The sequence below is a fragment of the Hemibagrus wyckioides genome, linkage group LG20 (assembly GCF_019097595.1).
Source record: "Hemibagrus wyckioides isolate EC202008001 linkage group LG20, SWU_Hwy_1.0, whole genome shotgun sequence".
Lineage (NCBI taxonomy): Eukaryota > Metazoa > Chordata > Actinopteri > Siluriformes > Bagridae > Hemibagrus > Hemibagrus wyckioides.
In genome coordinates, this window is record NC_080729.1 from 6,061,181 (window position 1) to 6,113,907 (window position 52,727).

General features: G+C 39.8%; 3 protein-coding genes across 5 annotated transcripts; 1 reads left to right on the forward strand and 2 right to left on the reverse strand.

Moving 5' to 3' along the window:
- Positions 1 to 6,534: 6,534 nt before the first annotated feature.
- Positions 6,535 to 10,676, forward strand: mrps22 (mitochondrial ribosomal protein S22). The gene is made up of 8 exons (XM_058417963.1): positions 6,535 to 6,697; positions 7,245 to 7,402; positions 7,549 to 7,713; positions 8,852 to 8,995; positions 9,072 to 9,155; positions 9,330 to 9,475; positions 10,200 to 10,302; positions 10,443 to 10,676. Exons 1-8 carry the CDS (start codon positions 6,571 to 6,573, stop codon positions 10,527 to 10,529), a joined length of 1,014 nt encoding a protein of 337 aa, XP_058273946.1. The 5' UTR covers positions 6,535 to 6,570; the 3' UTR covers positions 10,530 to 10,676.
- Positions 10,677 to 11,531: 855 nt separating this feature from the next.
- On the reverse strand, positions 11,532 to 16,486 carry rbp2a (retinol binding protein 2a, cellular). The gene is made up of 4 exons (XM_058418022.1): positions 16,335 to 16,486; positions 15,873 to 16,051; positions 14,169 to 14,270; positions 11,532 to 11,675 (listed from the first exon to the last, which is right to left on the reverse strand). The coding sequence occupies exons 1-4, from the start codon at positions 16,405 to 16,407 to the stop codon at positions 11,622 to 11,624; spliced, it is 408 nt and encodes a 135-aa protein (XP_058274005.1). The 5' UTR covers positions 16,408 to 16,486; the 3' UTR covers positions 11,532 to 11,621.
- Positions 16,487 to 19,877: 3,391 nt separating this feature from the next.
- On the reverse strand, positions 19,878 to 45,417 carry brwd1 (bromodomain and WD repeat domain containing 1). 3 transcript variants are annotated; one of them, XM_058418464.1, is made up of 43 exons: positions 45,023 to 45,417; positions 44,853 to 44,911; positions 44,718 to 44,747; positions 44,452 to 44,511; positions 42,229 to 42,379; positions 42,042 to 42,140; positions 40,360 to 40,520; positions 39,093 to 39,314; positions 38,919 to 39,019; positions 37,751 to 37,821; positions 37,249 to 37,349; positions 37,115 to 37,155; positions 36,247 to 36,348; positions 35,708 to 35,858; positions 35,223 to 35,357; positions 34,329 to 34,457; positions 33,418 to 33,643; positions 33,140 to 33,292; positions 32,808 to 32,991; positions 32,042 to 32,132; positions 31,799 to 31,939; positions 31,642 to 31,718; positions 31,261 to 31,486; positions 30,127 to 30,243; positions 29,932 to 30,039; positions 29,672 to 29,796; positions 29,483 to 29,565; positions 29,239 to 29,350; positions 29,088 to 29,149; positions 28,041 to 28,196; positions 27,823 to 27,943; positions 27,050 to 27,175; positions 26,901 to 26,970; positions 26,774 to 26,827; positions 26,100 to 26,222; positions 24,956 to 25,108; positions 24,582 to 24,757; positions 24,223 to 24,392; positions 23,724 to 23,858; positions 23,486 to 23,638; positions 22,862 to 23,161; positions 22,567 to 22,707; positions 19,878 to 22,388 (listed from the first exon to the last, which is right to left on the reverse strand). In XM_058418464.1, the coding sequence occupies exons 1-43, from the start codon at positions 45,057 to 45,059 to the stop codon at positions 20,989 to 20,991; spliced, it is 6,633 nt and encodes a 2,210-aa protein (XP_058274447.1). In that variant the 5' UTR covers positions 45,060 to 45,417; the 3' UTR covers positions 19,878 to 20,988. The 3 variants fall into 3 exon arrangements, with proteins under 3 accessions (XP_058274447.1, XP_058274446.1, XP_058274445.1); XM_058418463.1 differs by having other exon boundaries at positions 22,862 to 23,164; positions 26,100 to 26,219; positions 45,023 to 45,416; XM_058418462.1 differs by having other exon boundaries at positions 22,862 to 23,164; positions 45,023 to 45,416.
- Between the last annotated feature and the right edge of the window lie 7,310 nt (positions 45,418 to 52,727).

The following is a 52,727-nucleotide window of genomic DNA, read 5'->3' on the forward strand; positions in this document are numbered from 1 at the left end:
TATACAATAAAGAGGAAAACTCTGAACTGTGAGTCCCGGAGCATTTAGTACGAGTGAAACAGTTGAACATCAAAGGAGGGAAAAATAATGGCTCAGAGTTTTTTTGTACTCACTATGTGTGATTTTGGAAATTAAAAGTCCTCATTGAGTGAATTATCATCAAAGGATTATTCAGAAACTAAACACATATAGCAAGATTGAAAAAGAACAATACAGAGCTTATTCTTGGCACATTTCTAATAGTTTGTGTGTCTACCTACCTATCTATCTATCTATCTATCTATCTATCTATCTATCTATCTATCTATCTATCTATCTATCTATCTATCTATCTATCTATCTATCTATCTATCTATCTATCTATCGACCGAATGACCGACCTACCTATCTATCTATCTATCTATCTATCTATCTATCTATCTATCTATCTATCTATCTATCTATCTATCTATCTATCGACCAAATGACCAACCTACCTACCTACCTACCAATCTATCTATCTATCTATCTATCTATCTATCTATCTATCTATCTATCTATCTATCTATCTATCTATCTATCTATCTATCTATCTATCTATCTATCTATCGACCGAATGACCAACCTACCTACCTATCTATCTATCTATCTATCTATCTATCTATCTATCTATCTATCTATCTATCTATCTATCTATCTATCTATCTATCTATTTACCTACCTACCTACCTGTCTATCTATCTATCTATCTATCTATCTATCTATCTATCTATCTATCTATCTATCTATCTATCTATCTATCGACCAAATGACCTACCTACCTACCTACCTACCTACCTACCTACCAATCTATCTATCTATCTATCTATCTATCTATCTATCTATCTATCTATCTATCTATCTATCTATCTAGAAACCTATTTAATAAAGCAGCAGAGCTGCTTTCAGACTGCAGGTTTCGGATTTCAGCCTTAAATCTGAGGTGAGTTGAAGTTCTCTTGTCCACCAGGATGACAGCACAACTTTGTTTGACTTTATATGATATAATAAAGTATAATAGAATAGAGTTTTATCTTATTTAAATAATAAAAAAAAGACATCTCGTCCTGTCAAAATGTAAGAAGGTCCTGCAGGGAACTCCAATTCAATTCATTTTAATTTGTACTTGTAAGCAGACATTCTCAGAAAGCAGTTTCACAGAAATCTATAAATTTAAGATATAAATTCAAAATTTTTTACATTTTTAATTTATTCATCCCTAAAAAGAGAGCAAAGCTGTGGCACAGATAAACTCCCTGGTAATGAGAGGCGTTTCGGAAATCCAAAAATTTTAATGTGATATTGAAATAACAACAAGGGAAAAGCACAGCTAAAGTGGAGAAAGCAGCATGCATTTCTCTAGAATTTCTTCAAAAGCTCTTCTAGATAATTATCTTGAGCTTCGGTTGAAATGTTTATGATGTGATGCACTAAAGTATGATTTTCCGTGCATGGGGTACAAGTTAATGACAGCATGCCAGCCGTGTCACATTATCCCTACAATAAAACCTGCAGCCATCATCTCAACGAGTCGAGAACCGAGTGCGAAGAGTGAGCATGAAGAGGGAGGGGGGAAAAAGAGAGATAGATAGATGATGAGAAGAAAGCAGTTACACTGAATGTGAGAACTGACAAAGTTCTGGTGTCATGGTGACCTGCAGCTCCTCGCTCCCATCTGCTGCTCCTTTACTCCCAAAAGAACGCGGGGGCGAAGAAAACAGTAAAAGATCTGTGGTGCTGGACCTTGAAGCATTTTTTCCACTTCCTAAAAGACCTTGAACTATTTTTTTTGGACAGCATACACACACCTTTTTCTGAACCATTCGATCTGACGAAAAGAAAATAAACACACACATCCAACAGGTGCACACACACACACACACACACAAACACACACTGTATAGACTACCACACAATTCTCTTCACTTACCAAACAGCCTGTCAGACACCTCCTTTGCTGATTGTCCATTTGTACTAGTGTGTGTGTGTGTGTGTGTGTGTCAGCATTTTCAAGGTAAGTGAGCCAGGCATAAAGAACATGTGGTTCCTTATGGAGGCAGCTGTTGCTTGCTGAAAGCTTGATTGTTTCTGCTGTCTTAATCCATCATAATCCCCCTAAGCCCTCCTCGAAAAGGAAAGAAAAATGCGAGAAAAAGTCAAAATGTGCATGTGTTAGTGATAAACACTTTCCAAAGGGCCAATGTCATAATGTTTTAATCGGTTTGGGGGCAAGACGCAGCCTCCAGACGCCTGCCAGTCTCATGTCTTACAACAACAATGGTAAGAAAAAAGACCTTTCCAGTCCAAAAGCTTACATAAGTATGTGCTTCCAGTAGTGCCAGAAAGATGTCAGCTTTATGCAATGCTTCGTCACTTCTAGCTATCATGCTATACTGATTATGATTGTTTGTTTATTTTCCAGATTATTTCTCTTCTTCCCGTTGTCATTTTGAGGTTTCATCCTGATCCGACCTTTTCTAACTAAACCTGATAAATCACTCTGAAGGTTGCACCATTTTGTTGCTACTCCATGTTTGTTGAGGTCGATTAATCTTAGAAAGTCAAGCGACGTAAACTACTCAGTCGAACTGTTTACATATCTAACTGACAAGTCAGGACATCAGACGCAATAATCCCAACGCCGAAACTGATCAAGGCGTACGCTTGAGGGTTCTCGACTGGTTTGACATTAAAAGGTTTACCCTCAGCAGGAGGTCATGAGTTCACATCGCATGAATGCCACAGACGTGTGTGGCCAGGAGTCAGAGACGGCAGAAGCGAGGGAGCTCTGTATGTGGGATGGGTGTTGTTACTATCTCTGCTGTCAATCAAAACCGACTAGCCAATTGTTGAGCTTATGTATATGTAGGAGCAACGAGAGAGAGAGAGAGAGAGAGAGAAATGACAGAAGATATTAATATATATATATAAAATATATATAAATATAAATAAAAATATAAATATAAACTATATACAATATAAATATATTATATTATATTATATTATATTATATTATATTATATTATATTATATTATATTATAAATATATATATTAAATTATAAACATATATATATATATATATATATATATATATATATATATATATATATATATATATATATATATATATATATATATGTTTATAATTTAATATATGTTTATAATTTAAAATTCCTTAAGTTTGAGCAAGCCTGAGGTGATACTGGCAAGGAAAACTCCCTGTGATGATATGAGGAAGAAACCTTGAGAGGAACCAGGCTCACAAGGGAACCTCATCCTCATTTGGGTGACACTGGACAGTAAATATCTGTCAAGGGCCCATGAGGAACAGTATAGTTTCTGAGTTCATTATAGGCACTAATTCCTTGCTGTCTCAAGCTGACAGATGTAATGGCAGATCCTTGACAGTGTTATATGTTCTTACTTTATTCCAATGCACTTACACAATCTTGCATGAAACATGCCATACTAGTTACCAAAGGTTTTCTGTTTTCTTCATAATCACACAAGGATCACAACAAATGTATTTTGTATGTATTTTACCATCTCCGTTTATTTTTTTTTTCATACTGTATCCAGTGGACAACACGATGAGAGATCGAACATGAAAACTGGAATCTGGTGTGACTCGGAAAGCTGGCGCCATCTTTGGATGGACTTTAATAACTGTCAAAGATCATTTTCCTTTGTCTTCCCTGAAGCTGTTTTTCATCACCGCAACATGTCAACACATCAGAGGGTGAAGAGCACACAGAGGAACGTTTCACTGTGTTCCGCTGCTCAACACGAGGGATAAGAAGATGAAATTTCACTTGCGCCTAGAAACAACAAGTGCAGACAGCTGGACAACTCCATGTTCCTAAATAGCCTTGAGCCCGGTCCGTTCCTCTCTTCACCGAGTCGCCGTTGTATTTCTATTGTCATTTAGTTACTTTCACACAGTGTATTATTTATACTACTCATATCTGACTACTTACTTTAAGTTGTATTCGTCTAAATGAGCTTGAATTAGTTGGTACTGTTGTGTTGTGTGAATGTATGCATGTTTTATATATTCTATACCTTATAATGGGGCAATGGTGACTCAACTCTTGGTTAAGGTCGAGGCTTAAGCCTCAGTACTGCCAAGCAGCCATTGTAGAGCCCTTAAGCAAGGCTTTTAACCCTCTCTGCATTAAGGGTGCTGTATAATAGCTGCCCCTGCACTATGACCTCAGTTTGGATATGCAAATTCCTCTGTGCTGTAATGTACGTGTGACGATAATAAAGGCGTAATGCTACGCTATTATGTAGTGGATCTACCTGAGCCTTGACAATATCATTTAAAAATATGTATATTTTGACAATCTGCAGCAGCGATGTGTGTGAAAGGCTTATGAAACAGGGGTGATATAATCTTTTTGGAAATATTTCCGAGATGACTAATCCCGAGATCTCTGATCTGGTCCTGGACATTCAAGCATTTGTTTTGTTTTCACAAGATCTGTTAGAGAGCCAAATGCAGATAGTGACAAGCAATCATTATAATCTGTTCCTGTACAAACTTCAGTCCACAGAAAGCACATATTCACAGATGCCAGCCAGCCACTACAGGCTGCAGACATAGTTACAGTCACAGAGTTTAATCCTTTAATGTAGAAAGCTTCAGGTAACACCACTGAACTGCATAACAAATTAAAAGGCTGTCTAGGCGAGACGGAATTATCTGATAAATCATTGACTGTTCGATTTATATACAGGAGTGAGAAGGCAGAAGAGCGGTTTAGGCTTCGAGAGATGCAAATATCTGCAATATTATCCGTCATATTTGTACGAAAGGCCTCGGCATTTGCTGTCCGGGAAGTAACTGACTGAAAAAACATCTTGCCATCAAAGCAGGCCTGTAGAGATGGTCTTCATGCAAATCAAAGAAGAAAATTCATGCTGGCAGCTAATATTGAAAAAATATGTAAATATCTACGACTGCAGGATATTTAAATATCTTCAACTGCAAACCTCTTAGCGAAAAGCCTTCCTAATCATTTCTGACATGTATCCTGTTTAGTATGTGGTGCCAGGTTATGGACTCAGATAAAAACGAAGCGCTCATCGAAATGAAGAAAACATGCCAGAAGATTCACCATCGCCAATTTTCTCTGCTTTATCTTCCCAAAACAGTTTTTAGTGAACACGTGGTCTATTGTTTAACCAAATGCAGGAGCAGGATTTTTTGTGTTTAATCTCGAACATGTGGTTGCGTTCAGGTAGAGAAATCCCTCTCACTGAGCTCTGCTAAACTATACCACTGTTCAGATTACACAGCAGGGAAAGAGAAGGGGTGGATTTAAAGAGGTTTGCAAAACATAATGTTTGGGGGATTTTAAGCTTATTCATTAGATTTTGTTAGTCACAATGTATTGGGAAAAGCATCCCTACAACAAGACTCTACCAACACTATGCTTCACTCTTCTCACTGTGATAGAGTTGCATTAAATATAATGTTTTGTTCCAAGGCCATAAAACCTTTTTCAGCCTCCAAATGGAATTTTATGCCATTCTTATTACCACTCGTCTACAGAGCTCAGTTTTTAGAGAGTCTAGGTTATCTTGTTAAAAGTTCTGTGCATCTCTTTCAGTTACTCTCAGGCTCTTGGTTAACTAGCTAAACTCAGAACATTGTACTGGACTTAATTTGATAGCTCCTTGGCCATGGTGTTGTTTGTTCAGTTATGTTCTTTAACAAACACCGAGTCATTAGAAAACATGTGTATTTATACTGAGATCACATGACTCCCCATTCAAGTAATCACACGTCTTGAAATAACATAAATAATAAAGACCAATTTTACAGCAACATTGCTGAATTTCTATGTAATCACAAAATTTCTAGGAAGATGCATGCTATATAATCTCATTGTTGACCATTAAAAATATGAACTAAAATCCATCAAATAAAAAAAATTAAATCTTGGTGTGATACTTGATGTTTATCATAGAAAAAAATAACAGTGCTGCTGTCATCATTTAAGAACTGATGCTAACAACATGAGAATAGACTGTGTATTCTATCATACTTGGTTCAGTGGAGGTAATTGTGTAAGATGGTTGATTAATTCCCATGGACATTATTATATTTTTTTTATAGTTTATTATATTTTTAGGAAAATACCATATTTGTAAAGAAAAAGTGGGCTCAGTGTAAATTAAAAATTTTTTTTTGTAAATCTCTTGGAACAAACCAAAAACAAAAAAAAGGTTTAAAAAGCACTGAAATTTATGTAAAATATTTATTTATTTATTTATTTATCCCTTTTTAACTGCCAGCTAATGTTATTGCAATAATGTGAATATGTAATACCTCTTGCGGCATTGAATAAAGCATGTTAGAGAGAGAGAGAGAGAGAGAGAGAGAGAGAGAGAGAGAGAGAGAGAGAGAGAGAGAGAGAGAGAGAGAGAGAGAGAGAGAGATTTGACTGCACTATGTGCTTTATGAACGCTAGTTGGCGGTAAGCGCTTCATCTCTTCATCACACCGCAGTAAAAGAAAGCGTAGAAGAAGAAGCCTGTGGAAACATGGCGGCGCCCAGTGCTGCACTGCGTTTATTTCGCTCTTGTCATGGCGTGAGAAATGTAGATTTTGACGCCAGGACAGTGTTACGTGGTGTCAGGCGGTTGTCTTGTAGTTTATCATCAGGGGAAAGTAAGTAAATCTTAAATCTTTTAAGTGTCTAAACAGCAAAAGCAGCGGACATTGAAGTGTGTCAGTATGTTGACCTGAGCTTAGCTAACCTTAGCTCCATCATCAAGGTTCAATACTGTATGCAATGAAAGATAAAGAAATGAATTCGTAATGCAGTTCTTGCTCAAATCCTGTCGGGATTTTGAAGTTTATACATTATACACATTGATCATTGTACATTTTCAGTGTATAAAATTATCACTAATGACAACATGGAAGAAACCTTGAGAGGAAACCTTCAGACTCAAATGGGAACTCATCCTCATCTGTGTGATACGAGTGATTTATAAACGATTTCCATTCTATTTTGACTATATGGTCAAAATGTCCACTTTTTGTAACCTTCTAGTTTTAATATGAAGTCTGTTTTGTTGTTATGAAGCTGTGAACTGTTTACTGTTGAAATGCAAAACCTTCATGGTTCATAATTACAGTCCTAACGCTATCAGAGCTGTGAACAGAAGATTAGATCTACAATGCAGTTATATTTCATTCCTCTCCTTTCAAGACACTGATCAGGTCCAAAAAGCCCAGTTCACGGATACTGAAGTTCAGGAGATTTTGACGAGAATCACAGGATTGGATTTGAATAAAGTATTTCGTCCGGTTAAACAGGAGCTTAAACCACCGAAGTATAAACTTCTGACTGATGCTCAGTTAAAGGAGGTAAGACTGAGACATTATTTTCTCTTTCTTTCTGTGATCTTTTCAGACTATTTTCAGCTTCGATCTGCACTGCTATGTGTTTGGTTGTGTGTGCATTAGAGTTAAAATGGTGTTAATGATGAATATAAAAATAATTGTGTGTGTAGGCAGTGAAAAAGGCAGAGGAAGAGGCCCAGAGGATGCTGAAGATGCCTCCAGTTTTACCAGAAAGGCAACCCATCGATGATGTCCTGTGCGAGGATAAGATACTGGAGGGCATGGACACAGCCAAATACGTCTTCACAGACATCACCTACAACATCCCACACCGAGTAATTATGTCCTCTGTGTTATTTGTGCATGACTAGGATGAATGTGTGTGGATTTTAGCTAATTTATGTACCATATTTATGTGTGTGAGGAATCGGAGACACTAGTTTGTATCTAGTTGCTGATGAGTTTAACTGACTGAGATAATCTGTTAGTCTATAACCAGAGTTATTAGACATTGAATTGCTTGTTGTGAAGCTCAGGTAGTCTACAGCTGTGCAATACAATATGTAGACATAAAGTGTGGATTAGATTCAATTACAGGAACCGGAGTAGGTTATAGGAACGAGATATGTTCTAATTAGTGTCAGTCACAGGAGCCAGTTATTAGAACCAGAGTCAGTCACAGGAGCCAGTTATTAGAACCAGAGTCAGTCACAGGAGCCAGTTATTAGAACCAGAGTCAGTCACAGGAGCCAGTTATTAGAACCAGAGTCAGTCACAGGAGCCAGTTATTAGAACCAGAGTCAGTCACAGGAGCCAGTTATTAGAACCAGAGTCAGTCACAGGAGCCAGTTATTAGAACCAGAGTCAGTCACAGGAGCCAGTTATTAGAACCAGAGTCAGTCACAGGAGCCAGTTATTAGAACCAGAGTCAGTCACAGGAGCCAGTTATTAGAACCAGAGTCAGTCACAGGAGCCAGTTATTAGAACCAGAGTCAGTCACAGGAGCCAGTTATTAGAACCAGAGTCAGTCACAGGAGCCAGTTATTAGAACCAGAGTCAGTCACAGGAGCCAGTTATTAGAACCAGAGTCAGTCACAGGAGCCAGTTATTAGAACCAGAGTCAGTCACAGGAGCCAGTTATTAGAACCAGAGTCAGTCACAGGAGCCAGTTATTAGAACCAGAGTCAGTCACAGGAGCCAGTTATTAGAACCAGAGTCAGTCACAGGAGCCAGTTATTAGAACCAGAGTCAGTCACAGGAGCCAGTTATTAGAACCAGAGTCAGTCACAGGAGCCAGTTATTAGAACCAGAGTCAGTCACAGGAGCCAGTTATTAGAACCAGAGTCAGTCACAGGAGCCAGTTATTAGAACCAGAGTCAGTCACAGGAGCCAGTTATTAGAACCAGAGCTTTGAGCTGTTTAACATTACAGATGCTGAATCTCCAGTTTCTTTCCACCCGAAATTTTGACTAGGAGCGGTTTATCGTGGTGAGAGAACCGAGCGGGGTGCTGCGCAAAGCATCATGGGAAGAAAGAGACCGGCTCATACAGGTTTATTTCCCCAGGGAGGGCCGCAAGCTCACAGCGCCACCTATCTTTAAAGAAGAAAACCTCAAGGTACTGTGGAAGAAAATCAATCTTTATTTTTTTTTGGTATTATTTAGTGTAACCCCAACCTATTGGTCTTGTGCAGGTTATTTTTGGGGAAAACCGACACGAGGAGGTTCTGAAGTACTGCCTGGTCCAGTTTGAACCCGACTCTGCAGATTTTAAGCGGGTATGTGTGGCTGAACTGTAGAAATGTTGCTTGTAAATGTATTAAAAGGTGAAGCAGCATCACCGTAGTATTAGTTTTTTCACTTTTCTATTAAAACCGCTGCCATGATCTGTGCAGTCACTCCTGCTGGAGTATATAAAATGATTCCTGACTGTTTGTCTGAATCGTCCTCAGGTACACACGCTGACCTATGAGGACATCGAGAAACACGGGAAATACGAGCTCCTCAGATCCACGTGTTTATTCGGAGGTCTCGTGTGGCACCTCGTCAACGGCCGCAGAATAGACGGACTGTTGCTGGACATGCTGCAGAGATACCGGTGAGAAGAGATTAGATTAGATTAAATGGCATGCCACTGGTTTCAATGGTGGGCTCCGTTAGCCGATGTCCAGGGATTAATAATAACCTTTATTTTATTAAAGTAGTGCAGAAATAAGGTCAGGTTCAAAAGGGATATAAAATGAACAGTACTGTATCTGTAGCATAAGCGTCAGTCCACTAGTGCTTTATTTACATGTTATATGCATACAACACATAGATTTACCCTTGTACGGTTGGTATGAACCTCATATATGTAGATGCATTAGTGAGCCAATAAAAGCAAAGAATTCAGTGTGCTGGTCATGCAAGGAAAGTCCAAGAAAAGAGGATGGATGAGTGGATGAATTTTGATAGATTCAAGGAATGATTGATGGATTCATGGATGGATGGATGGATGGATGGATGGATGGATTGGCTGAATCATGTATGTTCTTTGTAATCATTGGTATCCGTTCATTTAAGAATATTAACTTTGCATTATGATTTATTATTTATTAATATTTATTTATTATTATCATCATTATTGATTATTATTATTTATTTATCATCATTATTTATTTATTTATTTATTTATCATTATCATTTTTGGTTATTATTATTTATTTAATTATTATCATTATTGATTATCATTATTTCTTCTTCTTCTTCTTCTTCTTCTTATTATTATTTGTAATTTGTTTTTCTGGAGATTTGGACCATGTGTGATGCTCTTACTGTTTCAGGCTGCAGGATGCCGTGGATCTGGTGCAGCTCTTCAAGCTGGTTCATCCTCAGAGTGACGTGGCATTAAATAGCAAACAAGCCACAGGCATCGAGCTGCTCAAGGTGACCACACTTTGCTCATAGATTGTTCTAGATGATGTCAAGTCCACTGCACTTTTGCTAATACACACAAACATTTCTTTGTGTCCCGAAGCTATATATCTCTCACGCACGTCTCACAAGTTTTTTTGTTTTCCTCTCAGGTCTATGCTGATTGTGAGGCCCAGAAACCTGCCATCAAGCTGGCTTTGCAGTCATATGAACAGGCGATGGCAGCGAACTCGGCTTAAAACTGTTCCAAAGTGCAGCATCATGTCCGACATCACTCTGTTATTGTAAAATAAAACATTTTGTAATACTGAAACAGCACAGAATAGTGCAAATTGATTATTGTTCTTGTGTCACACCGTGTGTTAATAAACTTTCAGCTATGTGAAGTGTGTCGTGCCGACAGTATCCACATGCAACCCATCCTAAAGAATAGCTATACACCGAAATACTGTATCTCAATCAAACGTATCTAATATTTCTTATATTATAAATCAATTTTAAGATTATTCAGTATTCATATTTTAATCTTATTGTTTTACTAGGCAGATACACCAATCAGGCATAACATTATGACCACCTGCCTAATATTGTGTTGGTCCCCAGAACAGCCCTGACCTGTCAAGGCATATGGACCCCACTAAGGTGTGCTGTTGTATCCGGCACCAAGATGTTAGCAGCAGATCCTTTAAATCCTGTAAGTTGCTTAAAGTATCTGCTGCAGGACTTAAAGGACACTTTTGATAGATACTGACCACTGCAGACCGGGAACACCTCCACAAGAGCTGCAGTTTTGGAGATGCTCTGATCCAGTGGTCTAACCATCACAATTTGGCCCTTCGTCAAACTCGCTCAAATCCTTACACTTGTCCGTTTTTTCCTGCTTCTAACACATCAACTCTGAGGACAAATTGTTCACTTGCTGCCTAATATATCCCACCCACTAACAGGTGCCATGATGAGGAGATCGTCAGTGGTTATAATGTTATGCCTGATTGGTTTATAATTGGATATAATGGCTTCTTACTTGAAATAAATTCCTAAAATTAAACGATTACTTCAAGCTTGAAATCAATAACAGATGACTAGCAATTAGTTCACACAAGTTATTCAAACAACTGATATTTAACACCATATTAGATACAATAGATCATCTGATCTAGGTTATATTTATTAATCGAGTTCTTTGTTAACACAGTGATTGACTTAAAAACCCTTTGACATACAGCAGATCACAACACTGGTTTAATTAAAACTCCTTTATTCGAATCACACTGCATACGTACAAATGTACAACATTAAATGCACAGGAGAGCTGCCGGATCTTCGGCGCGCTACTGCTTCTTCTTAAAGACCTGATGGCAGACTTTATCCTGGCAGGTGATCTCCTGATGAAGAAACAGAATCAGAATCAGGTTTGTTGACCAACACACACACAAGGAATCTGTTGCCGAGCCTCAGAAATACACAGATATAAAATAACTACACTATACATTTAATTTACAAACGATGCTGTACAGAGGAATGAAATAAAGACCACAGTATACAGAGTATGAGAGGTTATAAATGTATATAAAGTGCATAGTAGTGCAGCAGTAGTGTGTGTAACAGGAAGTGATCATTAACCAGATCAATCATTGTTTTTGGTAGAAATTATACACCGATCAGGCATAATATTATGACCAATGACAGGTGAAGTGAATAAGACTGATGATCTCCTCTTCATGGCACCTGTTAGTGGGTGGGATATATTAGATAGCAAGTGAACATTTTGTCCTCCAAGTTGATGTGTTAGAAGCAGGAAAAAATGGACAAGTGTAAGGATTTGAGCGAGTTTGACAAAGGGACAGATTGTGATGGCTAGACCACTGGATCAGAGCATCTCCAAAACTGCAGCTCTTGTGGGGTGTTCCCGGTCTGCAGTGGTCAGTATCTATCAAAAGTGATGGTCATGGGCGGCCAAGACTCATTGATGCACGTGGGGAGTGAAGGCTGGCCCGTTATGATCCGAGCTACTGTTGCTCAAATTGCTGAAGAAGTTAATGCTGGTTCTGATAGAAAGGTGTCAGAATACACAGTGCATGATGAGTCAGGGCTGATTTGGCAGCAAAAGGGGGACCAACACAATATTAGGCAGGTGGACATAATGTTATGCCTGATGTTTTTCTACATGGCAAATAATTTACTAGTAGGTGTAGACCCAACAGTCATGACATCCATGCTGCTGAATCATTCATTTTGAAAAGGGGCGTGTTCAAAATAATAGCAGTGTGGAGATCAATTAATTAGTGAGGTCATTTGTTCTGGTGTCAAAAAAATGGCCCTTATTTAAGGCAGCAAATGTTGTTCATGCTGGTCATAGTGCAGTAAGCCAGCAGCATCTTGGTTCCAGACCAAAAAGATTAACGTTATAGAGTGGCCAGCTCAATCCCCGGACCTTAATCTAATAGAAAACTTGTAGAGGAACATCAAAAATGCTGTTGAGGCAAAACCCAAGAATTGCAGAGGAATTGTGGTACGTAGTGCAATCGATCTAGGGCTGCAAAACAGGCGCCAGAAGTCGTTCGACTCCATGGGACACAGATGTGAGGCAGTTCTCAGTAACAGTGGTTATACAACGAAACATTAGTTCAGTGGTTCACAAGAAAGAGAAATCTTCGAGCATTTTTCAGTTAAATGTTTCTAAAGAAAACTGCACATGCTGCTATTTTACAAACAGCCTAATGGTCCTTGTTTTCTTCACTTTCTGTGAAATAACCACAAATTTTTTGATTTAGAATAGAATGTACAGTCTTTCCAATGCATTTGCGTGTATGGAAATAGAAAAATAGAAATTTAAGTCAATTCAAATCTATCCATCCAGTTCTATAGTGGGGCGTGAAGAATGTAGATCCTTTCCCAGGAGACTTGGGGCATAAGGCATGGTTCAACCTGGACTGGATGCCAGTCTATTACAGGACACAATCACACACACGCTAGAGACAATTCAGATTGCAAACAGCCTACAGCGCATGTCTTGGTCATGGACTGTGGGAGGAGACCGGAATACCTGGAGGAAACCCCTGAAGCACAGGAAGATCACGCAAACCCCCTAAAACGCACAGCGGAGGTGGGAATCGAACCCCAATCCTCGAGGTATGAGGCCACTTTGTTGTAAAACCATTTCCATGTGGTTATATTTAAGATTAAATCCTAGACAGGATGGTCAAGGCTGGACATTACACTTTTTGCTTAAAATATAATCAGCAAATTGGATTGGTTACTTTTTTTTTAGATTTTTTATATAGCAGTGGACATTATAACAAGCAGTTTTAGAGAAATTAATAAGATAAGAATTTTTGATTCAGAATCTGATTGGTCCGATTGATCAGTGATAATTTATTGATATTTAAAATTTCCGGAGGGAGTCTCTAGTGTCAAAGGGAAATCTTTGAGACAGAGGATTTTGTACTTTTCCTAACATGACAAGCTGTATTTAATTTAATTTAATTTAATTTAATTTAATTTAATTTAATTTAATTTAATTTAATTTAATTTAATTTAATTTAATTTAATTTAATTTAATTTAATTTAATTTAATTTAATTTAATTTAATTTAATTTAATTTAATTTAATTAACAAACTGCATAACTTTGCTTCAAAATGATCCATTTATTTTAAAATCCAAAAATGTTTTTAAAAAATAAATAAATAAATCAAGCTGTTTTATGCACAGAACATCTGGAAAACTTCTGATTTTTACTTTCATACAACCAACTATTTAATGATTGCAAGAAATCTCAGTGTATTCCACTGTAGGTGTGTATGTGAGCGGTGTTTATTCTGATTAAGCTCTTTGTTATCAGGTTATCAGGCAATGAAGGTGTTGATAGATGATTTACCAGATGCAGCAGGTCTCCCTCGATCCAGTGCTTCCAGCCTCGATTTTCCTTCTCCCCTTTTTGCACACACACAAGCTTATCTCCGTCCCAGGTGACCAGCGTCTGCGGGACACAAGCGACACACATGTGCACCGGACCTTTAAAGCGTGTGAGTGCATTTCACTTCACAACACAGCAGCAATAACTCTGTATTAAAGAACTGGGTGATGAATTGAACTGTCCAGACACTTTTACCGGACGATCAAATGCACCGTCTGTGTTATTCATTCACTTGGTAAGAAGGGAGTCAAGCAGATAGCAAGCTGGTGTACAAACTTAGACAAAAAGTTTGGACAGCTTCGGTACTGTAGTCATTATATTACACTCCTCATGCAAGAAAGTGTGTTAAGACACACTGTGTGTGTGTGTGTGTGTACTCTTTGCCCTTTGGCACAACCTTGAGTCCACTTGTGACTTGTACAGTCTCTTGTACAGATTAAGCACATGATAGCCTTTGAGGGCAAAGAGCAAACCCCTAGCTGGTGGGCGGGGCTTAGCAAGGACAAAATTTTCAGAATATTACAGTGTCCTACTGCTTTGTGTGTATAATATAGTAATTGTAGTAATAATAATTGCAGCTCAGAGTGCAAGCAGGTGACCTTCGTCCTAATCTGCACCATCGCCTAGGATCTGCCTCACCCTTGGGATATAGCTCTGCTCTGGGGCAGGGCCAGACACTTGCAGAAGCTTACTTTAGTGAATTCAATGCTGTCATGGATTCAATGCAGAGCACTGGAGTTGAAACGTCTGAAGAGCTCGAGGAATTATTGCTTTTTTTTTTACTGATTATTTGCTTTCTACGCAGGAAATCCCATCCCAACGTAGTAATCTTAAATAAATAAATTAATCAAGTCATTAAAGGGTCTCAATTTCTATTAGAAAAATTCCCTATTGATCCTCCAAAGGAAAAATTTTTTTAAGTCACTGAGCCTTGATGATGACAATGAAGATGAGAATGATGATGATGATGATGATGATATAGGAAATTTATGTGACTTCCACTCTAGAGGTGTTTCCTGAGGAAATGACTGATCTACTGGAAGTAGACAGATCTAATCAGCTGCTTGAAGACGTTTTGTCTAATCTGGTTACGCATACAGTGTGTGATTACGAAAGCGGCTGTGATAGTAACTTTGCACAAGAGACGATATTTAACAATCCGCTTGCACAAGTCCCTTTACGTCTTCATACTGCTGCTTAGGAATAATAGAGTTTGGTTTAGCAGGATGTAATGGTTACTGCATTGTATTATTAATTGTATAGTCTATTGTGTAATGGAGTTATTGACTTAGCACCGTGTGGCACTGTGTTTTCCTGCCTGGTCATCGAGCGATATGATTTTATATTTTATTTCTAACATTATATCAGTCTGTGATAAGAGGAATACCAATGAAGCCGAACTCAGCATTATATCATCAGGGGCAGACTAGAAAGCTTGGTTTCTGTATGGCTGAGAATCATATTCTAATCCCAGTATGCACTGGTTTCTAAGTTCTGGACAGGTGCTAAGGTTTCTTCTTCTGTATATCTTTTCAAATCTTCGAATCAGCTGGTCGAACTTCAGCCTCAAAATAAGTTATCAACGAACATTACAGAGAAAACACTAATTAAAACCGAAAATTAAAATCCTCTGATATTATCCTTAGCTCTAACGGTCATACAGACCTTGACCACTCTGTTGTCCAGGCCCTTAGTGTGCTCCTCAAACTCCTCTCCAACAGTGTAGTTCACTTCGTAATTTCTGAAGGTGCTCAGAGTTTTGGTCTCGAATTTATCTCCGTTTTGGACGATAACCTTCGTCTGTGAGAGGTGTGCGGCGATCTTGCGCGTAGCAAAGTCTATGTCTGTATACAGAAATGGGAAAAATTAAACACACCGCATTAAGTAATTGTCATTTGTTCTGCTGACTATAGTTATTATAGTCTTTCAGCGGATTCAAAGGGTAAGCAGGATAACCGATTATCTTATCTAGTCTTATCACTAACACACTATAATCCTCACACACACACACACACACACTTTGATTCAGACACAAAGCTGTTCTGCTAATATGTTATTTTTTCCTCCATCCATTTAGACTGTTTTTTTAAAAAAATATATATCTATCTGCAGGGATCAAGTACTCACCCAAAGCCTTCATGACTTCATCAAAGTTCTCATTGCTCACCATCTCCCATCTCCCGTTATAGTCTGCAGGCATTGTGGTGCTGTGTATGTGTGTGTGTGTGATCTGTGAGATGGGTCAGAAGGGATCCAAGACTGGATAGATCTAAAGCTGGCTCTTTTATATCTGGAAGAAAGTGTGTGTGTGTGTGTGTGTGTGTGTGTGTGGTGTCACAACGTGGACTTCTGTGTCAAAGTTCAACTGATAAGGCCCTGTATGGAGACATGGGGCATTGTCTATGGTGTTAACTCACCTTTCAACTGCTGATCAATTTATTATTAATGTTTCTTATGCAAAGGAGGAAACAAAAATGCTTTAATTGAGAGTGGAAAAAAGTCCTGCAGCGTCCTTCACCCAAATAGAGACACTGTAGTCTTGATGATGGGATGATGTAACTGTGTCTCAATGATCTTGTCACAGAATATATGACCGCAGAGGTGTCACGGGATCTTTTGATCACTCTTATAGATCAACTCACCCAACCACCTCTACACAGACGAAATAAAATGACCCATCAATTGCTGTTAAAAAAGTAGGCTCTTTTGTCTGTCCAATAAACTTCTTTTTCTTTTAAATCTGAGATTTTCTTCCAGACATTGAGAAACGTCCATTTCATCTTGAGACTAAAGCTTCAATCTCTAATTTGAAACGTTAGCAGGAACACCAGATCGTTATTTAAATGGATCCAGAAGAGTATAGCAACACCATTTCCCTGGGTGGTCGAGATGAGAAAATTGAGGGAAAGTTCAAACTGAGCTCTGCTGTATGTACAAAATTACTGTCATGGTCTTAAACATTGCAAAACACTGGTTTTATATTCCTGCAATCATTCCTGTTCATTGAGATGTTTCCTTGGGGTCATTATGATGAAAGATCTATCTATAGCCAAGTCTTATGCTCCTGGGAGAAGCAGCCAGAAGGAGTTGGAGGGAGGGAGGGAGGGAGGGAGAGCGTATCGAAAGAGGAAAGAAAGCGAAAGATCATCCTGCAATTGTGTGGGAAAACCGTGGACCAAATAACACGGCAATTGCAACTACAGACCTGATCAATGCATTCAAAAGTGGTACAGCTCACGCAACTAAGTCTCCAGAGATGTGAAAATGTCCTTTCATAGAAAATGTAATTCTACTTCTAATTGTTAAGCAACATTTCATTCAAATGGTACATGTCTGTTCTCTGGTTCCCTCCATCCTCCCACAAATGGTGCTCTGTAATGGACTGAAGGATATGCTTTGGATATACTAGGACCATAACCAGGACAAAAAGTGTGGAAGCTTGCTAGAACCTAATGTAGTTTGACATACACTATATTGCCAAAAGTTTTGGGACACCCCTCCAAATCATTGAACTCAGGTGTTGTTTTTCAGGGTTTGGGCTCGGCCCCTTAGTTCCAGTGAAAGGAACTCTTAATGCTTCAGCTTCATACCAAGACATTTTGGACAATTTCATGCTCCCAGCATTGTGGGGACAGTTTGGGGATGACCCCTTCCTGTTCCAGCATGACTGCACACCAGCACACAAAGCAAGGTCCATAAAGACATGGATGAGGGAGTTTGGTGTGGAGGAACTGCACAAAGTCCTGACCTTAACCTGATACCCGATAACCCAACCTTTGGGATGAATTAGAGAGGAGACTGTTAGCCAGACCTTCCCGTCCAGGATTAGTGCCTGACCTCACAAATGCGCTTCTAGTGGAATGGTCAAAAACTCCCATAAACACACCCCTAAACCTTGTGGAAAGCCTTCCCGGTAGAGTTGAAGCTGTTATAGCTGCAAAGGGTGGGTCAACTCCGTATTAAATTCATGTACATGTAAAGGCAGACAAAGTTCAGATCATGCAATTGGCCAAAATGTCTTAGTATGAAGCTGAAACATTTAGAGTTCCTTTCACTGGAACTAAGGGGCCGAGCCAAACACCTGAATTCAATGATTTGGAGGGGTGTCCCAAAACTTTTGGCAACAGTGTATAAATGTAATTTAAAATGCCATACTAGAGATGAGAATTCTAGTCCAAGAAGACATGAGCTTTACAGAGATAGAGCTGCAGTTGTTTTATATTCTTTCCATTTGTTTGTAATGGGATATTGGTGATCTGGGGGCTGTTTAAAATGTGGAATATTTGTAATAAACTACAAGACCAAAACCAAGCGAGCAATGCAACTGAATTCAATTCAGGTGTATTTGTATAGCAGTTGGTAAGGCTTCTAGCATGTAGGCCAAGGTGACCACATCTTAACACCAAGCGGGCCAGACTTTAAGACAGAGATGCTCCCTGTGTATTATCAAAATGAACAACTGACCTGATGGAACACGGTCAGGTCAAGAGATAAGACCTCAAACATAGGTCATTCATCTTTGGGTGGAAACTCTTGGTTCATGCACAGGTCACTCTGGAGGGGATCCCACATAGGCTCTTGGGGCAACATAGAGGATAAAGGCCTTATTTCAATGAGAAAGGCTTTAGCAAATTACTGTAATGGTAGATATAAATACCTTAATCATAAATAGTTACATTCCACTGTAAACGAAGGCTGGTTGTCTAGGAATTAGGAAGCTCACTGGATCCGGATGAAGGTGCAGATCATTTTCGGAAGGCACAAGAGGTGTATACATGGTCCAGTTTCTAGGGTCGCTTATGTTCAGGATTGCCGAATGCTAGGTCACATTACAACTGTATTTATATCAAATGCTATGTCCTTACCTAATACCCAATCTCTTTATCTGCCAGTGCTTCACGAAAAGGACCAGGACATGATCAGTTCCTTGTTCATTTGGGTAAAACACAGGGATTATCTCAGTCAAAAAGTCACTAGGTGTCAGACATCATGAGCTTGGCCTACATGCTGGAAGCCTCATCAGATCATGCCACCCTGTGAGAAGTGTACTCAATGCAGTCACAGAAGTGCACAAGGCGGTACCCAGGCGCTTAATGGTTACCATTTAGGCTTTTGCATTAGTTGGGGGAACTAATGTTTTAAAACTAGCTAAGAATCACCAGACCTTAACCTAACGGAGCAATTATTGAGGGAGAAATCCCCTAAAACAAACCACTGAAAGAAATTTTAATCTGAAACGCAAATGGCTTCAGCGTGTAGCAAAGACTAACGGCCATGCTGCTCCAATACTTTTGAAACCTGCTGTTTACACTGATAATTCCATATTAAAAATATTTAACAGCTTGTTCTTGACATACTGGGGCAGTGGTGGTTCAAGTGGTCAGGGCTCTGGGTTGTTGATGGGACGATTGGGGTTCAAGCCTCGGTACCACCAAGCTCCACTGCTGGGCAATTGAACAAGGCCCTTAACCCTCTCTGCTCCAGGGGTGCTGTATCATATCTGCCCCTGATCTCTGACCCCGACTTTCCTCAGTTGGTATACACAAAGAAAAGAATTCCACAGTGCTGTAATGCACGTGTGGCCATAATAAACACTTCCACTGAGAATTTTGGACAGGTACGTGTGAAAGACAGACAAGACACTGCCCCCCACAAAAGAAATAGGAAATCAGTTTTGCCATTTAAACAGTAGGCTATTTTATTCATCAAATGCTTTAACCTCTCACTCTATCCATGTTCCATTAGACTCGACATCTGCAAAAACGTGAATTAAAGAGTTGTTGGCTTTTTGCAAAAGAGACATTAAGAAATAATGTCAGGTTCGGGTGTACGTCATCTCCAACACCATTCATTTCAAATGCAGTGGGTACAAAAGGTATTTACCGTTCATAAGTTAAGTCAGAAAATGAATTAATACTGAAAAGTATATAACAGGTGACCGAAACATCTTCCCAATATGAGAAATCACTGTATTTCGCAGCAAGTACTGATTTCCCGTACTTTGCAAACATGTACCAAATTTATACTATATGGCAAGACGATGCATTTGTGAATTGAATACAAAATAATGCTTGACAATTTTAAATATGCAAAGCTTTGCTACAAACCGATTCTCAGAAAACTCCGGAAAGATGCAGATTAAAAAAAAAAAAAAATCCACAATGTATATACACACACCCTAAATGAAATGGGAAAAGGAAATTTTGTACATATTGGCTCAATCATTCCTTTGACAAAAAACAAGATAAGGTTCATGTGGCTTTAAAAAAAAAACAAAACAAGCAAATGATGGGAGAAGGGTCCGTCACAATGAAACTAAATTGGGGGGGGGTTAAAAAAAAAAAAAATAGAAGAACCCTACAAGTCTGAAAACGGTAAATGTAGTTGACCCCTGAGTTTCTAACAGAACTAGTGTATGAGATACCTCAGTACAGTGTGCCATTTAGTGCAAGCCAGCAAAAATATGCTCGATTAAGCAGGAGGTATATTAAAGATAGCACCCAGACAGACAATGCACCTCTAATCATTCTTGGTGGCCAAATCACAAACAGAAAAGGAAGGGGCAGCCAAACCAGTAGCTCAAATTTCATATCTATACATAGATCCCCCCCCCCAACCTCCCCCAACAGAAAATATAAATATCCCTGAAGTTGATTCACAGTATGTAGAGGACTCCAGTGCTACTACTTTTTTTTTTTTCTTTTTCTTTTGGGACAATCAAATGTCTTCAAGTTCTCCAGTTAGTGTCTCTTACACAGCCCCCCCCCCACTTCTTAACCCCTCACTCGCTGTCTCTGTAGTTTACAGTCCGTTTGCCGAGATTCCGGGTCCGAATGCGTGTGGCTCGTCGAGGCTTTCCGTAGGAATTGTCACTGTCCGCGTCGGAAGCGGATGGTTTGTGACGTGCGCTCCTTCGTTTCCGATCCCTCAGTCTTCCCTTGGCGTATCTTTTTGGACTGCTTTGTGATCCTGCGCTGGAGAACTGCGACTCGTTGCTGGACTCCTCCTCCTGGCTCTCGGAGTCTGTGCTGTCGGCGTTGCTGTAGCTTTTGCTGTGCTTCCGTTTCGTGGACTGCCTTTTTCCTCGCTGACCAGAGAGTTCGTCCTCGGATTGGAGCCTTTTCGAAGGACCGTTCGCCGCTTTCTCCGTGCCTCCAGGATCGCTCTCGGATTCGGAAACTTTCTTGAACCGTTTCCCTTTCCTGCCTGGAGGTTTGCCGCAGTCGCTTTCATCGCTGGCGTTACCGTTTTCTTCTTTGTCTTCGGATTCTGAAGTGCTGATGTGTTTCCTTTTCGACCTTCCCGGTGGTTTCGGCCGACTTTTGGCGCCGTCTTTCGCCGAATCGGAGCTTCTCTTTCCGTTCCTCGTCGGCTTTTCTCCCTCAGAGTCGAGATCTTCCTCCGAGTCCGTGATGTATTTCTTCTTGGGGAGGGCTCTTAGAGTAGGTCTTCTGGAGAACGATTTCTTATCCTTTTCTGATTCATCGCTTTGTTTCCACTCCTCAGAAGAATCCGACTCTTTTTTTGTCTTGCGTCTCTGGTTTGAGGGCGTTTCGCTCTCGGAGTCGGACGTGTTGGAGTCGCCGTCCAAACTCCGAGACTTGGCTGGTCTTCTGGATTTGTTCTTTCTTGCCTGTGGGCTTTTTTTGTTCGCGAGTTCTTCTTCGCTATTGCTCTCACTCTCGTTTTTTCCGTCTTCATCTTCAGACTTGATTTTTCTCCTTGAAGCACTGGATTCCTTGACATCTGTCTTTAATGCTATGGCTCCAGGAGCTGTTCGAGCTTTTGAGGCAGATACTAGTTCTTGGCTTTTTGACGTCATATTATTTATTTTCTCAGAGTATTTAAGGTCCTGTGTGTCTAATTTTCTTCCATTTTGATGAAGGTGTTTCTCAGGCTTTGGAGTCTCCGTTTCCTCATCAGACGTCTTTGAGGTATTCGCATTGCTCGGGTGATTCCTCTGCCGTCTGGTTCTACAGTGACTCTCTTCCTCCTCATCACTATAGTTTATTTGCTTTATTTTACATACTGCAACTCTTGCAGTTTTCCTGAGGAGCTTTCGCCTGCTGATGGAATCCTCCTCCTCCTCTACACTGTCATTCTCACTTTCTCCCTCGTTGCTGTTGTCCTCGCTCTCTTCTTGGCTGTGCTTTCTGTGTCCATTGACATGAGGAGAATCATCTGTAATGATAATATAAAACAGGATTATAAATCAACCTCATGAAAAGTGTGAGACACCATGAGACATTTCATACAGCATTATGACTATATTATCATACATGAGACTACACTACTAATCACAAAGCCCTACAAATGGCATCTTAATGAATTGTCATCTTTTATTTTGCTTTGTATTCACCTTCTTTCACGCCTCTCCTCCTAGATGGCCTACGGTTAACTCTTTTACTCTCGCCATTCCGTTGCGAAACCGAGAAGTCACTATCAGGACTGGCCTCACTTTTCTCCTCCTCACTGGCACAATCCTCACTTTCATGTGACACTGTCAAAAAAAACAAAGTAGTACTTTAATTAATATTTAGGAAACCGCTTACGAGGATTACAAATATTACAATATTCGATTTTTCCAAGTAAACCAGAGTACTAATAACGACCAGTAAATTTCCCAAAAAGTTTCCCAAAAAAATTGCTCCTACCCTGCTGGTCATGCTCGTCAGAGTCCGAGCTGCTCTGGAAAACTGCAGCACGTTTGCTGGTCCTGGAACGCGCTTTATGCTCTGAAGTATCCTCTTCCTCAGATGCATCCATCAGCTTCATCTTACTGACCGCCGCCACAGCGGTTTTCCTAGGCTGGCGACTCTGGTCTGTGTCGTCATCTTCGTTTTCCATGTTCTCCTCATCTTCAGAAAGTTCCGGGTCAGAACCGCTGCTGTGTCGAGCTCTTCTGCGCTCTGCACGGGAGGATCTGCTGCTAAGCTTGCTCACCTGACCGCTACCTTCTTGGAGACAACAGCATACATGTTAGGGAAATTTACCAAGAATTAAACTTACTAGCATTTTAGATAGGAAGAGCTTAGCTGGATCAGCAGACAATATACCACAACAAAATAAGCAGGACAGATAAAAAAAATAAAAAAATAAAAAAATAATAATAATAATAAAAAAATAAAAAATATAAATATATATATAAACAAATAAATAAATTAATAAATATAGTAATAATAATAATAATAATAATAATAATAATAATAAGTAAATTCAGGACAAGATTTTGGGAACCTCAGCTTTATCTGCTGACTTGAATATGCAAAAATATTTACCTGGTTTTCTTTTCTCAGAGCTCCGAGTGAGTCGGCCGTTCCTGCTCTTGTTTCTGCTCGACTGCGCTCGTTTTACTGAGCTTGACTTCCCAGAATATTCATCATCGTCGTCATCCTCCTCCCCAGTTGAGCACTCTATCTCGCTTCCGCTTTCTGTAAAAGATAAAAGACACGGCTGAGATAAGCTGTGATTTGCAGTTTGGCGTAAATGGAACACTTGGTAGCACAACAGTCTCACCGTTCTTCCTCCTGGACTCTCTGTTCTGCATGGCTCTCCGTGTCGCTCTTGTTTCACGTCTGAACGGCCGAGAAGACGAAGGGAATTCTTCTTCCTTCGATTTGCTTAACGAGACTTCACTGTCATTTTCAGACTCTAAAGCATTAAAGGGGGGGAGGAGAGACAGAATTGAACATACTACAAACTGAAGTTTCTGGGTTGAACACCAGGTGTCGCCGTCACGTGAAAACTTGTGAAACAGACCATCTTTCTCCCATTAAAAAACATTAGTTCCAGTAATTCTGCCGGAATACATTAAGCTTCTGAAGCAATTTGTCCACACCAAAGAAACAGCTCAGAGAAAAGGGCTTGTGTTTGGACTTTACAAATTGTGTGAAATGGACACATCAGAAAGGCCACTTGCTTAAAACAAAACAAGTTTACAATATCTTTTATTGCTTCTTTTAGATCGGCTCTGCTGTAGGAATTAACAGCAATGTTGTGATCATTGAAGGCATACCTGACAGAGATGATGCGCTCTTATTGGAGTCCTCCATCGACGTGTAGGTAGAACTGAGCCTCCTTCGCTTCTTACTGCGATGGCGCTCCGCTGTAGAGGCCTTAGCCGAGGTAGATTTGGTTGTAGGTGGTTCCACCTGTTCCTGAGTTTTAACAGCAGCCCTCTTCTGACTGACAAAACCAAAACATTATGCTATCGCTTACAGTTGTGAAAATATATGGGCACTGACTGCTATCTAGTTATTCTAGCTACAGTAAAAAAAATTCAAGTTGTTAGGGATGACCAGACCTTTCAATGTGAAAAAATCAATTAGGAATAAAGAATAAAATGTAAAAACAGTGGCCATATGAAAAGCCCACCTAGTGGATTCAACCCTGGGAGGAAGAAAAAGGGGTTCCTGCTGCTGGGCTCTCTTTTTAAACCTCTGACTTCGTCTCAGCTTCAAACTGCTTTTGACTGCAGTCCTGTAGTCGGATATGATTTTCCGAATGCGCTCCTCAAAGAATGCAGAGAGTCGCAGAGTCATACTGTAAATCTGTGAATTTAACAAACCAGTGTACTGAACATTAGACACAGCATCATGGTCTGTGGAAGAGCTTTATGAAAACATGCCACTTCAACGGAGATCCTTTGAAAACCCAAATACGCTTTATGCACTTTATCACGATAGGATACAAGGAGTAATGCAAACAAATGGCTCTGATTAAAGGAGGAAAAAAAAACAACAACTTGCCTTTGAACGCTTGTTTGGTGTGTAGACTTTAGCATTGGCAAAAATAAGCCTGGTGTCTTTGCATAGTTCAGTGGGGTTTTCATAGCGGTCTTCTTCAAGGGTTCGTCGAACAGTCTCCAGATCCATGGGAGTGTCGATGATTTCTAAATAGTCCTAGAGCAGTGACATAAAATGGGAAATGAAATAAAAAATATTATTAATAAAAATATATATATATAAATCATATTTAAATATATATATATATATATATATAAAATCATATAGTTTTATTAAAGAAATAAATAATAATAATTAAAATTTATATATATATATATTTTTTATAGATTTATATATATATATATATATATATTTTTTTTTTTATAGATTTATATATATATATATAAAAAAAATCATCCCTACTTTAGTAAGTACTTAGTACTTCTCTCTCTCTCTAATATATATATATATATATATATATATATATATATATATATATATATATATATATATATATATATATATATATATATATATATAGAGAGAGAGAGAGAGAGGGAGAGATAGATAGATAATCATTCCTAATTCAGTAAGCTTTGTATGATTAATCTTGATTGAACCATTTTGAAACTAATGAAGCACAAATTTGCACCAAAGTGTAATATATGCATAATAATAATGAATAATCTGTCAATGAATAGATTTTCAGTTATGCTTTCCCTTGAAAAATGAACATGCCCCGTGTTGATAACTGAGCTCACAAAAATGAACAGAAATACTAAATGATTATTAGCTCATGTCAGGAGCCATACTACAGCAACTTTGTCAGTGTTATTACTGTCACAGAGAGGAGCACTGGATTAACAAACTATATCCATGTTTATGATATTATATTCTCTCTCTCACACACACACCCCATGTGAGAGTAGCAGTCCGTCTAAAATAACAAGCATCGGCACTTTGTTGTTTACATTTTTAATACTGTTAATAAAATCTTGCTGTCCTGTGAGGCTCATATCTGACCACTGGTCTCATACACGAGGAGTGAACTTCCAGAAAGTGAACTTCTGCTGACCATTCCCAAGATACGTTTTGAGAAGCATTACATTGACAGTGTTACAATGTGAGAATTTTATGAAGGATATTTACGATCCATGCGTCATCATACCTGATATTCATTCTGATCTACAGGTTGCCGGAAAGGCTCGGAGTCCTCACACTCAAACATATAATCCAGCAGCTGTTTGCATGCATCCTTCCACGCGTCCCTGTCCTGTACCGGCTCCATCTGCTTAAAAACATAAGAAAAGCTGAATAACGCTTACATTTTCTGGTTGTCTGGTTATTGTTTTACTGCTGTATTTGGATTAAACAGAAGTACTAGCTTCTGATCCAAATGGGCGGTCTGAACCATTTAATTTATGGTAATTGAATCAAATGAAACAGAATACAAGTAGACTTCTAAGCTGACTGCAGGAGAGGCACAATACACAACACCACAGCTATTACTACTACAGGTCGAAATTTAGGGCAGAATTTAAATCCACTATATAGCCAAAGGTTTGTCCATACCCGACATCACATCATACCCAAATGTGGTTCTCCCAATCCGTCAGCACAAAAGGTGGAAGTCAATAATGCTGTAGAGAGGCCCGAATTCTGCACCAGCATGACAATGCCCCTGTGCACAATGCAAGCTTCATGACGACATGGTTTGCCAAGAAGTTGAATGGCCTGAGCACAAAGCTCTGACCTCACCCCCACTGAACACGGATGTTCACAAACTTTTGGCCATATAGTGCATGTTAAGCATATGTAATCCATATTAAAATCAAGTCCTACCTGATGTGCCCTCCGCCCAGTAGATGTGCCTGGTGCTTCAACGTCCTCCATATCCTGCAACGATAGAAAGCGATGAGGAAGAGCACACACGACGAGTTATCTACAGTTACAAAGCAACCTAGTTCACCTCGTCCTCGGTGTACTCCATGTTTTCAACCGCGTTGTAAATCTCCATGATATCCGTACAATGCGGCTTGCTGCGGAATAAGATACACACACTGTAAGAAACCGTACACATTTCCAGCACAAATATATAAATATGATCAATACACGTACCTAATGAACTTTAAGAGGACATCGGTTATAAATTTTGCTGATTCTGCAATCTTGCTACGTGGTTCATTGAAGGTCCTTGCATTCCAATAAATATACCTTGTGTCCCAAATTAGTGCAGATAGTCTCCTGAAAACAATAAGGCAAGGGTAATATAAACAAAGGGGGAGTCAGATCAACAGCAGACTGGAATTTACAAGTCATTTTGAAACACACACCAAAGCAGCACCACCTTGACTAACAATTTGGTTGAAAAATGCTACAGAAAGTCCCAACCTTATCTTTTAAACAAGTATTTGGGGGGGGGGGGGCAGCAAGAGAGTGAGAGAGGAAGGGAGAGAGAAAGAGAGAGAGAGAGAGAGAGAGAGAGAAAGAGCAAGAGAGTGAAAGAGAGAGGGAGGAAGGGAGAGAGAAAGAGTGTGTGTGAGTGAGTGAGTGCGAGAGAAAAAGAGAGAGAGAAACAAAGAAACAGAAAGAGAGAGAGAAACAGAGACAGAACGAAACAGAGAGAGAGAGAGAGAGAGAGAGAGAGAGAGAGAGAGAGGAAGGGAAAGGGTGAGTGAGAGAGAGAGAGAAAGAGACAGAGAGAAAGAAACAGAGAAAGAGAGAGAGAGAGATATTCTTCATTTATCCTGAGACTGTATCTTGCTATTGTGATGCTGTTTCTGCATTCTCAGTTGTCTGTCCCTGTGCTCTCTACTAAAGAGATCATTTAAACACCACACAAAATGGCTCAGCTATAGCTTTTGGATTTTTATGAGATGAGAAAGCTTCACCTGTAGAAGTTGTTTTTCAGCCTCATTCGGATGGAGCCGAGGTCAGTGGGGTAGGCGATTACAGTACAGTAAGTGGGATATTGAATGAGGTCCACTGGGCCAGAGAAGGGTGCGGCGATATCTGTAAAAGCCATACACACTTGGTCTAGTTTCCACACGGGTCTTAACAGTGACACAAGAAACAATTGTAGAATTGAGAATTGATTCAGCACACACACCTACTGTGATGAGCTGGTCTATGCCAGCAACGATGCGGGCACACTGTTCTTCTCGACTCCTCCCTCCCCACTCATCGTCTTGTGGTTTGTACAGGAGGTCAGCTCTTTCCTCGTCGGTCACTGGTACACCTGCGCCCACCGCCTCTGGACGATGAGCTACACAATCGATACACGATGGAAAACACGCTTCAACAACCCTTGTCTCAACATGTAGATGAAATAGAAGTGAATTAAAAGTTACAATTTCAACTGAGGATACTGAATGTAAGGATCTGATCTTCATTCTAAAGGATAAAAGTTCAATAGGCAAGTGTACAGTAAATATTCAACTGAGTAATGTATTTAATTACCAAAGAACAGCTTAAACTGGTTACAAGGGTAGAGAGAGAGAGAGAGAGAGAGAGAGAGATAGAGTGATAGAGAGAGACAGAAGGAGGGAGTGAGGAAGGGAAAATGAGAAAAAGAGAGAAAGAAAGAGCAAGAGAGCGAGAGAGACAGAAAGTGAGAGAGAGATAGAGAGAAATGAAGAGCAAGAGAGAGCGAGAGAGATAGGCAATGCGAGAGAGAGAGAGAGAGAGAGAGATAGAAAGGGAGGGAGTGAGGAAGGGAGAGAGAGAAAGAGAGAGAGAGATAGAAAGGGAGGGAGTGAGGAAGGGAGAGAGAGAAAGAGAGAGAGAGAAAGCAAGAGCAAGAGAGAGTGAGAGAGACAGGCAATGAGAGAGAGAGAGAGAAAGGGAGGGAGTGAGGAAGGGAGAGTGAGAGAAAGAGAGAGAGAGAGAGAGCAAGAGCAAGAGAGAGTGAGAGAGACAGGCAATGAGAGAGAGAGAGAGAAAGGGAGGGAGTGAGGAAGGGAGAGTGAGAGAAAGAGAGAGAGAAAGAAGAGCAAGGGAGACAAAGTGAGAGAGAGAGAGAAAGAAAGAGAGAGAGAAAGGGAGGGAGGGAGAAGAGAGAGACAGAGAAGGATGGAAGGAAAGTGAGAGAAAGAGAGAGAGAAAGGAAGAGCAAGAGAGATGAACAGTGAGAGAGAGAGTGGGAGAGAGAGATTACCATTCTCTGGAATAGCCTCAATGTCCCATGGACTAATCTTTTCAGTCTCTCCATTGTCCCACCTGTAGACACACCATTGCATCATCAATAAGACTCAAAGCCAGACGATGATCTAAACACACACCACAGTGGGAAAAGGTTAGCGCCTTACTTGACTTTGAAGCATTGGAAATGGCTGTCTGGATACTCAGGCTGATATGGTTCCTGACAGACTATGGTCCCGAACCACCAAGCATCATCAATTACTGATCGGAAAGCATCATCTAAAGAACAAACCACGATTACTTAAACATTACTTCCAGGGAAGACAGGACTTTATCACCAAGAGTTCCATCTGTAAAGAGATGAACCCGCTGAACGGTTAAATAAATGTAAAGAGCACTATGGTGACGTACTTGGACTCCAGATCCTGCTACGTGCTTCATCGTAGCTCTGGCGGAGAACGAGGAAGTCAATAACATCTGCCATATCATGATACCTGCAGGAGAGAAACAAATAATCCAGCAAAATATGACAAGGAACTTCTTATTAATAGACCATAGGGGCTTAGTTGGTACAAACAATACAAAAATGTTGACTCTTACTTCACAGAAAAAGACTTTTTGGTGATTTTGCCTGTTCCGGTGTCGATCTGGGTCAGTTTCAAGCAACAAAGTGTTGGAGGACACACCTCGTACTTGATCCCGGTTATTTTAACAAACTCTTGGTCCTGGTGATTAAACAGTAAACAGTAATTTTTACACAGTAATACATCTAAAGGCTGGACAAACATTTATGCAACCACCAGAATAGTAAATGATATTTCAAGCCTAGATGTTACAAGAGGTTCGAAATGAAAACTGACTCTCAGATCCATCTTCTTCCATGGCTGTTTGTCCAGGTTGATGGGGTACAAATTACTCCTGCACACTGCATCCACATAGGCCTCGTGACCCTGACGGAAGTAGATTACCTACAGACAGAGTGCAAAAAATAAACAAACATCGACCAAGAACGTGTAACGAGTAGTATGAGTAACATGAGACGGGGGACAACGGACCTCATCACCCATTTGCGGAACAAAAGGAGACTTTCGAGGGATGACATCGGTGATCCAGGCAGAGGGACGAAACTCGTTGGACACCTCTCTGTTTAGGGACGGCCTGGGTTTTGGACACTGTTTACAAGAGAGACGATCAACAAGGTAAAGGATATTTATTACGATCCTTTTGTACCGTTTACCACATACCGACACGAAAATTGTATTGATTCATTAAAACCATTCCTCTCAGGTTGCTATAACAACCATTTTATTTTACTTTGCACATTACATTGCATGTTAGTTCCAGCTATGGACCTTACAGTTACTTCACGTCTTGTCATTTTGAATGTAGTGTGTACTCACTCCCACGTTCACATAACACCTTCCTGTATGCTTCTCATTTCTGCTGCACTTTATTTACATCCTGCGTACAGTGCCAAAAGTTTTGGGACGTCTGGGAAGGCTTTCCACGAGGTTTAGGAGCGTGTTTTTGACCATTCCTCTAGAAGCGAATTTTGTGAGGTCAGGCGCTGATGTTGGACGAGAAGGTCTGGCTCACGGTCTCCGCTCTAATTCATCCCAAAGGCGTTCTATCGGGTGCGCAGGCTAGTCGAGTTCCTCCACACCAAACATGCTTCATCCATGTCTTTATGGAACTTGCTGCTCATGCTTAAATTCAATGGAGCTCCTGAGAGCAACCCATCCTTTCAAAAACGTTTGTAGAAGCAGTCTGCATGCCTCCGTGCTTGATTTTATACACCCGTGGCCATGGAAGTGACTGGACCAACCGAATTCAATGATTTGAAGGGGTGTCCCAAAGCTTTTGGCAATATAGTGTATATATTTCATTCCTCAGGTCAAGAAGAAATGCTATGGTCATCAAACTGTGTACACTGTATATAGCTGTGCTGACAATAAAGATCAACTTGAATAAATATTAATTTTCTAACCCTAAAAAAAACCCCAAACAACATGAAGTGATCCGAATGTATAAATAATATCACAGAACCTGTGATACACCCTCCAGGGATTCCCTACCAAATCCCTAAAGTACTAGGTGCGTGATTTGTGGTGAAAATTTCAGTTAGTTAGCTAACATGCCTTGTTGCCACTGCCTGCTAAAATCTGTTAAACACCACCGATGCTACTCACCTTTGGCGCTTTGCTCTTTACTTTTCTCTTCGGTTTCTGAGGAGATGAAGATTGCACATCCTCGTCCTGGGTTTGTTCGGTTTGCTCATCCTCTGCAGTGTTGTCTTCCTCTTCCTCCTCTTCGGAACTGCTAATCTGCCTACGGGCACGTCTTCGGGAGGACATGGCCGCCTGCGCGGTGATGCCAGCGTCAGCTGTCCAATCAGAATGCTCGCTGGAAGAGTGACTTTAAAACAAGAACACTAAGAATCAGTTAAACAATCTGGAAATATTTACATCAGCATGCACTAGCTTGACTGTAACACCATTAAAGGAATATAAGACTTTCACATATTCAGCGAATTAACAGGCTGAACCACGCCACTTGTTAGGAGTTTGTACCTCGAGCTGTCACTTTTCCACTCCTCCTCTTCCTCTTCGTTTGACGAGTCCACCTCACTAGCTTCAATTTCATTTTCCTGAAATGTCCACATACACCAGGATCAGCGATTAATCACACGCAGCAGAAAACTATCAAGGGATGAAAAGATGCTTTTACCTCAGAGGAAGCGGTCTCCTCTCCTTCCTCACAAGAAAACTCGATCAGACTCTCCGCGTAGCTGTTGGTGCTGTCCAAATTGCGGTGCCGCTTGCGTGGCGCGGTACGCTTGGTGCACACCGCCTCTTCATCGGAGTCGTCCTGTGGATTCCACAAACAGTAAGGAGATACCATAAGCACCGAGAAAACTGCTAATGCTGATGGTATTGAACATATGGAGGAAAAAAGAAGAAATAGTTTTACCCTAAAGGTGTTGTGTGCAATTCTGCGTTTCTTGGCATTATAGAGAACAATCTCCTCCTCACCCTTCGCGATTCTGAAAGACTCCTGATCCCTGTAACACAAATGATGCTGTCATTGCAGTTTCATTGCTCCTGGACCCAAATCATTTCTGAATCTCCATGGCAACGGTTAGATAAGAGATATGCAACTCAAATTTGAAGACGACCAAACAGCAACAATGGCTCTAAACAAGACAATGGTGGCATGTCACACTACCACCGTCACTTGTGACTAGTGCCACAGACTTAAGAAATTGAAGTATAAACGCATCCTCCTCTGTCCACTTATCCTTAAATTTAAAAGTTGTGTTTTCATTGGACAATTTCTTGTAAACGACACCAAGTTCTCAGTTCACTGATCAGACCAGATGAAATGAAAATGTATGCAAGGCTGTAAAAAAGTGCCCTCTTTCAGACTTCATGTCTAGCTATGTATGCTATTGTGTGGTTTGGTGCTGATGGGCTTCACATAAATGCATGCACTTGGATAAAAACAACAACAACAACAACAAACCTAGTACAGAAGGAGTACTGGTTCGATGCTTAGGGTCACTGAACTAAAAGGCAGTTTTTTTATTCTGTATATGCATCTGGACTCCACTAGTTTAGGACACTTGAGTTAGATGACACATCTATGACACATCTCTTGCAATCAAGTTATTAAAGGGTCACTTTACAAACTTAAGATAACTATAAAGCACTAAATTCATGATGTTTGAAGGCCTTACCTATATGCACTGGAGGTGAGGTCAGGCACCACCACCCTGCGCCGCCATGCCTGCAGGTCCCGTTCAGTCGCCATCTGGCTACGTGGTGCGTTTTGATGCATCTGACGCACTCCCTCCACTTGCCCGCTGCGCCGGAGCCCCACGTTAGGAGGAGACTGCACCTCCATCCGCTCACTCAAAGACACTACACATGAAAAGGAAGGGTGAAATTGACCCAACTTGATTTACAGTCCATTCACAGTATGTCAGCAATAACAATTTGCAATGCTCCATGTAGATATCTTCCTTCACACTTAAGTAAGAAATTTCCTACTGCAATCTGCACCACGCACCTCTTCTTGGGGTACCCTGCTGCCTCCCAGCCTGCTGGTCCTGCTGCTCCTGGAGCTGACGGATGGCATCGTCTAAGAGACTCCGGCGTGCCTGAGGATCCTCACTCTCAGCAGGTTGCTGGCTGATCACCTGCTCCACCACCTCACCATCACCTACATAAACATAAAGGATGTGCTGAGTAACATTTTTACTATGGGAACAGGAATGCTAGCAGTGCTTCACAGGCTACTGGAACTGTTTCATCAAAAAACACAGAAACAAGAGATATCGGTCGTACTTGTAGCAACATATCCAAGCTGAGGAACAAGGTGCTCATCTGTGAAGTTTTCCCTTCCTGGCACGAGTCTCTGATATTTGGGAGGATGAGGATTCCCGTCGACATCCACGAGGAAGGGTGGGGGCATAAGGTGAGGTGCCTGTTGTGTTTGCTCGTCTAATACGAACCCGTTGGAGTCCCGGATCAATGGACGGTAGTCAGTGTGGAAAAACACCTGGTCTGGAAGCTGCAAGTTATTTCAAGAGTGGTTTCCGTCATTAGTCACAGACTAGCCACAGTAATAGCACCTTTAAGTAACTAAAGCAAGCAAAAGCAGCTTCCCAGTTGCAATTTCTCCTCATTTTGTATCATGGTAAGAGCTAAAATAACTGGCTTTTAAAATAAAGTACACAACCAACTAACAAGCCATGTGCATGGCATTACTAATTAATAATTTTAAATTATTATTAATTTCAAAATACATTATTGTACACTGAAAACCAGTCTCTGGCAGCTGATATGTATAGTATTACTATAAAACATATATTAGTGTAACTAATATTTATTTATGAAATACCTAAAAAATAAATAAATAAATAAAAATCTTCCACACAAACTGACAAATTGCTGTAATCACTAATTATAGCCTGAAGATTTAATTAATATATTTATCTTTATCTATATGAATGCAGATTCTAATTATATTCATAATCACGGTATAACGCCGGCATCCGCTGCAATGATGCGATTTATATTGATAATAATAATCACGCTTTTATGAGTTGCACTTGTCGCCAAACTATATTCATGTTGCTTAATGTAAACAGGAGGGCATCACAAGCACAAAAAGCTCTAACCACAATACAAAGAAAAAAACAAAACAAATTCAGCAAAGAGATTCTTAAGTGTAGATGTAAATGTTAAAGGCAAACCTTTTCATAAGGCTTGGAGCTCCCAAATCCAAAAATGACCAGGTGGCCATGAGAGTCTGTACAGGCGAAGCGATGACCATCAGGGGTGAATTTGCAATCGAAAACAGCACCATGCCCCTGCCCTTCAATCTAGACAGGAAAAAAAAAGACCCTTTAGAGAGAACTACTTAACTCCTGGCCCGTTCAGTTTAAATAGTCAGCTTACTGATTCAGCTGTGTTTATACAAGGGGTGTTGAGGGTAGGGAAAAGCTAATGCTTAAATTCCTTCAATTCTATCTGAGCTGATGACCTGCAGTAATTCGGAGCGACTGCGTTGTATAGCTGCATTAAAATCTCAAGGAGGTATTCAAGTTTATTTGTCTCCACTTCAATGTGACATTCAACTGAATATGATAACTGAAAACGAGCAAAACCTGATTGTTATCCCTTATGCTGAGACCTGATTGTTATTCCTTATGTTTGCCTGAATCTTCTCTCAAACACCATTCTAAGCGCCAGCGACGTCCCCCATGACGCCAACACGGCACACAGCTGCTAATTCTCATAGGATCAATGCACCAACAAATCAGCAACCACCAAGATCACAAAAATCACACCCTTTCACCAAGAGACGTCCTTCAAGAACTTTTCCTGTGGCCTAAAAAGGTGTACAAGTCTAGCAAGCCGACATTTTCAAGATCAGACGCTTAAAAATAAACACTTTAGTATCCGCTTATGAGAAAGAAGAACAGCACATGATCAATTTACAGCGAAGGCGCGTTACTGCAGTATGCTACTTGCTATTCAAAGCCTTGCGATGGACTTTAACTTTTAAAATTTCAATCATATGTTTCATATCAGTGTAATCTTATTTCATATTTTTAATTGTGTAAAGTAGTACTGGAATACTGTACCATGTTGAAGTAGTGATGAGTCTTTGTGCCTCGGATGAGATCCCATATGAAAATGTTGCCATCATGACCCGCAGACAGCATGACCCGGGGATCGTATGGGTGTGGCTCCAGCACAAACACCTCCGCCTCATGACCCTGGGAGGAATGAAAAATATTACACTCTGTCTCCCATAGCAACAGTAGCAACAGCCTTCTCAAGCATCAGTCTAAACATAAACAGTCAGCTTTTTATTTATAAACATACACACACACATATATATATATTCAGATGATCCATTCGTACTTTCCTATCCAGATGTTTTTAGATCATAGTAACACCCCTGCACACCCTCATGCCTCCACAAATGTTCCAATAAAATCCCACCAGATTAACAGTTTTTGATCTCAAATAATCATGTAATGAATAAAAATACTCGTCCTAACAAACCACGATATCCTCGCCCTTCACATAAACAAATCTCATTCCTGTGGGTCTGCGTTTTTACCTTTAACACATGTAACAGCTGCCCTGTGTAGGAGTTCCACACTTTGAGGAGATGGTTGTTGACAGCTGTGATGACGGTGTTGTCATGACGATCCCATGACACCATGGTGACCTTGGGTTTGAAGAAGCTCTCTTCCTCTGCAGGCGCAGTTCTGCAATCAGCGCAGATTAAAATAGAAGTGATAAAGCTTAGAAAGCGAGGCCAAATATCAAGAGACTATTACACTAAGGAACCGTTTTTTTTTTTTTTTTTACTTCATCACATTAGCACAAAAATAGATTACTTTTTTTCGGTTTAAGCTTCTTATTAAAATATATATTACTTCCAAAAGCTGTATGAACAAAACCCTGTAGCGGAATTTTTTTTTTTTTTTAATTGTCCTAGACATGTTTTTATCTAATTACAGATATACACACACCTAACACACGATGTTATTCGTGAGGTACATGAATAAGAGAGCAAAGAACATCACTTTGTTTAAACATCATAGTCAAGTCATAACAGATAGGATAAACGTGATTATTTCTGAGGATTCGTACCCTGGTAAAGTGGCAGACATTTCCAGCAAAATGCTTCTCCACTGATGTCTCTGATGCAGCCTCCAGATACGAGCGGTGCCGTCACGACTGCCGCTTACAAACCTGACACAAAAACATAACACGCATTTGAATATAATGTCATTTTACAGCACGATCACCCAGGCGTCCTTACTGTCTGGGTTTGGAGCAATTTTATTTTTTTAAATCTATAAATTAAATTACATATAACTAGAAATCCATCTATTTTCCTATAGGCTTACTACTACATCAATCAGCCATAACATTATGACCACCGACAGGTGAAGTGAATAACGCTGATGATCTGGTCCAAGGAAGGAACAGTGGTGAACTGGCGACAGGGTCATGTGCGGTCAAGGCTCATTGATGCACGTGGGGAGTGAAGGCTGGCCCGTGTGATCCGATCCAACAGACGAGCTACTGTTGCTCAAATTGCTGAAGAAGTTAATGTTAGTTCTGATAGAAAGGTGTCAATACACAGTGCATCACGGGTCAGGGCTAAACAATATGAGGCAGGTGGTCATAATGTTATGCTTGGTCGGTGTATATTGATGTATATAGTTATGCTGTGGTTTTAATGCATTAAAAAAAATCTTATTTTAAAATTAGTTCCTGGTTTAGGAACTAGACCTAGCATAAAAATATAAAACAATAAAATGAGAACAAGACGTTAATCAGCAAAAAAATATGTTAGACACCAAAATTTGGAATGAAGGCATGATGAATGATCAGAAGAAACAAAATCATTAACACGTGCAACTTGGGTCTACATGCCGAACGTTCCACAATCAACACCACCATGAAATGATTTTCCAATTCAGACTGAAAATGCTTCAAAAAACAAACCTACCTCTCTCCTGTATTGCAGAACTGGATGCTGTCAACTTTGTCCTAAAAACAAAAAACGTGTCAAAACTAGCCTTCAGTTTCCGCCACAGTCTCAGCAAACAACAAACGTGACGTGATTAAAAATGAAACCCTTACTGTGTGCGAGTTGAGCTCGGCTATTTTTTCCGGACTCCCGCTGCCCATGTAGTATATCCTGATGACATCATCGGTGCTTCCTGTAGCTAGGAACATGCCTCCTGTATCAGATAAGAGCAATTATATATTAGTTACGTTAGATTCATTTAGATAAATTCAGGACGCTCGGTTAAAAGTGGGTTGCGACTTGCTAGAATGTCCCATTCTTAAAACTTCAGTTGATAAGAATGTAATAAGCTCATCTTTGAGGTCAAGGCTACACTGACTTCTGTGCCACTCCCCCATTTTCCCCTCCACAACAATTGAAACGGTGTGACATTGCAAAAGAAATGGAAAAGAAATCTGCCCCAAATTACTTCTCATTACATCTCCACTGGTTATGAAATCTGTTCCTGAAACCTCTCGTCTCTACTATTTAGGTGCGGCTCCTTTCTGGATGAATGGTGGAAAATTTGCAACCGCGCTGGTTATTTTCCAGGAGCGTTCAGCCATTTGCCCTTACCTGGACTGAATGAGGAACACACCATCTGAACACCGGGTCTCGGCCTTTCTGTAAACTTCTGGGGACGATCGCTGAAGCAGATAAAGGAGAGAACAGGATTTTACAGATGTATATTTAAATACCCGCTGTATTCGAATAAAATATCCAGCTAAAAAAGCAAACAAGACTAAATGATGACAACAGGCACCTTTTAATATTTACCCATTAATGACTGGTCCATGGATATAAATAAGCAAGCGAAATGTTTTGTTTTACAGCGACACTTCACTTTACTGTTTCTGACTATTGCCCAGAACTAATTCATAATTCTTTCAGCATGAACTTAAATCGAAACAAAACCACACAATCTGACCAGAGGTGCTAAAATAAAAGTCTAAAAGCTAACTTTCTTTTCTTTTTAAACAGATAACAACATAAACGACAAGACAGCCCTCCAGCGAGTGATGAAAATTGCACATCTGATCAGTGTCCAGCTCCCAATAACTGCAGAAATCCACATTAAACGCTGCGTACAGAGGGTGAGACGCATCATCAAGGACCGCTCTCATCCTAATCATCACCTCTCACTACAGGAGCCTGTACTGTCACACCAGCCGGATCAGGAATAGCCTCCTTCCTTCAGCTGTCACCCTTCTGAACTCTGATCTAATGCACTAATCCACACACCCCCCAAAACATTCCTCACACCCCTTCATCCTTACTCATAATGCTCATTTTACACAACTTAACTGCTACAGTTTACCACTGCGACTGTTGTCCAGAATCTTACACTTTACTCCTACAGTAAATACTTTTAACTTTTAATTAGATTTATATTATTATTATATTTGCACTTCTGGTCAGAAGCTAACTGTCAGTGCAGACACATAAATGTACTGAAATGCAAAGTGCAGCAAGATATTACTCTTCCTTCCCATTCCCGATGAGCTTCATGTGATCGGCTACGACGAGCCACAACAAGAACCTGTTACAGAAGCCGTATATTTAATAAAGACTAAAGAGTCACTGAATTCAGGGCGGTTTATTTTCTTCTGCAGTGTTTCTGTGCTCCATTTAATCTAAAACATCTAGGCTACAGTTTCCCAACCTTGTAAGCTCCGTTTACCCGAATCAGAGCCCAATTTAACAAAAATGAATCGCAAGAAGAAGAAAAAATCGTCACACTTACCTGAAAGCGGTGTTCATTACATCCCACTGCCAGAAGCAGACAGTGGCATCAGTTCCTGTAGAGACCATGTACCTTTTGGAGCCCTTGGCAAATGGAGAAAACTAAGGAGACAAAACATGAGGGTCAAATCAAGCCTAGGAAATAAAGCAAGAGGAAAAAGGCAGTGTGGCATACCTGTAAAGAGGTAATAGATCCGCTGTGACCCTGCAGCACTGCCATTGGGGCACAGGTACGAAGGCACCAGACTCGGATGGTTTTGTCGCAGCTTCCCGCTGCGATGAGGGTGTTCTCATAGTTGACGGCGAGGTCCGAGATCTCAGCGTGGTGTCCTCGCAGAGTGGAGTGGAGCCTCCCGTCAAAGGAGGACCAAATTTTTACCAAGGCATCATCTGAACCCTGATCAGGAGAGTAATTATTCTTCAGGTCAGGAAAAACTAGGAGCTACACTTGGAGCTTAAAAGATTGTATAGCACTGGACCATTACATTTTGGATTTAATGATGCTGTCTGCTTCCCAAAACATTTATCCTGGACTTCTTTTGATAGCCCCTTTGTCTTCAGGTCACTGTGTTGTCTATGTACGTTTGTGATACTGTAATCTCAACTTCTGATGGCAATTGGTTGCACTATTTAGAGGTTTCACAGCAACAGAGCGAATCCTCTTGTGATTTTACTTCCTTGTTTACTTTGCAAACTACACTTTTCTCCCCCACTGAAATATGAGCCACCATTTGGTGAAAATATGACAGATAATAATCCCGATTAAGTCCATTTCCGTTGAGGTTATAACACTACAAAAACTGACAAGGGGGGGGAGGAGTAAATACCTTCGCAATCCACTGCATTTTAGCAGCTTTTCAGTTTGGTCAAGAGAATACTGAGAGGTCTAGAAATAAAAGAAACTCAATCACATCTATAACATCCGTAAAAATCAAGGAAGCAGGAAAAAACTGGGTGGTATTTTTCCAAAAGGTGGAATAAACATTTAGTGTTTTCTAGAATTGTTGGCACTGGATTTTGGCATAGTTTGCAATTTTAGGCTTAACAGCTCTCGGCCAGACGTAGATCTCTGACCAAATATTTCATATGATGGGCTTGATGTGGCCTTTCTTTAGAGCGTCATCAACAGCAATTTATTATTTAAACACAATTCCCCTGAGTGGGTGTGCAAGTCACCATGTGCTGGTGTAATCAGGCTGCATCCTTAAACTGTATAACCTTCGCTTAAACTGAAGAAAGATGCAACGATGCAAGACAAATTTAGTCATGCTCAGGAGTCAAACAAACCGACCATCCCATAATTATAGGTTTTATATAGATCTATAGCCAAGATCAGGGGAAAACGTAGACATTAACGTCAGATATCAGGCGCGTCGTTAACACCACCACAAATAATCAAAGTACTAACACAAGCGATCCTTATCAGAGATGAAGACTCTCACCGTGAAAATCCTTGATCCTGTTCGGTCGAAGGCGATGCAGTAAACAGCCGAGAGATGTCCCAGAATCCTCCTGTGCATTTTGATGTTCTGATATACGCTGACAGGGTGGACAAAGCTGAAACGCTGAGTTCCTGTCAGCTCCCTGCCTCTGCACACCTCCACTACACACACAAACACATATATTAACACTAATCACAGAATTCATGCTATGATGGTATACAGATATTACCCTATGCACAGTCACAACCTCAAACCTGAGCTAAAGCACATTTTAATTAACCAATGTCTCAGATCAGCTTAAAAGAAATGCACCTATAAATGCATGTATGTTATACAGCCCCTGTGACATTAAACATCATATTAGCCCCATTATTTCACCTGTGGTGAGTCTAATCATTATAATCACCAGGAGCTAAATAAAACACACACAGACAGTGAAGATTGCCATACTACAATTGTGTATGTATTTACACATATACAGCATCCCTTTTTTATAGCATGTGCTTTCGAGTGGACTTGTCGAAGTGCTTTTGCACCCTTTTGTCCAAAATCGGAGTGAAATTGATACCTTTGATTTGTTTACCATTTGGTTTCACACTGCACATGAAACCAAAACAAACCTGCATGAAAACACTGCCTGAAAAAACTTGAAGGGCTGAAAACAAACCAAAAGCACGAAGCTGGCGTTCAATAAACAATCGATAAAATAGACAATTACACAGTCATGCTGGGGAAAAGAAAGTGTGGTCCTCACCAATGACTATAAATAAATAACCTCTGATGACATTAGAAAACACGACGGATTTCAACATAAAGCAATTTTTTTTCCAGAAAGTAAACCAACGTTCCGAAAGCAGGTGAGATGAAATAATCACACCCTATAATTCAGTAATGCATAGAACCAGCTTCAATGTTATTTCCGTGAAATTTGGCCTCACACTACTTTACAAAATGGCTTCATTTCAGTAATGTTTCAGGACATTCATTTATGCACAGCTGTGGGTCATTGTCCTGTTGCATGACCTAATTTTAGCTCATCTTAAGCTTTGCTTTTGTAGAATGTTCTGCTTCCAAGGTCCTGAAGCTGCAAAACAAGCCTGAATCATTACCCCTCCACCACCACTGACACGTGGATGGAATAACATGGGGTAAACATGGTACTGTGCATGAAGACCAGTCTAAAGGATATAGTTCGAGAAGCTTTTCTGGTTCAGATTTTGTTTTACTTTGGGAATTTTCCCACTAGTTATCCTTCCGTAAAAGCCAAGTTCACTTAGTATTTTTCTCTTATTGTAAGTCAGCCCAAATGTCTATATCATGGCATATAACTGTAGCTCATTTTGAACCTGGCAAATTCTGGGCACTGGAGCTCATTTTAGCATCTCACATTTACAAAATATTGCTGGTTGCAAACCAAAATAGACAGACGTTTGGTTCACTTCCTGCAGTTATTTTGATTCAGAGCTCAATCACTTCACTGCAATCAGACCTCACTAGATTTGTCTTGGAACCGGACTGAAGCCTCTACGCTATTTTGGTCCGTACCAAAGTGTGATTGCCGTTTTCTCACCTACGCAGAAAAGCAGACTTGGATTTTATTCAAATGGACTGCATATATAAAAGCACCCTGTCTCCATTGAACTCAAAACAACTGAATCCAGTGAAATAGTAATGACATATACCCAGATTTGGTGCATCCCTGCAGCTCAAAGGCCTCTCCGGTGGTCTTCCTCGATGAAGGGCAGCAAAAGTCGAGCTTTTCCATCGGCTACGTCCACAATCTGTATCGCATCAAAAATACAATATGGAGTGAGATAAATCTGTGCATTCCAGAAAGATCAAAATGTTTCAATGCTAACGCTACCCCACCTTTAGCTGTACGAAGTACGGAGTGCCTCCCTGTACCCAGCAGAGAATACACCCCAGGCAAACCAGACGGCACCTGCTTGTCAAGGACCGGACCGATCTGCTTACATATCTGCAGCAAGTGGTCTGGTGCAATATGCTTGTTGGCAGCGATCTTATTGAGGGGGGGGAAAAAACATCACGTGAGGCAGATGTCAACTGAATGCAATAGAAGCTCCCTTATGAGCCCGGCTTGATATGACCGTCTCATTTATAAAATCCATCCATTTCTCTTCAGCAACCTCTTTATCCTGGTCACAGTGGATCCAGAGCTAATCCCAGGGAACACTGGGGGTGAGATTATTGCTCATTGAAAAGATACTCATATCCAAACAGACGACAACGTAATGAATAGACTCAATTTAAAGACGTTGCTTGAAAACTGAGTGTCTTATATCTAAGTTTACATTCCACAAGCGGAACAATGTGTCCTTGAAGGCAAAATCAACACTGAACATCCAAAATGTATTCACATTTTAAATGCATTGATGGAAAGAATTTCTAGGTTTAGTTTTATAGTTCAAACTTCTCTCATTAACATTTTGATCCATTTCCTGCATTACGCCCATGCGATTTAGCTCGTTCGTCACCTCTACCTTAAAAACAGCAGCGCTTTAATCGTTCGATCCGTCCAGCTCGGTCACCTCTTCCTCTATACACTACCAGTCAAAAGTTTGGACACACCTTCTAATTCCATGGTCTTTCCTGATGTTTATTTCTTTCTACATTGTAAAACAATGCTGAAGGCGGCCGAAATCCACAATAATGTCGTTTGAACAGTTGATATTGAGATATGTCTGCTACTGATGCTCTGTAAAGCCTTCATAACGCCTCTAATCTGAGGTGCTGTTAATTGGTGATTTCTGAGGCTGGTCACTCTAAATGAACTTCTCCTCTGCAGCAGAGGTCAGTTTTGGTCTTGTTTTACTGGGATGGTCTTCATGTGAGCCAGTTTCATCATGGTGCTTGATGGGTTTTGCAAAATGCACTTGACAATACTGTTCTTGCAAAGAACTATTCCAGAACACCTGACCTTCGTGTCTTAAAATAACAACTGACTGTTTTTTTTGTTGTCATTACATATGGATTACTGAAGTCCATGTGTGTCATTTCATAGTTTTGAAATCTCCAGTATTGTTCTAGAATGTAGAAAATAAATCCCTAAACAAAAAACATTGAATTAAAAGGTGTGTCAGTGCTGCTCAAACAGATATGGCTCAAAAGCTCCAACTCTCACAATACTCCCATCAGCACCACCAGGCTCGTCACGTCATTGATCACCAACTAGCCAAACCGAGTCTGTGCAGCAGTTCGGCTCGAGTGCTTCGTACATCTACGATGCATTCTGTAACGCCGAGATCAATGATTTGTGGTACAAAGTGGATTTCTCATTAATAGGACAGGGGATGTTAAGTGAAACCGGCGAGTCAGGAAAGAACAGACTATTGCTGTTTACGCACCGTTGTAGATGCACTAGTGATGTCCCCTTGTGCTTTTAACAGTCTCAGTATTCGTAAGCACATTTTCAATACAATGCGTAAGGGTGAAGGTTTCCTTTAACACACTGAAGGTGTTTTGTTTTTTGTTTTTTACCAAAGATCTCTATTTTTTTTTTGCATGTACTAATTCGCAACTCGGCATGAATAGAAAGCCATCACTAAGCCTCAATTGGGTGAAAAAAAAAAACAATCAATCTGCTCGGTTCAGGACAAATGATCATGTCTGAAAAGGAAGTGGTTTGAAAGTGCAGCGTTCATGCAAAGCAGAACCGCGCCTCGACCAACCAGAAAGCGGGTGCGAAATAAAATAAAAAAAATAAAAAAAAGGGACCGGCTGAGCGAGGAAGCTGATTGGTGGAGAAAAGCGCGACGTCACGCGAGCTCGGGATTCTCCACCCTCACTGCAATACGACATTAACTAAGAAGCGAGTCCGAGTCAAAAACAAAAACAAAAACAAAATAAAAGATAAAAAACCCTCCGGGCTTTAGAGAAATATACACACACACACACCAGACTAACAGTCTAGCACATAATAAAACAAATGCAAATGGCTGCATAGGCTTCTTCCGGATTAGTGATGAACCAAATCGTTGAGATATTACAATCATTCAGCAGAAACACACACACACACACACACACACACACACACACACACAGCGCAATTAAATGCAAAAGATATAAACATACCAAGTCTTCATATGACCTGGGGTGTTCATTTCCTTCCCAGTCCACTCTACGGGGAAGAAGCTGCCGAGAACAGAAACTCGTTCAAACATAAAATTACTTAATTTGGATTAATTAAGCATATTATCCCCCCCCCCCCCCAAAAAAAAGCCGCACTGGAAGACGGAGATCTAATCCATCAGCATTAAATCCGCCTCTTAGTGAGCTTCACTCGAATTAGGCTTTGTGTTTATTACAAACAAAACACACACACACACACACACACACACCTGATGTTCCTCCAGTTCACTCACGAGAACCTGCAACAGACCAGAAGTGATGTGTGTGATGTAAACGAGCACTCTGAACCAAAATACAGCATTTAGACAAGACATATAAGCGATAAGTAAATACACGGCTCTCACCTCGGCCGCTCTCTGACAAGGACCGGTTGTTAAAAAACGAGAAATTAGATAATAAAGCTCTGCAAAAAAAAAGAAGAGGAGACACGAGTGATATAAAGGTCGGAAAGCGGTTATGGAGCTCGCGACTCAAAACATTAACGTTACTTTTTTTTTTTTTCCTCCAGCCTTACCCGACTCCAGGAGCGAAATACTCCCTCTTTTGTCCATTCTGTCAGCCCGAACTCAGCTGACGTGCTACTCCTGAAACTTATCTTTATGTCTTGTTATGCGCTGATATATTTATTTAATTCTGACCGCACGGTTCAGGTCCCCTTTCGTGATCGCTCCCGCTCTCCGTTCAGCCAGTTTTCAGTCGCCATTGGAAGTGCGAGGCCTCGGCGTACAGAGCAACTTCCGCTCCGACCAAAGGAAATGGGGGGTTGGGGGAGGAAAGAAGAAGAAGAAGAAGAAGAGGAAGGGAAAAAAAGTCTCCCTGTCAAACAAAGGGAGTCGAGATGTCATGGAGAAAGTAAAAGCATATCGACTGTACTGACTCGATAAAAGTCGAACGGTTATTATATTCACGGGCTTCGTCACGAAAAGATTTTTGTATATATATATATATGTGTGTGTCGCGCGCTTGCTCGCGTGAGCTTGTCGATGACGTCAGCAGCTCGCGCTGCTGCCGCTTTTGCAGCTGAATCTGTCCTTTTTTTTATTTTTGGAGTAATTATATAAAATACTGTAAATAAACAGACTATATATATATATATATATAGATAGATAGATTTAATGTATTAAAGGTATATATTTTGACCTTTAACATGTTTTTTTAATTTAAGTTTCAAGCAGCAATTTTGGGGGCCAAGCACACAGAGAGCCACATTCACAGGAGCTTTAGAACTAAACACTCAACCTTGAGAGTCATAACCTTAGGTAAAGGGACTCAAGAGTGAGGCTCTGGGTCGTTGACCGGAAGATCAGGGGTTCCAACACCGCCGAGTTGCCACTGTTGGGCCCTTAACCCTCTCTGCTCCAGGGGTGCTGTATCATGGCTGACCCTGTGCTCTGACCCCAACCTCCAAGGATGGGATATGTGAAGAAAGAATTTCACTGTGCTGTAATGTATATGTGACAAATAAAGGCTATTGCTATTTCTAAATGGGTGGCATTGCTGCTTCAGCTGCCGCTACTGCTGTGACATGTGCTCGACCTGTGGTCATGCTGGCCACTGCTCTGCCTTGAACATTTTTTTTGCTTTTTGGCAATATATTATTTTGTTTTTCTTAATATCTGCGCCTTTGTTTCTCATTTTGTGCACTCATCTGCACAAAACTTGTGTGTTTTTTTATTGAAAATTGCTCCATGAAAGTGCTATTTTTAGATTAGATTAGATTCAACTTTATTGTCACTGCACATGTGGGTATCTAACCAGAAGTGCATTTTCGCAGTGCAAATAATTAGCATATATTATCAGTATATAAACAAATATAAATAATTTGCATATAGAAACAATATATAAAATATATTAATAATTTGCATATATAAACAGTATATAAACAGTAAACAGAGGGAGGTAAATACAATGAGTGCAAATGAGCAAATGATTATAGGTGGTGCAATAAAGAAGGTATTGTATACCATGATAATAATTCAATATGTAAACAATATTCAGAGAAGGAGTTATGTACAATGAGTGCAATGATTTAGATGAATGCAATGAGGAAGATATCGTATACCATGATAAATAATTTGCATACGTAAACTGTACACAGAAAGGGTTATATACAGAAAAGGTTATATACACTGATAATAATGTGTTCAGTCAATGTGTGTGTGATCGGGTGGAGGCAGAGTTCAGCAAAGAAACAGCTGTGGGGAAAAAGCTGTTCCTGAACCTGCTATTTGATATTAAAACCCTGTGAGTGATGTGTTGCCTGAATAATACCACAATGAACGGCTAGAATGATACACTTTCAGCAAGGTTTTACCTAAGAGGGTGGAAGAATTATAATTGTAGGTAAGGGATTTAGTAGTAAAATCATCTATGATCCATCATTATTTTCCAACTAGGGTCAGCTAGGGTCACAGAGTCGTAGCTGAGTCACAGTTTCACTTCCTTTACGACAGATTTGTTTTTGTTTGTTATGCCTGTTGTTGGAAGACGATACAAAATCATTTAATGACATTTGTATTGCTTGAAATAAGTGTCAATGAATTCCAAATTGTTGAATAAATAGGAAGAACTCAGGAAAAAAAATTCAGATCCTGAAGATCAAGTATTGTGACTGTATGTAAATTGTCTTACTGAGATATAGCTCGTAATCCTGTTTGATGGATCTGTAAGTCTGTTAGCGGTGAACAGTTTTAAAAATCAAAGTTCTTTTGATACATTTTTTTAATACAAGTCTCAAGATGATGTAAGCCAAATTCGGTGAAGATTGGACTATATATGCAGACGGAGTAGCAAAAATCGTCACTTTGTCACTTTGACAGACAATCATCACTGTATCTGTGTCATAGCTTCATGGCCCTGACGATGCAGCTCAAGGTTTGTGTCTGTTTTCTTCGAGGTCATTTCTGAGATATAGTTTCACTTCCTGTTTGACAACAGATTTGTTGGCACACTATGGGCAAACCATTTCACACACACACACACACACACACACACACACACACACACACATATATCATTTACATTTTATATTTTTGTATCTTGTAAGCTGCTGTAACACAAGAATTTCCGAATTTCCCTCATGGGATCAATAAAGTATCTATCTATCTATCTATCTATCTATCTATCTATCTATCTATCTATCTATCTATCTATCTATCTATCTATCTATCTATCTATCTATCTATCTATCTATCTATCTATCTATCTATCCAAGAGTTCCTTTTCTTTCTTTCTTTCTTTCTTTCTTTCTTTCTTTCTTTCTTTCTTTCTTTCTTTCTTTCTTTCTTTCTTTCTTTTGCACTCTTTTTCTTTCACTTGTGACTCTATCTATCTATCTATCTATCTATCTATCTATCTATCTATCTATCTATCTATCTATCTATCTATCTATCTATCTATCTATCTATCTATCTATCCAAGAGTTCCTTTTCTTTCTTTCTTTCTTTCTTTCTTTCTTTCTTTCTTTCTTTCTTTCTTTCTTTCTTTCTTTCTTTCTTTCTTTCTTTCTTTTGCACTCTTTTTCTTTCACTTGTGACTCTATCTATCTATCTATCTATCTATCTATCTATCTATCTATCTATCTATCTATCTATCTATCTATCTATCTATCTATCTATCTATCTATCCAAGAGTTCCTTTTCTTTCTTTCTTTCTTTCTTTCTTTCTTTCTTTCTTTCTTTCTTTCTTTCTTTCTTTCTTTCTTTCTTTCTTTCTTTTGCACTCTTTTTCTTTCACTTGTGACTCTATCTATCTATCTATCTATCTATCTATCTATCTATCTATCTATCTATCTATCTATCTATCTATCTATCTATCTATCTATCTATCTAAATGAGACCCATCTCTGACTCAATGGTGACAGCAGTTGGCCCAAATTTTGTCAGAATGTTTCTTAGTGTGACAAATATCACCACTTTTTTTTACAGAGATGCCATAGACATCCTAGCAATTTAATATTATTATTATTATTATTATTATTATTATTATTATTATTATTATTATTATTAATCATAATAATAATAATAATAATAATAATTATAATTATAATTATAATTATAATTATAATTATAATTATAATTATAATAAAGCTTTTTAATGCTGAACATTATTTACAGAACATAACCCAGTTATGGTCTCTTAAAAAAAATCCAAAAACATTTTGTTGCATTGTTGCATCAATTAAATATGAATTCTACAAAATGTAACATGAACTTATATAATCAATGTGTTTCCCTGTTCACATGTTGTCACTTAAATTTATCTGAGTTGGGTGTAATGCGGTGTGTGTGTGCATGTGTGTGTATGTGCATGCGTGTGTGTGTGTTACTTCCCAAGTACCATTCATACTGTTGTTGTCATGGCTTTGCTCACTCCTGCACTTGTCTTATACCTGCATTTTTGTGGTTGCTCTCAGCACCTGCCATTTCACCTGGAGCAGTCTCCTCTGAATGCACAGTTCCACCAAAAGAGGAAGGGAGTGTCCCAGCAACAGGAGAACTGGAGTGTCGCTGACTCTTTTCAAGGAAAACAAGGCAATGCATGTTCAAAATGTCGTTAGAAGTTTCCAGACAAATGAGTAGAATATTTTGCATATTTACAGACTGGTGATTATTTGCATGTGTGTTACATGAAGAAGGAAAATTATATGAATAGAATCAGATAAAACAAAAGAGATTGTTTTTTTTTGTTTTGTTTTGTTTTTTATCAGAATAGAAAATGATGCATTATAACTTATTTCTTAAAAAGAAGTAGAATTAAACCAACTATCTGCTATATGTATTTTCACAACACGATATATTTTGTTTAAAGAATGGAGACCAAAAAAAAACAGTGTTAGTGAACAGGCAGGAAGCAGACATTGAAGAAATGGTTACTGATAAAATAACTAGCATGCATTACTTGTAAATACCATCAAGAAGAGAGCTCAAAATGAAGAACAAACAAGTTCAGAGATGGGACAAAAATTGTGATCAGATTTGTCACTGGGAAAAGTGGTAACTGATGATTGGGAAGAATCGTGATCAGTGATTGGCTATTGTGAACAGTGGTGGTCAGTCATTGATTGTTTCAGAAGAATGGTGATCATTCATTCATTCATTCATTCATTCATTCATTCATTGTCTATCCCAGCGCACATAGGGCGAAAGGCAGGGGTACACCCTGGACAGGTCACCAGTCCATCGCAGGGCAAATGGTGATCAGTGATTTGTTATTGCGAACAATTGCGATGGTGATTGGCTATTGGGAACAATGATGATTAGTGATTAGATATTGGGAACAATGGTGATCAGTGATTAGATATTGGGAACAATGGTGATCGTATATTGGCTATTGGGAACAATGGTGATCGTATATTGGCTTTTGGGAACAATGGTGATCGTAAATTGGCTATTGGGAACAATGGTGATCATATATTGGCTTTTGGGAACAATGGTGATCGTATATTGGCTTTTGGGAACGATGGTGATCGTATATTGGCTTTTGGGAACAATGGTGATCGTATATTGGCTATTGGGAACAATGGTGATCGTATATTGGCTTTTGGGAACAATGGTGATCGTATATTGGCTTTTGGGAACAATGGTGATCGTATATTGGCTTTTGGGAACAATGGTGATCGTAAATTGGCTTTTGGGAACAATGGTGATCGTATATTGGCTTTTGGGAACAATGGTGATCGTATATTGGCTTTTGGGAACAATGGTGATCGTATATTGGCTTTTGGGAACGATGGTGATCGTATATTGGCTATTGGGAACAATGGTGATCGTAAATTGGCTATTGGGAACAATGGTGATCGTATATTGGCTTTTGGGAACAATGGTGATCGTATATTGGCTTTTGGGAACGATGGTGATCGTATATTGGCTTTTGGGAACAATGGTGATCGTATATTGGCTTTTGGGAACAATGGTGATCGTATATTGGCTATTGGGAACAATGGTGATCGTATATTGGCTTTTGGGAACAATGGTGATCGTATATTGGCTTTTGGGAACAATGGTGATCGTAAATTGGCTTTTGGGAACAATGGTGATCGTATATTGGCTTTTGGGAACAATGGTGATCGTATATTGGCTTTTGGGAACAATGGTGATCGTATATTGGCTTTTGGGAACGATGGTGATCGTATATTGGCTATTGGGAACAATGGTGATCGTATATTGGCTTTTGGGAACGATGGTGATCGTATATTGGCTTTTGGGAACAATGGTGATCGTAAATTGGCTATTGGGAACAATGGTGATCGTATATTGGCTTTTGGGAACAATGGTGATCGTAAATTGGCTATTGGGAACAATGGTGATCGTATATTGGCTTTTGGGAACAATGGTGATCGTATATTGGCTTTTGGGAACAATGGTGATCGTATATTGGCTTTTGGAAACAATCCTGATTAGTAATGGGTTATTGGGAACAATGATGATCAGTGATTAGATATTGGGAACAATTATAACCATATATTGGCTATTGGAAACAGTCTTGATTAATAATGGGTTGTTGGGAACAATGGTGATTAGTGATTGGCTATTGGGAACAATCGTGATTGGCTATTGGGATCAATGGTGATTGATTATTGGGAACAATGGTGATCAGTAATGGGCTATTGGGAATAGTTGATTAGTGATTAAATATTGGAAACAATGGTGATCAGTGATTGGACACTTGGAACAATGGTGATTTGTGATTGGTCATTAAGAACAATTGTGACCAATGACTGGCTATTGGGAACGATGATGATCAGTGATTAGATATTGGGAACAATGGTGATCAACAATTGGCTATTGGGAACAGTGGTGATCAGTGATTGGCTACTGGGAACAATGGTGATCAATGATTGGCTATTGGGAACAATGGTGATCAGTAATGGGCTATTGAAAACAATCTTGATCAGTAACAAGTTATTGGGAACCATTGTGATCTGTAATTGGCTAATGAGAACAATGGTCATTGGCTATTTGGGACAATGGTGATCAGTAATTTGATATTGGGATGAATGGTGATCAGTGACTGGTCACTCGGAACAATGGGGATTGGTCACTGGTCATTAAGAACAATGGTGCTCAGTGATTGGATATTGGGAACAATCCCAATCAGTAATGGGCTATTGGCAACAGTGGTGATCAGTAATGGGCTACTGGGAACAGTGGTGATCAGTGATTGGCTATTGGGAACAATGGTGATCAGTGATTGGCTATTGGGAAATGGCCACAATGGTGATCAGTGGGAGCAATGTTGATCAGTAAATGTCTAACAATGTTGATCAGTGGTTTGCTACTGGGAACAATGGTGATCAGTGACTGGTTACTTGGAAGAATGGTGATTGGTCATTAAGAACTTTGTTGATCATTGATTGGCTATTCAGAACAATGATGATCAGTGAAAAGATATTAGGAACACTCTTCATCAGTAATGGGCTATTGGGAATGTTGGTGATCAGTGATTGGAAATTGGGGAAAATGGTGATCAGTGACTGCTTACTTGGAACAATGGTGATTGGTCATTAAGGACAATGGTGATTGGTCATTAAGAACAATAGTGATCAGTCACTGGTTACTTGGAACAATGGTGATCAGTGACTGGCTATTGGGAACAATGGTGATTGGTCACTTGAAACAATGGTGATTGGTCTTTAAGAACAATGGTGATCAGTGATTGGTTATTGGGAACAGTGGTGATCAATGGAGACAGAAAAAAACCTCAGAGACAAACTGGTCCACTCTCACAGTACATATGTATCTGTCTATCTTGACATAATCAAACACAGTAAAGACTGGCCATGTCTCATGCACCATGTAACAGCTGTCCCCAGATCTCTGAGTCAGACTGTCAGAAGTGTGCAATAAGATGGATGAAAGTGTGGCATGTGACTTTCATTTATATCACAGGGGGATTAACACTAGAGCAAGCATCACACTATGGTCTGAATACAGATGCAGTAAAACAGCAGTTTAACGCAGCTACATCATCACAGATTTTTGGCTGAATGCCGATAAACTAGAGCGGTTGCAGCCCAAAATGATGTCAGTCGTATGAGCTGGCTAGACATCATCACAGGTATCACTACCCTGACTTCTATCCTTGCAAGTACCACTAGACCTGATCCAAAAAATAATATCTTTGTTCTCTTTCTCTATCACATTCTAATCATTTCTCTCTTCTATTTGTTATGTAGAGCAAAGCATCAGATGGTGGTCTGGAAGCCATCTTATCCCAGA

Bases quoted from the DNA above. Each gene is read 5' to 3' on its own strand.
- mrps22 (XM_058417963.1), top strand. From the start codon at position 6,571: ATGGCGGCGCCCAGTGCTGCACTGCGTTTATTTCGCTCTTGTCATGGC. The intron at 7,714-8,851 runs GTAATTATGTCC...AATTTTGACTAG, and splicing joins CCTACAACATCCCACACCGA to GAGCGGTTTATCGTGGTGAG. The intron at 9,476-10,199 runs GTGAGAAGAGAT...TTACTGTTTCAG, and splicing joins GACATGCTGCAGAGATACCG to GCTGCAGGATGCCGTGGATC.
- rbp2a (XM_058418022.1), bottom strand. From the start codon at position 16,407: ATGCCTGCAGACTATAACGGGAGATGGGAGATGGTGAGCAATGAGAAC. The intron at 16,052-16,334 runs GTGAGTACTTGA...TTCTGTATACAG, and splicing joins TGAAGTCATGAAGGCTTTGG to ACATAGACTTTGCTACGCGC. The intron at 14,271-15,872 runs GTCTGTATGACC...TGTGTCCCGCAG, and splicing joins TGGACAACAGAGTGGTCAAG to ACGCTGGTCACCTGGGACGG.
- brwd1 (XM_058418462.1), bottom strand. From the start codon at position 45,059: ATGGACAAAAGAGGGAGTATTTCGCTCCTGGAGTCGG. The intron at 27,176-27,822 runs GTGAAGCTTTCT...TATTGTTTTCAG, and splicing joins CTGAAAAACAACTTCTACAG to GAGACTATCTGCACTAATTT. The intron at 26,223-26,773 runs GTAGGACTTGAT...TATGTTTTTAAG, and splicing joins CTGGGCGGAGGGCACATCAG to CAGATGGAGCCGGTACAGGA.